General features: G+C 53.1%; 1 protein-coding gene across 1 annotated transcript; it reads right to left on the bottom strand.

Moving 5' to 3' along the window:
- Nucleotides 1-1,348: 1,348 nt before the first annotated feature.
- Nucleotides 1,349-39,923, bottom strand: SLC2A1 (solute carrier family 2 member 1). The gene is made up of 10 exons (XM_075018150.1): nucleotides 39,800-39,923; nucleotides 29,060-29,152; nucleotides 15,854-16,014; nucleotides 12,811-13,051; nucleotides 11,773-11,935; nucleotides 11,500-11,687; nucleotides 10,958-11,062; nucleotides 10,118-10,219; nucleotides 9,542-9,745; nucleotides 1,349-8,272 (listed from the first exon to the last, which is right to left on the bottom strand). The coding sequence occupies exons 1-10, from the start codon at nucleotides 39,815-39,817 to the stop codon at nucleotides 8,075-8,077; spliced, it is 1,473 nt and encodes a 490-aa protein (XP_074874251.1). The 5' UTR covers nucleotides 39,818-39,923; the 3' UTR covers nucleotides 1,349-8,074.
- Between the last annotated feature and the right edge of the window lie 21,025 nt (nucleotides 39,924-60,948).

Raw genomic sequence — 60,948 nt, 5'->3', positions numbered from 1 at the left:
TAAACTATTAACATGTGAATTTTCTTTTCTTTTAGGTGTGGTGTTGGAGCACAAGCCAAATCCGCCTGCAGCCATGGGCGGTTGAGTGGAACTGGCTCAGACCGGCTCGCGCACATGACTAAAAGCACACGAAGGGCCCAGCGCATTCCTGCATGCGCACGATCTGGCTGACTACAGCTTGAAAATCTCCACACTGAGGCTCTGGGGCAACTCTGACTCCTGATGTGGAGCGCCCACGGGGACTACTTGAAGAAGAACTCAAAATCCAGAAGGCTGGAGGCAGGAAGGGGTGTACAAGAGGGGAGATCTCCCCCAGTTTTGCAGTCAAACAGTGGCAGGAGGATTAGAATACCAGATATCCACCACCCATCCAGAACTGTTGCACCTTTCACCAGACATGATGGAAATGAACCACCCTGGACTTTGTTCCTGTCTGATCATTCCTGGTCCCAGCTCAGCCACTGGCTATTGGGTGACTGGGTAAGTCATGGCCTGGGAGGCTCCCCAGGATAACCAGGGTTGTGCAACCCCTGAACACCCCTTAACTTGAGGCTGTCTGGTCTGTGCCTGTTGGGAACGAGTGAGACTATTGAAAACAAATGGGTACATGTGAAACAAAATTATACCCATGGGCAGTGCCAGTGAGTGAACCACAGGCTTGGTGAGGTTAGGCCCCAACCCTCTGCCCTTTCCCCCAGCTGCACTTCATGAAGTTAGTCCCCTGCACTGAGGCAGGGCTCAGGATCAGCTCCAGCCCATCCCAGACAGGTGTTTTAGAACCTGCTCTTAAACCCCTCCAGAGGCAGAGATGCCAGAACCCTGTGTGGCAGGGTCAGTGTCACTCCTGGGCCCCAGACCTCTGCTCAGTCCACAATGTGGGGCCTGCTTGTCCTCAGCAGAGTTTGGGCTTTGGTCCCTTGGCTCAAAGGGCAGCTTCCTGGTCCAAACAGGCTGAGTGATGAGTCCCTCCCAGCCACTGGCCAAGCCCTGGGATTTGTCAGAGCCGGGAGTCCAAACACTCCCTGCAGGTGAGCCTCATGTCTTCTGCTGTCTGTGGTACTCTTGGTGTTCTCCTTGGTCGCTCCCTCTGTCCCTGCTGGTCTGCTCACTCCCAACCCTTAACCGGGGTTGGGGGTGGTGTTGTGGGGGGGTGGGTCATTTAAAAGGCTGGAGGCAGCTTCAAGATGGCCCTTAAGTGATTTATGCAGCCTCTTCCCTACTCTGCCTGTGCTCAGGGCTGTTTCTGCTTTTTTAGACTTGCCTGTGGCCTGACCCTGACATACCCCTTAGGTAACAGAGAGGTAGCCGTGTTAGCCTATACCCCAACAAAGCAAAGCAGAAGAAATGTAGCACTTTAAACACTCACAAAATGATTTATTCGGTGATGAGCTTTCGTGGGAAAGCCCCACTTCATCATAACAGACATAAGTACAGAGGACCAAACAAAATTGCATTAAAAACTGACAAATCAAAGAGGATAGAAGGAATTAACAGAGAGGGGATGTTAATTGTCCTGTCTGAGATGATTAGCATCAAAGTAACACTTGAGGTAGTTGATGTCTCTGTTCATACCACGTGTTAATGTGTCAAACTTGGTGTTTGTTCCGCTGCTCAGCTACCTGCAAAGTTTAACCGAAAGCTCCTTGCTGCAAGGTAAGCCCATGGCTTTTTGGCATGTGGATGAAGAAAACAATTTATACCCCTCCTCATTACACCCTGTGACATACTGACCAGTGTCATGTGCCCCAGTGTCATGTGCCCCTCAGCTCTATTGAAAAAACCCCAGGTTTTTCAATCGCTTCTTGGAGGTTGTGTTTTCTAGCATTTTTTTTTCTCTTTTCTTTCCTCTGCTCTGTCTCCAGTTTGGCCCTATCTTTCCTGAAGTGAGTGGAGGCCTTTTCAGTTCTGAGTAGCATGAATTATTCTCCTCTCTGGTGTGCCACACTCCGGCTAATACAATCCAGATGCTGTTGGCTCTTTTAGAAGGATTGTTAGTTGTCATCTCTCATTTTGTGCGTGAGCCACTCAAACCCCCAGAGCCTTTTCTGCAGTGCTCCGTCCTGGACAGCCATTGCTCAGTTTGTATCTGTGCAATGGATTGTTTTTTCCTGAGTGTACTATATTGCATTCCTCCTTATTGAACTTTACCTTAGCTCTGACCATTTTGCTTGTTTGTCAAAATAATCTTGAATTCTAATCCTGTCCTTCACAGCTAGGAAATTTGCAACCCCTCCCAACTTGCTAGGAGTGTGCTCTCTAGCCATTAACCCATTCAAATGCCCTTCCAGCCAGATTGTGACTGCTTGATACCTACTCTCTGAGTAGAGTTTTCCAGTCATTAGATTAATCTGGACCAGATTTCCTTAGCTTGTAGGACACAGCACTGAAAGCTGACTCTTTTTGTGCTCTGACCTTTCTAGTTTTGTCCCTTTACACTTGTGTTGTCCACATATATATTTTTTTAACTCAGTTTCCACTTTTTTGGTGATGATTTTCGTTTCAGCTGAACAGCTCCTGGTTAAACCAGCATGGTCTGTGCCCATCTTCCTTCCTTGTGCATCAGGATCGTTTGCTCCTGCGCTGTTAATACAGTCTCTCTACAATACTGCCAGTAACAAACAAATCCCACCGCTGGCCAATAACATTGCACCGTTTCCAGAGGTGTAAAATTAAAACGACTCTTCCCCCCCTCTTATCAGCCAGCCAGGCCTCTGGCACGGCACTGAGAAAACAGGACAGGCCTGCAAGGTCAAACTGTCTTGGGAAGTGGGCCACTGAGTGCTGGGCTTGGTCCAGGCCAGGGGAGTATTCACACAGCAGGGGCCAGGCCGAGGACTTTCTTACAGCCTGACAGGCTGTGCCCCAGGATAAGATGCAGGATTTTTGATTACAGACACAGGCAAAGACCAGTGCCATGTATGGTGGTAATATGAACACAATGTGCCCTAAGTCACGAGTGCTGGCACGAAAGCTATGAACACTGCTCCAGTGCTGCCAACGCCCAGCATTCAGAAACTAGCACGACAGGCCCCAAATGCTGACACTGAGCCTAGAAAGATACAGGGATTTCTTAAAAATAGTCATTTTATGCCTCTGAGCTATGGCCATGAGCACCCGGGTTGCACACAACTTGTATTACCCGGATTATTTTTTCTAGTACCACAAGGGCTAAGAACTGTTCTAAAAACAACAGCACCTGAATGCCTCACCCAAGCTTGGGACTCCAGGAGCTATCCCCGCTATGACAAACTCCCAAGACCTGGCAATGTTGCGCTGTGGCTTTTGTGGAGTGAAAGGACATCCCCCAGATCTGGGCTGGTACCTGCATTGCTCCCCAGCAGTGCCTTGCAGCCCGGCTCCAGCCAGCAGGAAGGCAGCTCAGTGGTGCCAGGGGCGGCACAGCAGTCTGGGGCCCTGCAGACTTGTTTAATATGCCAACTGCTGACTGGTGTGAAGCACAGACCGTCTGCAGCAGGCCCTGCACAGCTGTTCCCAAGAGGATCAGCATTACCATGTTCAGGAAATTAGCTGTCAGGCACATTGGGGGACTTTTGACTGTAATTGGCCAAGGGTCTCAAATGCCTCATGTGGGGCCTGGTGTGCCCTGACTGAGCCACGTGGCTGGGTGCTACAGGAGAGGGCTTGAGTTGCCTGTAGAGGATTGAACTGTCAAAGACTTGCATTGTGGATCTTGCTCAGGGAGGCTTCGTATTTGTGCTGGGTGGGAAGGTGGTTGGCTCTATCTCACAGCCACAGCTAACACAGCACCCAGCACAGGGGTAGGGGCACAGGCAACTAGCCCGCACTTGCACCAGCTCCTGGTTTTGGTGTAGGAGGGGCTGCTCTCTGGACCCCAGGAACCAGCACTGCTCCCCTGTGCCAGAAAAGCAGCCCCAGCCTAAAAATGGCAGATGGCTCCTCACTCCCCAGCAAGCAAAGCTGAATCAGTTGGGTTGCTGCAGGCACTGGGCTCTTCCCACACTGCACCTGTGGGGGCACAACCTTGCTGCTTGCAGAAGGGTGCTCGCTCTTCCCCTGTGCTCTGCAGCCCTTTTGTCCAATCCCATCCCCAAGCAGCAAGGGCAGAGGCTTTGGGATGAAGTGGGGGGCGGGGGCTGGGTCAGCACAGCATCACCCTCGAGAGGCACCCTTTACAGGCCAGGTGGGCTAGCGCTGAGCACCCAGTAGGATCAGACCCTTCTGCAGAAATACTTCTCTTCACACTAGAATTACCTCCCATTGCCCCCATCCCTGCAAGGGCAGTGTGACTAGGGTGACCATCTGTCCTGTTTTTCAGCAGGGCACAGCTGTATTTGGGATGCCAAAAAGGCATCCCCACTTATTTTATAAAAGGGACTAATTGTCCCATATTTGCTGCACAGGCACAGCTGCCTGCAGGAGAGCATGGACTGTACATCAGTCCATGCTCTGCACAACAGAGGGAGCTGCTAGGTTAGCTCGGGGGAAGGGAAATGCCCCTGCTGCTTCCCCTGAGGCTCAGGGAAGTGGGGAGGGGGAGCCCACCCTGTCCCCTATGTGACTATGGGAGATATGGTCACCCTCCGTTTGATGCTCCCTCAGGCCCCACTGGCAAGGTCTCACGCCTGGGCCAGTGACTCACCTCCTGGGCAGAAGTCCCAGCATGCAACACATTCACATTTTGCTTGTTTGAAAGATTCATTCCTCCCTGCCCCCATCCTCCTTTTCTGCGGCAGGAGACTGAAGGAAGGGGAACACCTATCGGAATGGTTTGGCTTTGTGCTTCATTTAAAAAACCAACCATTTGTAAAACAATCTCCCTGCCCCGCACCAAAGAAAAGTTCATTTTGGTAACCCTCACCTTCCCCCCTCATCCCTCCCTTTTTTTAAATCCAGTTGAGATATTTCTTCTTAGTGCTGTACTACCAGTGCATTGGGACTGAGCCTTGCAGAGCAGTGCAGAGATACAGCACCCAGACCCATGGGGCAAAACCAAGAAAGCCAAGCAGAGCTATTCCCACAAAACCCTTTTCCCTCCATGAAAGATTTAGGCCAACCCTGTATTTGAAATAAAACAAATTTGCAAAACAAAAAACCCAAAAATCTGCCGCCAACTGAATATTTCAACTGACTTTTCAACCCTTGTGTTCAACCCCAAACTCAGCTATTTGTTTTAAACCTTGAGGTTTCTGAAAATTTCAAACATTTTATTGCAGATTACCATCTGATCCAAAATTACGTTCTCAAACTAAATCTTGTTTCTGCAGCTCCAACTGAATGAAAAATAGGGACCCCCTTGACCTCAAAACACGGGACGCCCGGCTGAAAACACTGGACAATACTGAATTGCACCAGTATGATCCCCCTCCAGTAAGCTGGCCCCATGCCTTGAGAGGGCCAACATAGGACCATAAAATCCTAGGACTTGAAAGAGACCTCAGGTGTCCAACCCCTGCTCAAAGCAGGGCCCATCAGAGAAGGCTTTGGAAAGCCAGGACTTAAAACAGCCTGGGGATGGAGATTCCACCTCCTCTTTAACAGCTTCAACACCCTTCTAGGGAAACAGTTTTTTCTCATATCCAACCTTGACATCCCTCACTGCAACTTCTCGTAGTTCTGCCATCTATGACCATTGAAAACAGCCTTACCCCATCTGCTTCATTAACCCTCCTCAGGAAGTTGAAGGCTGCGATCAACTTCTCCCTCGTTTTCTGTAGAGTAAGGACCAAATCCCTCAGCCGCTCCTGTAGGTCATGTGACCCAGCCCCCAAATTATTTTTGTTACCCGCAGCTGGACTCACCAGAGCATCCACCTCTTTTCCTGTAATGTGAGAAGGGCCAGAACAGGACACAATGTGGCCTCACTAGTGCTGGAGGGGCATAATAGTTTCCCTCAGGCTGCTGGCAATGCCACTACAAATGCAGCCGCAAATGCTGTTAGGGGACATTGTTGACTCTTGTCTTGCTTCTCACCCCCCCCATAATCCCCAGGTCCTTTTCTGCAGAACTGCTGTTCAGCCGGTTGATTCTCAAACTCTAGCAGTAACTAGGATTCCTACATCTTCAGTGCATTGCTCTGCGCTTCGTTTTGAACCTCATCTGATTGCTCTTGGTGCAATCCTCCAATGTGTTGAGATCACATCTCTCCTCCTAGCTCAAGTGTCATCCACTAGCTTGCAGAGGGTGCAATCCAACCCTTGATGACCTGGATGAGGGAATGATGTTGACAAAGGCAGCCCCAGGACCGTGTGACACTGACCACCAACCAGACATTGAGCCGCTCATCACAACCAGTTGAGCCAGATGACCTAGCCAGCTTTCTATCCATTTGACAGTCCATTTAGCCAATTCATACTTCTTTAACTTGCTGGCAAGAATACTGAGAGATGGTGACTATAGCAAAGCTTTTGATAAAGTGTAAAACATCCACCACCTTCTGCACCAGAACAAATCCACACCACACTGCACATTTTTGTCACTGTACTTTTTTTTTTTTTTTTATTCCTTCCACACCACCATAAGTTTCTCCTCCTCTTGGCACTTTATTTTTTTTTTTTTTAAAAAAACAGTTAGTCTTTTGGACTTTGCACTGTACACAAATTATTTTTTTCTAAGTTTATTTTCTTTCAAGTGTGGTCATGTAGCCATTTTAAAAACAGAGCAATAAATAAAAAAAATACTATTAAATAGCTGCATGTGGGGTTTGGGAATGTGCCACGAGCTGCTAAAATAGATGCACTCTGGGGGAGCTGTTTCTTTTGTAAAAGGATGGGGGCGGGGGTTTATCTGTCATATCCTAAGACTAAAATTCAGTGCAACAGATGCAACTACAGTGCAGGTAAGTTAACTGTACAAGTCATTCATTCTGACCAAGCCTTTCATTACAGTTGCTATAGAAACTATACCTTTGTATATGTTGTACAATGTGACTATAGTTCAAGAATATTTACAGTACTTTGCTTGTCAATCGGAAATACTATAACTTAATGTCTACTATTAACACCATCAAACATTATATATATATATATATATATATAAATAGATCTTTCAGGCTATGCACAATGCAGGAAATGTATGTATCCATTCAACTGGTGCAGTTCTGAGACTTACCAGGTAGCAACTGGACTAGTGATTGTCCTGTGTCAGCAGCCAGCTCATTTTGCCCCAACTGGCTTTGCAGCCTGTAAACATGTCACTCCTGCTCTCAGACGCCCCTCAAGGCAAGGGTCGCTTGTGGTGGGAGCAAGAGAGTGGATTTCAGTTACTGTTTGCTGCTGGTTTTTCAGGACTGAGACCTCCCCTGCCCACCCACTGCAATTGACCAATCGTTGCCAGACTTACAAACCAGTAGTTTCACTCCCTCCCAAAAAATGCCACCACCCTGCAACTGCCCCCACCCGACTCACCGGAAATCATCCATTCAGGTGAGGGAAGGATATTTGGCTGGGGCCAGGTTCAATGACCAAACTGGGCAAGAAGCCGCCTCTGGAGATGTGGTGTCCCCAGCAGGCAGGTCCCCCCTAGAACTGGCCATGGACTGGTACAGCTGTTTCAAAGTTTCTCCTGGGGCGTCGTTCAGCTAGAGTCACAGAGGAGCAGAATGACTCCATTAACATTACAACATGTCTCCCCCTTTAGTTCTGGGGGTGGGGGGGTAGAATCCTGCTTCCCCCAACCCTGGAGGGTTGAAATGTCAGACAGTTTGAGACATTAAAAATTGGTTTTAAATACATAAAACAGGCTTTCGTCTGTGATTAAAAACCTTTACAAGTATTGACCTTTTAAAAACTTCTCACAGAAGAAGCTATCACTTCATTCAGAAGGGAGCCACGTTCGGCTCACAGAAAATTGGAGGAGGTTGGTTGGGTTTAAAACATTAGTCGTTTCTGAATCTACCTTGGAAACTGTGGATGTGAAACCAGCTACAATTCCTAGCCAATGTGTCAGTTAACTGCTGGCCAACCAGCTGGCTGGCGGGGGACTCTGGAGACTCAGCCCAGCCCCCCAGTCCCTCCTGCCCGGATTCCGAACAAGCACCTCGCCACTTGGAAAAGCAGTTCAGCAGCTTGGAGCAGAGGGACATGCTACTGGCTGGTTAGACTTGGGAGTCAGCTCCCAAACTGTGGAACTCGTCGGGCGTCTTGTCACTCTGGCTGGCCCCACCCTGGCGGAACCCAGAGGTGATCTCGTCGAAGGTGCGGCCCCTGGTCTCGGGCACCTTGAAGTAGGTGAAGATGAAGAAGAGGACCAGCAGCACTGTGAAGATGATGAAGACGTAGGGGCCGCAGATTTGCTGGAAAGGAAGGGGGAAGGACACAGTGAGTGCGTTTCCTAGGAGGTGCTGACAGGCATTGATTGGCACAGAGCACGACTGGGGCGCACTGCTCAGAGCTCGCCAGGCATTGCGCTACAAACTCCTGAGCAACACCTACTGCTCTCTGTCTAGTGACTTCCTGCTGACAGCTGTCTCCCTGCCTCTGCCAGTGCAGGACAGCAAACCGCTCTGCCCAGCTGATGGCAGCAGCCTGCCCAGGACTGGGCCAGGCAGCTTTGTACGTAGAGGGCCACGTACAGAGCAGGGCCTAGGTCTAAAAAGGGCAGCAGCAGCAGCCTTGGCTCCATCTCAGCCAGGTCCCTGGGGGAGGAGAGGCTGAGGGCTCCCTTGTTCAGACCGCAGCCCCAAGGCATGCTGAGCAAGAGCCTTGTGCTCACAGCACTCCAAGCAGCCAGGGACAGCTTAATCAAAACCAATTGTGTAGGAAGGGAGAGCGTTTTCCTGGCTGAGCTGCTCAGGCTGGGCATGCCCAGGGCTTGCAGCGGCTTGCTCTGGGCCAGGGCAGATTCCCACATGGTGACCTGGCCTGCATCTTGGTACCATTTGATGTGGGTAAAACTCTGCTCTAGGCATGCAGACAGCGTATTGCTGAGGCAGTGGACAGAGGTGCAGCAATGCCTGACTCCAGCTGGGGCAGACCCACACGGGAAGGCAGCAGAATGGTGCGAAGGGTGCTGCCGGGGGCTCTAGAGCCCTGGGCGCTACCCCAGCTCTGCTACAAACCATTTGCTCTCCTGGGCCATAGGTACAGCAGATAGTGACACTGCCTTGCCTTTGCACAGGGCCTGCAGAAGGATCTGGGATGAAGCACAGTGCTCCACAGCACAGCATTATCCAACAAGCTGCTGCTCAGTCAGTCTTTACAGAAAGCCAGGGAACTGTCAGGCAGGTGTAAGCAGCTGGACCCCATGGAGGTCTGAGGGGGTAGAACCTGCAGGCACCAGCCCCCCAGGTCTGGCCATTGGCTGCTAATGAGGTTTACTCTAGGATGCTAGTGGCTGCATCCATCACAGCCTCCTTTCCCTGGCAGGCTCCACCCAGCCTAGCTGGCTGCAGAGAGGAAGGCCCAAATCACAAGGCCTGGGCCAAGCATGGGGAAAGCCCTAGACCAGCCATGGACGTCAGCTTTCTGGCTCATTTCCAGCTCCTCTCCACCAGAGGAGCTCACAGCAACCCTGCCTCCTCAGCACCTGCTGAGCTGGAGGACAGGCCAGGGAGGGCCGTTACCTCGACATACTGGAAGCCCATGCCCACGATGAAGTTGGAGGTCCAATTGGACAAACCAGCAACAGCGATGGCTGCGGGGCGAGGGCCTTGGCTGAACAGCTCCGCCACGATGAACCAAGGGATGGGACCCGGGCCAATCTCAAAGAACGCCACAAAGCCAAAGATGGCAACGATGCTGAGGTAGGACATCCAGGCCATTTGGTCCTATCAGAGAGAAAAAAGAGCAGTGTTCCAACTGGCCACAGACCCCACATCTCTGGTACAGCTGTATGCCAGGGGCACCGGAACAGGGGGTGCGTGGACACAGCTCCTGCCACCCCCGCTATATTCCTGGGACAAGACTCAGCCCCTGGAGGAAGGGTTTCCTGACATGACATCAGGGATGTAGGCAGCGCCAATTGGCCAACAATGTGACATCATCCCAGTCAGGCTGATCTCGGTTTCCACCCCCTCCTTCAGAGCATCAACTGCTCAGGGCTGAGGAGAGCTCAGTGTCCCACCCTCCTTTCCTTGGCATTACTCTGCGGGCATCTCTGGGGCCAGCCAGCCCCCCCTCAACTCAGAGCACCCCCTTACCAGTAGCACCAGGGCGATGGTCATGAGCACCGCGCAGCCGGCCATGCCAGCCAGGCCGATGAGGTGCAGAGTCCTGCGGCCAGCTCGCTCCACCACGAAGAGCTATCAGACAAAGGGAAACGTGATGTTCAGCAAACCACGGCCCCAGGACAGGCTGTGCCTTACCCCAGTGGCAGCCCTCCCTGGGGGGGACCTGCTTGTGCCATCTAACCGGACTGCGGACTGCAGACTGCTGGTGAGCCCAAAGGGCAAAGTCAGCCACCATACAACGTAACGAGCTCTAGGTACAAACCGATGTTTGCATAGCAATTCCAGGGGGCCTACAATGTGATCCATCCCCCAGCAGCAGGACACAGCAGCCAGGTGGCGAGAGGAGCCCTTGATGGGTCAGTAGGCAGGACGGAGCGCTCCTGCTCTGGGCCAGGCTGGATTGGCATCCAGTAGGGAGGGTGTTTGCAGTTTTTACCCCAGACCCTCTCTGCAAGCCAAGCTAAGCTGAGAGCCAGAGGCTGGTGTTCTGAGCCCAGCTCTGCTGCTGCCTTGGGTGAGTCACTTGGGGCCCAGTTTTCAAAGGCCCTAAAAAGCCAATGGAAGCTGCAGGATATGACCTCCCCAATGAGGCAGTCCTCAGTGATGTACGCCTCAGTTTCTCCAGCTGTGAAACGAGGCTGTTCCACACATTTGGCAGCATCTGACAGAGGAGAGCTGGAGTGGCAGGGTAAGCTTTTTCTAACTGGGACGCGGGGAGGTGTTTGCATCAGGTGACTTGCTCGCACCTATGAGCAATGGCCCCCCACTCTAGACAGGCAGCCAGAAGGAGACTATGGGGCTGACACGCACCGAGACAACCGTGAAAGCCGTGTTCACCACCCCAGCGCCGATGGTAGCATAGACTGGCTGCTCCACACCTGACTTTTCAAAGATGCTGGTAGAATAGTAGAAGACCTACAAGACAGAAGACAACACAAGTGAGCCCTGCTGGTCCAAGCCTGAGGCATCTGTGAGCATCCCTGGGCAGAGAAGGACACGCTGACCAACTCCTGCCTGTGTGTGTAGCACAGGTGTTCAGCACAGCCCTGTGCGGAGGGTTGTGCAAAGCTGCACCAAATGGGTGGCCGTGTGGCCAACAGTGCCATTCTGAGTGTCTGACCCTGGGCGGGCTGCTCGCTGCCAATGGGCCCACTAATTTTTTCCGCCAGTGAACAAAATAAAACGTTATGGGCACCACCAGCAGAAACACACACACACACACTCTCTCTGCTGGCTGTGGGCGCTCTGCCAATCTCTGCTGGGCAGGTGCCCAAGCGCTCCACTTACAGGGAACACAGCTCATTGACCCCGCCCCCCAATCCAGCCCTGAGATCCACCTGCTCTGCACTCACCGCATTGATCCCTGAGAGCTGCTGGGACAGCTGCAGCACAACAGCTATGAGGATCGGCTGCCGATACAGCGGGGAGCGGAATAGCTCCAGGATCGTCACCTTCTTCTCCCTCATCATCTGCCGGCTCTCCTCCTTCATCTCCTGCAGGTCCCTGCTGACGTCCGTCGTCCCTCTGAGCTTCTTCAAGACTGGGGGGAAGGCGGTGGAGAGGTGAGGGGCACTGAAGGGCACAGGCCCCCTGAGGGCTTCCCCAGGATGGGGCGGACAACTCACCACTCTTGGCTTTGTTCTCCTCGTTGCGGTTGATGAGGAGGAACCGGGGGCTCTCGGGGGCGAAGGGCAGGATGATGCATTGCAGCACGGAAGGGATGAAGGTGAAGCCCAGCAGGAGTGGCCAGAGCGACTCGCTTCCCATGATCAAGTCCATGCCAAACACCTGTGGAGAGAGACAGCACGCTTAGCCCATTCTGCGATGGCCATGATAATGGAGCGCTGAGGCCACAAAGTCCACGAAACCCACCCGCCAGTGGGCGCTGCTGCGGTCAGCAGCAGGGACCAAACCCAGGGACAGCTGGATCTCAAACCAGGCGCCTTTACTGCCTGAGTGAAAGCAGCAGACAAACCTCACTGGGTAGATAGGCCGGCCAGCAGGCACGGATGGGGGTAACGTGCTACTGTCCCACCATCTCCTGCTGGTCTGTCTGGTGCACGCGTACACATGCACACTCACAGGCCAGAGCATCACATGCAAAGCCAACACACAGTACACTGCAGGTCCCCACCCCCTCCAGGACAGCAGTTCACAAGGAGATGGCCAGCGCCATGGCCCTCATGAGTGTCAATATCAAACCTCGGCCTGCCCACAACACATTTACATTCCAAGGCTCTGGCTAAGACCCTCGAAGCTGCACAGCCACCACCGAAATCAGCAGCCATGGGCAGTGTCATTATAACCATTCTACAGAGGAACAAGCACAGAGATTACAGGACTTGCCCAAGTCACAGAGCAAGTCAGCAGCAGAGCTGAGAATGGAACCCAGAGCTCCTGAATCCCATCCCAGTGCCCTGGCGCCAGACCGCCCTGCATCTCCAAAAGCACCTCATGCAACCAGCTCCAAACAGCACAGATTAAACTCGCCCACTGGCCAATGAAACGCTCTCTCTCTCTCTCGCGCGCATGCGCGCGCACACACACACACACACACACACACACAGAGACAGAGGAAACAAGGCAAGTTCAAGAAACAGCTGATTTGTCAGCATCACATGGACTGGCCAGTCCAGCAGCCGGTGCCTGGGAGAATGGCTTACCTGTGCAATGAGGATGCCCACGACGATGCCGAGCTGGTGGAATGTTCCCAATGCCCCTCGCAGAGCTGTCGGGGACACCTCACCCACGTACATGGGCACAAACCCAGTGGTGAGCCCGGAATATAAGCCCACGATGAAGCGGCCCAGGATGAGCATCTCGAAGGAGTAGGCCACCTTGGAGAAGCCCATCAGGACAGCCGAGAGGAAGGCGAGAACGTTTGACATCAGCATGGAGTTCCGTCTGTGGAGGCAAAGGCAGACGGTCAGAGCCTGCAACAGGGCAGCTGCACAAACACTGTAGCTGAGGGGCACTGGGAAACTAGGAGAGCCAAACTTCAGTTCTTGGTAGGAAGAGGAAGATTTCCAAAGCTGGACTGTGGAAAGAGACTCTGACAGACACTGTAAGGGCTGCAGACCACAGCAAGGAAGAAGTGGAAGGGCACAGGGCTGGCTTTCAGTGTCCAAGCTGCATGAAATACCAAACTACAAACAAAGCACAGTGGGGCAAAGAGTCACTTTGGGTTTCAAATACTTTGTGGCAATGATCCCAGGCAGCAAGGGCAGAAGAGCAGGTAGAATACCTGGTTCCATCATCTGCACCCAGGTACGCTGCCTCAGGAGGAAGTGGCAGAGCTGGGATACCCGAAGCTGTAATCACCCCCATGTGCAAGACCTAAATGCCAAGGTGGGGTAATCAGAGACCTAGAAGGGACCTCGAGCAGCCATCAAGTTCAGTCCCCTGCCCTCATGCAGCAGGACCAAGCACCATCTATTAACATCCCTGTTATATATTTAATACAGCCTGTGACCATGAGATAGCAGAGTTCAGCATCCAGCTGTGTCCTTTCATCCTTGTGTCAGGCTATGGATGTCAGGCTTCAGAAAAGCAGACTGGCTAGCTGATGGGCAGCGTCCCCGAGGAGGCTAACATGAGGGGAAAGGAGTCCAGGAGAGCTGGCTGTGTTTGAAGGAAGCCAGACCATTCTCATGTGCAGAAGGAATATGGCAGGCAGGTGACCAACTTGGTTTAACAGAGAAACCTTTGGTGTGCTTAACCACAAAAAGGAAGCTAAGAAGGAGTGGCAACTTGGGACAGATGACTAGGGAGGAGTACAAAAATATTGCTTGAACGTGTAGGGGTGTAAACAGGAAGGCCAAAGGGTAATTGGAGTTGCAGTCAGCAAGGGATGTGAAGGGTAATAAAAGTTTCTGGGGTGTGATAACAGGCGGTAGTCAGAGGAAGTGGGGAAGGCAACCTAGTGACAGATGTGGAAAAAGCTGAAACAATTTTTTTTGCCTCAAGACCTCACAGACAAGATCAGCTCCCAGACTGCTGCACTGGGCACCACAGTAAGATGGGAAGAAAGTGGAGTGAAGAACGAGTTATGGACTATTTAGAAAAGTTGGACATGCACAAGTCCATGGGGTCAGATCTAAAGCAACCCAGGGTGCTGCGAGAGCTGGCTGATGTGATTGCAGAGCCATTGGCCATGGTCTGAACACCCGTGGTGACTGAGGGATGTCTCAGACAGTTGGAAAAAGGCAAACGTGGAGCCCATCTTTAAATCCAGGGAACGACACTCTGGGCATCCTCACCTCAGTCCCTGGAAAAAGTCATGGAGCAGGTACTCAAGGAATCCATTGTGAAACACTTGCAGGAGAGGACAGTGATCCTGAATAGTCAACATGGATACAGCAAGGGGAAATATGCCTGGCCAACCTAATTGCCTTCCATGATGTGGTAACTGGCTCTGTGGACATGGGGAAAGCGGTGGGCATGTGTATACCCGAACTTTAACAAAGATTCAGATATTGTCTCCCACAGTATTTTTGCCAGCAAGTTAAAGAAATATGGCTTGGATGAATGGACTCTGAGGTGGACAGAAAACTGGCCAGAGCATCGGGCTCAACGGTTTTGATCAACAGCTCGATATCTAGTTGGCAGCTGTTATCAACTGGACTGCCCCAGGGGGTTGGTCCCAAGGCCAGTTTTGTTCAACATTTTCAATAAATGACCTGGACCAGGGGATGGACTGCACCCTTGGCAAGCTGGAGGGACAGGTAGATACACTGGAGTGTAGGGATAGGGTCCAGAGTAATCTAGACAAATTGGAAGACTGGGTCAAAAGAAATTAGGTTCAACAAGGACAAGTGCAGAGTGCTACACTTAGGATTGATGATTCCCAAGTACCGCTACAAGCTGGGGACCGAGTGGCTAAGCAACTCTCTGGCAGAAAAGGACCTGGGGATTATAATGGACAAGAAGCTGGATATGAGTCAACAGTGTGCCCTTGTTGCCAACAGCAGCATCATATTGGGCTGCATTAAGTAGGAGCATTACCAGTAGACTGAGGGAAGTGACTATTCCCCTCTATTCAGCACTGGTGAGGCCACATCAGGAGTACCGTCCAGTTTTGCCTCCCCACGCCCTACCGAAAGGATGTGGACAAATTGGAGAATTCAGCAGCGGACAACAAAAATAATTTTAAATCCCCCCCTTAAGGAGAGGCTGAGGGAACTGTGCTATTTAGTCTGCAGAAGGGAAGAGTGAGATGGGCTTTGATAGCAACCTTCAGCTTCCTGAAAGGGGGTTCCAAGGAGGATGGAGAGAGGCAGATCTCAGTGGTGGCAAATGGTGGAACAAGGAGCAATGGTCTGAAGTTCAAGTGAACATTAAGAAAAATTTTTTCACCAGGAGAGTGGTGAAGCACTGGGACGTGTTACCTAGGGAGGTGGTGGAACCTCCATCTTTGAGAAGGTTTTTCAGGCCAGGCTTGACATAGTCCTGGCTGGGATGATTTAGTCGGGTGTTCTTCCTGCGACAACCCACATCTTCTATGATTTCTGAGGCTGTCTTTTATTGAGACTGATGGAGGTGATGGACTCATGTACTAGGAATGACAGTAAAGGAGACTAGGGTGGGCATATAATGGTATTGCCCTACCATTCAGGGGAGCTGATCGGGATGTAATCCGATACCAAGGTGACGGGCACCCATGAGTCCCAGGATGAACAGAGCAGATTCAGCACAATTAGTACTTACCGGCCAAAGCGATTGACAAATAGCCCAACGGAGAAAGAGCCAACCATTCCTCCGACTGAGAATATAGCCACTGAGAGGGACCACAGGGTGGTGAGGGTACCACTAGAGATCGGTTCCTCGTAACGATATAACCATGTCTGGTTGTAGAACTCTTCAATCACCTGCAGAGGGAATGGAGGGAAATCCGACCAGTTAGTGGCAGACCTGAGTTACCCCACTCACAGACCCAGCAGCAATGAAGTCTCACTCTTCATCCCTTATCTGTAGATTCACACCCACCGTGCTGCGATTTGAGGTTACAGGTTAAGCTTCTGCCCCAAAGAGACTCCTTGATATGTTAGTCAGACATTATCCTCACTCCCCCATCCCCATAAGGCAAAGCAGGGCTATTATGTCCATTGTACAGAGGGGAAACTGAAGGAGAGAGAAGAAGCAACTTGCCCAAGGCACCCAGGAGGACTATGGCAGAGCAAGGAACTGAACTGGAATCTCCAAAGTCCTAGGCTAACATCAATAAGCGTTTGACCACCCTGCCTCAAGCTCAGAGAGAGAGACAGACTCAGAAGCCAAACCCAAGAGCAGTGCTTTCCACGTGGAGCTGAGAGTGAAACAGCCCCCAGTTCTTCCCAATGGTGAATCAATACTTCAGCACACTCTGCAGGTTGGATGAGCCAGGAAACCCAGACTAGCCACTCAGCACTGCTCCGTAAGTGTTGGGGTGGGGGGTGAACCTGGCAGCCCCTTTTGGGTAACTTTCAAGTCCCCTTCCCATTTCAGCTGGAGACAAGAAGATCCTTGCCCTGTTGTGTTAGTCCATTGTTGCCATGTTCCTCCCCAGAGATGACTGCATCTCAGTGAAAGCAACTTCATATACTGCCTGGACAGGTTCTGTGGTGGCAACTACCAGGGCAGGGGCCTTAGTAACACACACACACAGACCAGATACATCCTGCTGCCCCTCTCTGGGAAAGGGCTACAGCATTGTACGGCATCACTGCTGCTGTCAAACAGGTGAACCACTGTGTCTGCCCCAGAGTCTACTCCTGCTGGAGACCGAGCATAGGGAGCCTTCCCCAGCTGTCAATTCATTGTCCATTCAGCCAGACTGTCCCTTCCTCCCAGCCCCCACAGGCTCTGTGCTGGTCTGGATTTCATCGACAGTGACAAGCGCCACCAATTCCCAGGCTCAGCCCTGCCACCCAGACTTCAAGGTGCTTTGCTCCACCCTGGATTTGGGCCGCACACCTCGGTCACACGGCTTGGCTCATGTCTCCCTCAGTCACAAGACGATGTGTCACAGAATACGTATGGCCCTGCACTGGCCTGGGGCTGCCTCTTTTTTAAAGCCAAGGACACCACTTCTCCACTAGATGGGAGCAAACCACCAAGCCAGCTCCCCACAGGTCAGGCTGGCAGCAGTTTGATAGCTCTGCAGCAGCACCACGGGGAGGGAACTGTCTACACAGAAATGCTGTCAGACAAGTTGTGACCTTAACCTAGTGACAGTCAACAAAGCCACAAGACCTCTGCAGCGGCCTCCCTGCTGTGCCTTAGGGAAAGACAGGCTCATCTCCAGGCCAGAGCAGCCAGGCACGAGTGAATGCCAATGCAGTGACAAAGGAGAGGTTTGCCCATGGGAGGGGGAACTGCACAGGGTTCTGCATGGCAGAATGTGAAGCCTCAGAGCCTCCTGGGGAGGTGGAGGCAGGACCCTCAGGAGGAGAGAGAAGGGAAAGATGCCCAACATCCTTGGCAGAATGGCAGCAAGCTGATCAATTAGCTCACTGCCCCAGAGGAGGGTCATGTGGGGAGATGGTTGGCGTGGGGAAAGTGGGGGGGGCGGCACTCTCTAGGTTTGGCTAAGTGCCCTTGAGTTGGTTTGCTGGTTCTCCCCATTGTTGTAGTCTTTAAAATGTATTTGTACTGCACTGGGCTAAGACCCAACTGGCTTGGTTTCAAGGAAACCCCTCCCCACCCCCACAATGATTTAAACCCCCCTCCCCCCACACCAATTGATTTTTAAATCTAAATCACAACACCATGGGCACGTGCTGTCAGTGCTTTACTTCCTTTCCACTTTATGCTCCTCGGTGGCCAAGTACCCATTTGTGCCCATTCTTTAATTCGTTACCTACCTGTTAGCAGAACGCAGTTTTGAGACTTTATTTGCTAAGACGTTTTGCATTTAGAGTGTCTAACTGACAAGCCAGAAGCAAGCTGCACACACTGCATTTCCCAGTAATGTCTCCTTTGACTTCTGCAAGTCAAGAACAGCTTTGACCAGGCTAAGCTGTCTCCATCAACATGCAGTTTGAAATCTACAGGCTTTCTGCTCCAAAGTGTGTGATTTCAAAGTCCCAGGCTCAGGTGCCTAGAGCTGGGTTTAGGAGCTTGGCTTTAAGGCTCCTCTTTTAGAAAGATCTCGGCCTGTGCTTATTAAAACATTTACAAAGATCTCGTCCATGTACTGAAAGACTAAATAACTTTCAACTTAAACAATGAAGCCATTTTGTTTGAGCGACAAAGACTTTGCGCCACTAAGAAAGATGTGGTCACTACATGGTGTTAGCTCCTGTTCCTGCTAATGCTTCGTTTTTTAAGAACACCGGTAACCCCCCCAAAATGATTTTGAATAAAGTCATTTACTTTGGTTCTGAGTTTATAGGTTTAGAGCCTTTGCTTTGCAAGGTACTCAGCCGTTTAAGCACCCCCCACCCCGAAGAGCACTTATCATGGCACTAGGAGCTGTGCCCTTGTCTGGTGGCACAAGAGAGATTCAAAGGATGCCTAGCTGATTAGCAGAGCGCCCAAAGCTAGGCTGTTTCTGCACAGGCCTCAGTGCACACAGGTGTGTTCTGCACACAGATGGGAAAACATCCGCAAATGGATGGAAGAGATTAGAGGGAACATGGATTTATCTTGTCATTCCATTGGGAGCAAAAGTTGCAACAGATATTGTATTAATTTTACAAAGCCTCTAGCCCAATGTGAAGCTAACATTCAAAAAAAACTGAGTGATTTAAAACCCAACTCTTTGTGGATGGAAGTCACTGTCCGGGTGTGCGGAGGTTTGCATTCTTCCCCTACTAACAGTAGTCCCCAAAGCACTTTACAAAGTAGATCAGTCTCAGGATCCCATCTGTAAGAACTAGACCTGGGTTATTGTGACAAGTCACCATCACTATCAATCACTACTGTGGTAGCATCTGGCACAGCCCAGGCCCCTACTGTGTTAGAGCTGTAGGACGACACTCCCTGCCCACAAGGAGCCTGCAGTCTAGCAATGCCGCATTGCTTGGTCAGAGTCCGAGCTGGGTGATCTGGTTCTGACCGTCTGGTAGAAAAGTCTGAAGATCTCAGATGGGCAGGTCCCCATTTACAGCGCTGACAAGGGTGTCCCCCCCACCCCCCCCCAAGAGCACTAGGGCTGCTGAAGGGCAAAGTGACCAGCCTGCAGTAGGTTTTAGGTTTTTTTTGTTTTGTTTTGTTTTTTAAACAACAGACACCTCCGCTTACAAAACTACCCAAGCACGCAGCACTGGCCGAGGTTTCTTATGCTGATGGGACCAATGGCAGCTCACATGGCTACCAGGAAAAGGTTAGCGGAAAACGCCCACATTAGGTAGTGTCTCTGTATGCGACAGCATGATGGCCACCTGCTTACCTGACCTAGCGTGGGAACATCCAGAACTGAAGCGTAAGGCCACTGAAACGATCCCCAGATGTGCATACTTGGCAGATGGGTGCACAAGGCTCTAACACCCCCACATCCCACTCTTCTACCAGTGGGTCTGTAGAGTCCTCTCCCAGATCTCAAAAGCATTTACATAGCTATGTCCAAGAGCCGAACTTCCTGCAAGGCCTGGGTCTCCGATTACTACTTTCACAACCTTCTCCTCCATGCACAATCGTCCCTGCTATGGGGAAAACCCCACTCTCCAACAGGGAAGAGGGAAGCGTATTTGCAAAACTGCACCGACTGATTGCCAGCAGGCTCCAGAGGGCGGCACAGCAAATGCAACAAGTCATTTCTGAAGTCAGACTACACCTCAGGTTGACAGTGTCCCTTTAGAACTCAGTGGAAAAAGCCTCAGAAGAGAGACAGCTGCCTGTCCCACAGCTAGCGCTTATGTCCATTCCACAGTAGGTGTGTGGGTACTCGCCGCATGCACTGAGGTCAGGAGTTTTTCCCCAGCAATACTCGTAGGGGAGTGGTTCTGGCTACCCCTGGAGTGGTGCCACCATGGCACAGTCGACAGGGCAGTATACAGGCCACGGCACTTCACTGTCTGTGGCACAGACATGAGCAACACGTCTCAAAGAGCAACAGCTACAGAACAGTCACTGTCGCCTTCGTTGAGCAACTGCTCGGTGCATTCCACAGTAAGGCACGCCCAGCAGTACCGCTGGAGGCGGTGGGTGGGGGGGCGCTCAGGGTGAGCAGAGAGCAGCACAACCTGAGGAGGTCCCTCTCTGGGAGACGATGGCATACTGCATAACGAACATCTGCACCGACGACCACCTGGATGTCTGATAAACCTCCTTCGCCCCCTTCTACCTCCGCTGGCTCCAAGACTTCTGCCCAGGACCATCTGCACATGCTCGTGCTCCACACTCTACTCCTCTCCCTTGGGTCCTGCCCTGATGCCAAACAGCGGGACTACTTGCCACCACGAGAGGCTGAGGAACCCCAGTGAGCCAACCTCTACCCCACCCTGGTCCCGAGGCCTGCTGGAGACATTGGTTGGCAGAGCACAGGCACGTACTTGACACAGCTCGCCCCCATCCCCGCCTGCGCCTCCCCCGCACCTTCTACAGCATGCGGGTGCACGCCTACCTTGCAGCACTGTTCTGGCTCCTCCAGAGCATCCTCCTCAGGGTCTGGCTGCACTTCTGCCCTCTCCTGTTTTTCTCCTCTGGGCAGCATCCACTGGCTCCCTAGATGGCTTCGAGGAGCAGTGGGTGTTGTCTGGGGCTCTCTGCTCAGGGTCCCCCCTCTGGCTCCCTGGTTTTGAGCCTGTAACCTGCACACACACAGCCCCCCCGCCCATTTTTCCATCGGTTGTCCCAAGTATTCAGTTGAGTTCTAGGTCCAGTAGTCCATCTGTCCCCCCCAGGCTGGGGCAGGGGACTTAGAGCCACTGAGAGGGAGAGGTGCCTCCTGGTGGATGGGGCCAGCAGGGTGCTCTGCTCCAGGCTACCGTGCTCATCACCACATCCCATCAGCTCACCAGTGCTGGGCTGGGGCTCACTGCCCCAGGAGAGCTGCCCTCTGCTTGCTCGTCCTTCACTTGAAGGTTTGCAGACGTTACACCTGTCACTAACTGTGACCTGGAGTCGTCACCCACAGACACACGTGCTCCAAACCCCCTGCCCCAGAGCCCCCCTTGCAGCCCACACCCTACCTCCAGAGCGTGTATCCACAGCTGGAGCCTGCCTGCACCCCAATCCTCATCTGCCTCTAAGCCCCTCATGCCCCCCATCCATACACCCCAGAGCCTGTACCCCCAGCTGGAGCTCTTCTGCACCCCAATCCCCTGCCACAGGCCAGGAAGAGTGGAGGAGATGAAAATACCAGATATTCAGATTTGTGTCAGCTCCCTACAAGCAAGTCTCCCAGTTCTCAGCACACAAGGTGGGGCAGGGGGGTGTGGGGAGGAGGAAGAGAGACATTAGAGTCACCCCTGACTCATCGCAAGGTTGCCGCCCAGGTGCAGCGGGGCTGGGTATTGTTGACATTAGGCCTCCACCTACCCACAACAGGAAGAAAATTACGTCAAGCGTCATTAAGAGAGCAACCAAGCCAGCCTGAGCAGCCACATCAGGGGTTCCAAGTGACTAACTGCCGAGGCAGATAACTGAACCCGCCAGGTAACAGTGTCTCAGAAGTGGTCTCCCTCGCAAAAGGGGCTGCAGGTGAGGAGCAGCAACAAGGTCCACATCCTCAGGAGCAGCTCCTCAGCTGCAATGAGGGCCCAGCGGGCCAGAGGGAGCAGTGTCCCAATAGTCTTTCCTGATGCACCACATACAAAAGCCCTCCTTCAAACGCGTGGACTCCGCAGTGGCCATTTTCCCGGGTGCTCTGCGGTGTCAGGGGTGCTGAAGAACAGCTGCAGTTTGATAAGTTTGACCCCCAGGCATCTAGCTGAGCAATGGAAAGGCACCTTGATGGCCCAGAATGCGTTCAGAGCAAACCAGTCCTGTTCCTCCTTGTCTTACCCCGTCCCTACCGCCCTGCTTCTGTGCCTCTGGCACAATGAGACCAGTGTTCCAGGTTGGCAATAAACTTGTTCCTGCTAAAAGCCGCCTCTTGTTCTGACCTGCAGGCTTGGCTGCAGGACTGGGAGTAACCGGCCATTTTCTCCAGCCCAGGTCGGTTGTGAACCCACTTCCAAGACAGCCTGGCTATTCCCCTGGTGAGAAACTGCTTGGCTACGGGCACTGCTAGAGCACACCCTTCTCTGTCCCTGACCTAGACAAGGCGGGCCGGGGGCCGGGGGAGTTGATGGTGTGCAGGTTACAAGGGAAGAACCACTAACATTGCTGTGAGGCAGGCTGAAAGAAAGCCACTGTTTTCACTCAAAAGGAAAATCTGCGTATATAGAAACTCTCAACCAGAGAGAAAAAAAAGACACACACCCCGTCTCTTCCAGCTCCATCAGCTGAGTTTTGCCTTTTCACGGGCACAGATGAACCCTAGTGCCATGTCCTGTGACACACTTTATCGCCTCCTGACCACGACTTTTGAAAATCTCAACTACGGCCAGAATCCATTGATCCAAACCAGGTTTTCGCTTGAGCCAATGGGGTGGGGGGCGGGGGTCAGTGGCCATCAGCCCCTTTGCAATGTGGGAGGGTAGCTGCTCTGCCAAGACCACAGCACAGGCAGCCCTCAAGACCTGCATCTCAGCACATTCCTCCCCTGAAAGCTGCATGACTATCCATGCATCCCTGCCTCCCTACTAGAACTGGAACAGACCGAAGGGTCAAGTCCAATGCCCCTCCCTCACAGCACGACCGAGCACCATGTGTGTCAGATATTTATCCAACCAGTTCTTAAATATCTCCAAGGATGGAAATTCCACAGCCTCCCTAGACAATTTATCCCAGTACTTTGCCACTGTGACAGTTAGGACATTTCTCCTAATGTCCAACCGAAATCTCCCTTGCTGTAGTTTAAGCCCATTGCCTCTTGTCCTAGCATCAGAAGCCAAGAAGAATACGAGGAGGAGGGAGAAGAAGAAACATCGTTTTAGGTACAGTTTGAACGTCTCTCATGCAGCACCCTGGGGCCCTTTGCTGGACCGTGGAGGTCAATATATTCTAGCACACTGGGCTCTCTCTCTCTATATATATATTTTCCGCTGCTCACTGGGCTCTTAGAAGACATTTAGAGGTGAATTACAGCTAAACACACACAGCACATGGAGAGCCAGGACAGGTGGCTGTAAACAAACTTTATGGGATCACAGAAAACCATGGTAAGTGGCTGTCCAGCTAATTAAAATCATGCTGGATTACGTCTGTTGCCAGATGAGTGTGTTCTGAATTAGCAATGTTCAACCTGTGCTTGGAAGCTGCTACCCGCCCCTCTCAGCCTTCTCTTTTCCAAACTCAAACCCTGTTCTTTTCACAAGTCATATTTTCTGGACTTTTAATCATTTTAGTTGCTCTTCTCTGGACCCTCTCCAATTTCTTTACATCTTTCCTAAAATGTGCTGTGCAGAACGGGACACAGTACTCAGCTAAGGCTAAGCAGTGGAGAGCTCCACAGTCTTTTCTTTCAAAATCCAGCCCCCCAGAGCTTATTAGCCTTTCAGCTGCACCTCCAGGAAATGCACATCAATTGGGCAAAGATGAACTCTGAAGAGACGTTGCTGGGCTAGCAGCAGGCTGCTCTGTTCCCCACTGCTCCCCAGGAAGCTGTTCACTAACATCTCCCCCAGCCCAACTCCCAGTCACTGCCCCAAGCCCTGTTTCATGAGCACAGCGGCTGCCTGCTGGGAAGGCCTCTCTGGCCCCTCGTGGCCATTTGGGAGGAAAACCAAGGAAGTGGGTCTTACACGTGAAAGCTCATTACCCCATAAAATTGTTACTCTCTCAAGTGCTACAGACTAACTCTGCTGCCTGGCACTATTTGTTTTGACAATTTTGTGTTTGAAATCTGAGACGTGTGTCAAGAATTTAACAAAAACCTTTCAGTTGCCAATCCCATCCCCCACCGAATTCCCACAATTCCCACCACATTTAATCAGAGGGAGTTTTTTCCTAACCAGGCTAACAAAACCATTTCCAGTGGAAAGTACGTTACCTGCAAGTCCCTCCCTGCCCGTGCTTGCAAGCTGGGTCAGCTGCTTTGATTGCACCATCTCCAAGGCTGAGACATTCCCCTACATATCTATCAAATACCTAGCCCAGCCTATATCAACCCCTCCTGCCCAAGGAAATAAGCAGAATCTGTCTGAGCAATGGGAGAAGAGGGGTTGGGGAGGCGCAGGAGAGGAAGAAGGGGAAATCGCAAAAGCACAGCCCAGCAGGTATTCATCCCGTGTTTGCTCAGAGAATCTTCTGCAAAGATGCAGGATTTTGCTCTCCTCCAGCACAAAAGTAAGTCTGAGGGCCAGATCCTCAGCTGGGGTAAGCTGACTGTTCCATTTATACCTACTGCTTCCCCATGAAATCCAGCCCATTACAGCTGCTGAAGGGCCACTTATTTACACTAGAGGAGGAGCCACTTTATAAACTTATCTCAAAACGCTCCCAGGTGTGAAAGTTCTGTGCTGCTAGCACTCCACAGCCACCTAGTCAAGTCGAGAGGTCTCTCAGGGCCTCCTCTTCTACTGGCTGTTCCACTCCCTCACGCTCATTTCAGTCACTAGTCCCTAACATCCGAGGCAGGGGACCCCTGAGGGAGCTGGGGCAATGTGAAGGGGCCCCAGCCCCAAGGGCCCGTGTCCCATGGCTGTCCCTAAGTGCAGAGGGTCATTTAAACAGCAGCACTTCCGGGTTAGTCTCCTTGTCTGTAGCACTCCCTCCTGCCACAGCAGGCTGCCTGGGGAGGCAGGTTCTGTCGCCAGCTGTGCTTCCGGCATTCCAACTGCTGCAGCTGCTGCCATCTGGACCACTGTTCAACAGGGCAAAACAAGCTCATCAGCAGGGCACTGGGTGGGGCACGAGAGGCCAGCGGCTCTTAAGGGCTGAGTGCTGGAGGCTGAACTCCGAACACAGCTTGGTGAAGGAGCTAATGGAAAGGGCCGGAGGGCCCTGTACACCAAACAGGTACAGTAGACCTATAACCATCACATGAACCATTAGCAGCGTTTGAACCTCAGATCATCAGGTCCCATCTCCACCTCCTGAGCCAAGCCAGTAACTCCATTGGGAGGCCTGCTGTTATCCTCCAGCAGCCTATGAGGGCAGAGAGACCTACTTTGCCAGCTCATGCCATGCAGTTCAGCCCTGATCTCTTCTGGTGTGAGGGGGCTTGGGTCTCAACAGCTCAAACTTCTGACCAGCAAGGATGCCCCCGCTCCTCCTGGCATCCATCTTCCCCCTTGCAGGCACAGGGTCAGCACATCCCCTCCCAGCTCTCCTGCCTCCCTACCCCAGCACTCAAGCAGACCTGAAGTTTAAGCGCCTGAGCCCAACTGGAAGGGCTGGAGCACCTCTGGCTATGCAGGGGAGGGGCTCTGCACAACACAAAGAAACCCACCCAGGAAGGGGCTCTGCACAACAAAGCAGCCCAGTCAGGGTAGTTAATGGCCATGGGTTTCGTTGAGTCCTGCCTCCTGTCTTCCCAGAGTGGCAGAATTAACTCCCAAATGCAGCACTTCAATCAAAGCCAGCCAAGCCTCTCTCATAGGGAATGCATTACTCAAACTTCTTCCCCTGGCTGTTTGTGCATGCTGCCATGGTACAAGTGTGTCTGGTCAGCAGGAGACTCACCCCAGGCAACCTCTGGATAGTAGCATGGATGGGCTATGGATAATGGTCCCAATACAACCTCCTGTTGCACCCTGCCAGAGGCCATGTGTGGCCTGCTGGGAATTCACTTCTCAAATGCAACCCTCTTTGGGAAAAGGTTTCTACTTTATCTTTGCATGGCAAGAACTACCTCAGGAACTGCCAGGCTCACGAGTGACCTTGAACAGACACACCACTCCCTTTGCAAAAGACAAACATCGGAATACTGATAAATAATGAAGAGGACCGGTCACTTACCAAGCAATCTAGATGGCCCTACGTCAGCTGGGCAGAAGCCACAGTCATACTTTAAACTGGCTAAATATAAATGCCTGCATGTAGGCACAAAGAACACAGACTGTGATTGCAGGGTGAAGAACTCTAGCCTGGGAAGCAGGGAGGTTATGGGGAACAAATCAGTTCAACTTGAGCTCCCAGAGCTCACATGCAGATTAGCCTTGTGTCTGCCCATTTGCGGGGACTCCTTTTGCTCTTTACTGGCTCTAGCTTTTGGATGAGGTTCATTCTATTGCTCCAGCAGGTGCTGCCTCAGAGAGACATGCCTGCTGCCACCACTCCCACTGTAGGTCTCCCAGTATAGACAGTCCCAGGGCACTAGACTGCAGGCTTCAAAATGCCAAGCCACACACCGCCAGTGCAGACCCAGCTCAGTGGGCAGCAGAGATTTTTATTGAAAGCTTGTTTTGTTGAATAGCAACTAACAAGCCCCCTTCCCCCCCCCTCCCCAAGTGTCCAGGTCAGGAGTCAACTAGAATTCAGGCTGCTGAGTTTCAGATTTACGCTGCAGCAAGACACTCAGGAGCAAGACAAAGCATAACACACAGACTCTGTGCTCTTGCTGAGCACCGAGTACTCAGAGCTGCCACTGACTTCTCTGGGAATGGCGGCTCTGAGCATCACATACGAGTGACCCTGCACCAGGGTTTACCCTCTGTATGTTTAGCAGCGCCACCGAATAGTGAGTCTAGCTTTTAGTTCCACTATGTCTCTCCAGACAGCTGAGCCAAAGCTAGCACTGCTCTACTCCTGCAGGACTGTAGCCTAGACCTTGGTGTCAAAGGAGTTAAGCCCCCATCACAACTGTACTTCAGCTGCATTCTCACGCCTCTAATTTGGAGCAAGTCGTTGCACCTTTCCACATGGTTTTCAAAGATTAGAAAGCTTTAAAAGGAGCTTTTCTTAACCTCCGAGCTGTTTCAGAGTAAGGTTGCCTTGTCTGCAATGCACACGACACCCCTGTGCAGCACAGCAAGGGTATTACAGCTGGCCTGCTGACCCCCTCCCCCGTAATAGGCTCAATATTCTTGCAGCACAAAGTCTACTTCTGAAGTTTTAATGACTTGAGACTTTACATGGCTGCTCTGATGTGTTAACTCTCTCCATGGCCTTAGAGCGCCTGGCCCTGCTCAAGACTTGTCCTTTGCCTGCCCCAGGGCAGTGGATGCAATGCTCAGAGTAGGGATGGATTGGCCTGAAACATCTGTGCACAACAGGAAGAACGAGTCATTAGGGCTAAGAGTCTGGCATCTGGCGAAAACATGTTGGAGCTTTTCCTAACATGCATGATGGAGATTCAAGAAACTTTTAAGACACCACAATGAAGCAGTGGGCATTTTCAGAGTCACCAAAGCCAATTAGCTCCCAACTCCTATTGGCTGTCAATAAGGCTTTGTCACTGGGCACCAGGGGTCAGAACCCTGCTCCACCCTGGGGTGAGGAGCCATTCGGAGGACTCCACCTTGGCTCCTTTGGCATGACTGCTCTTTTGCACATCAGTGCCCTCTTCCCTGGTATCTCCATCTGCATCCTAGGCATCTTCTCCCCAGTTCCAGCCCCCCAGTGAAAAGCATCTTCCACTGCAGGTACACATAACGGTGCTGAACCAAACCCATTGGGCTGTAGGGGTATTCTGCCGAGAGATCATGGGGTGCCTTGGTGCCATCTTTTCCCAGCTGATTCCAGCTCACACACCAGGATGAATCAGGATCAGTGCCAGTGAACTCAATGCAATTCCATTCAAAGTGTGTGTAAAAGCCCAATATTTCTGACCCAATAGCACTAAACTGCCCCAACTAGTAACCCGACTGGAGGGAAGGTTGGGTAGGGTGTTACCCTCAGCCCTCAAGGCTAAAGGAAACCAGGCTTTAGAGGATCCACGTTCATGAGGAATCTATTCCCCCACTCCTTATAACCTCTGCAGGAGGATGCTGACGGAGGTATGACTCAGCCAGCCAAACACTGATCTCAAAGGCAGTGCAGGAGGGCGGGAGCGTTTGCTAAGCATCAGACAAGAAGGAACACATCATATAAGTTTAGGAGACGCCCTGAGCAGGTGGAGCGAACAGGTTTCCTCAGGGCTAAACCAAAAGCTGTCAACTCATCCTGCCATAGAGCAGCAGTTGTGCTTTGTTTTATCTCAGCCCAAAGGGCAGAGCTGCTCCACCAGCCACTCGACAAAGCAGCCACAGCTAGGGTTGTGCTTCTCCTGACAAGCATGTGAGTGTGCACTCAGTGCACAAATTTATTCTGTGCATGGATAAAAAAAGATTAGCAGGAACACGGGGGTGGGGGGGGAAGGCAGGGCATAGGAGACCCACAGGGTCACGTGCCCCAGAGATTTGCTGCTTGGTTTGTATTGAGCATGCTCAGTAATGCTTCTGAAACCAGCTGCTGCAGGCCCAGATCCTCCAAACCCATGAGCCTGAGGCAACTGGCATAGACCAGCTGAATGTCTGACACCCCCTTGGAAAAGGGTCCCAAATGCAAGCCCCGAGTTTGTGAATGCACTTGGAACACTCAGAGGCTGGTCTGCTCTGAGCTGTACTGCTGGGCCTCTCTCATTATTCATGACAAAGGTCAGTTTATGTAATGGACTTTCCCAGAATTCTTTAACAAAAAACAGTAAAGAAGAAACTTTAATGCTCCTGGGAACAGCCAAACAACTGCTTCCTGAACCTCATTAGCGCTGGTAAGCGGCTTAGCAGGATGTGCTATTTCAGCCCAACTTGGAGTGGCAGGGGGAGGTGCCAAGTATGTGTTTGTTTTCATGCGTGGTGGTGTTCTGGTGTGCAAGTATTCACAGAGCACGTGTTACTACTGTGTGCTTTTTGCAGTTTGTTGCATGTGGGGGGTTGGGCTGCAGTGTGCAATGGATGTGTGCTCTGTGCACGTCTGCCTGCATGAGCACATGCTGCAGTTCACAGACTAGCTTTTCACTCTTACCTTCTGTGGGGCGTTGATGACTCCAGTGTTATAGCCAAACTGCAGGGAACCCAGCACTGCTCCTCCCACTGCCAGCATCAGGCGAGCCGTCATCTGCTCCAAGAGAAACAATACGCAATCAGGCTGGGAAACGCCAGTCTCTCCAGGGCAAGACTGTGGGGCAGCCCCCGCCCAGAGCACCCACCTGGCTCCTGACCCGAACCATTTTAGGATTGGTACTCTACGAAGAGCAGCTGTGCACCCACAGGACTCGTGCCCTCTTCCCATCCGCAACAAGCCAGGAGAGTTAGGGTATGTCCTCTCCATCTCCCATTCGTACCAAGCAAGAGACGGAGCAGAGCTGGGGAGCGGGGACGAGACAGGACAATCACACCCTACTTCCTCCCTACATAGTGAGGTAGCTTGTAACGGAGAAGCTTGCAGATCTGTCCCTTGCTTGGCTCCTAGTGACTCAAAGATCCAACATCTAGACAAGCAAGCTCACGGGCTTTATGTGGAGGTCGGTTTGGCCCACTGAGCCAATATCCCACAAAGATCATCCCTAGTTAACGTTTCATTGAAAGCAGCGGGTCTGACCAGATCTTTCCTGGGTACACACAGACAGAGCCATGCATCATGTTAGTTGCCTAGGAAAGATGTGGGGCCTGAATCAGAGCTCACCATGGGGGTCAGGTTTAGGTCACTTACTCGCTGTTCAATGCCTCTGGGAAGGTCTGAGATGAGAGCCACCAGCTGTCCTTGCAGAGCAGCCCCTGCTGCTGGCAGATGAGGTCTCGCACCTATGTGGAGCTCTGGGTGTGGGCCCCAGCTGGGCAGGAGAACAGCCTTCCCCCCCGCACCAAGCGATGGGAAAGAGTCGTGGCACCACCGAGTTCAATGGGAGGAAGGGACACCCAATTTGGACAACACTCCCTCTCCTCACTTAGAAGGATACTACTGGCCTGAGCTAAGTGACGCAGACCCTGTGCACACCTCAGATGGGAGACCCAATCAGCACTCTGTGGCCATGGCCCCTTTTCGGGAAGGCAGCAGGTTTCAGAGGTAAGATGGCTCAGGCAGTTCCTCTCTCCTGGAGCTATTATTTCAGGCTGTCTGCAGAGTCAGGCAGACATTGGTCATTAACTGGTCACGCCAAGAAGCTGATGGACCAGAACCCCACTGTGCAAGACCCCGTAGAACAGAAGGGACAGTCAACGGCCCAAAGTGATTAGTCAAAGGAAACTTGGTCATGTTTTCAAGGACTTTCCAATCCATAGAGAACAATCACAGATGTTTTTAATGAGTGCTGGGATTTCATGGGTCCAGGCACTGGGCCAAATACGAGGGCCTGCAGTGATAGACTATTGACCTCCATGGAGTTATTCTGGCTTTACGCCTGGGCAGGTAAGATAAGAATCAGGTTTGACATTCAATAGTTTAAGTCTCTGGAGAGCTGACCACCAGAGACCTGCTGTTCACAGACTGCGGCTGGCCTTCCCAGGAGCAGCAGCCATCCCTTGGAGTCATTGGGGCCCTCCCACCTCTGGTATGCATCCAGAGGCCCCATCACCAGGGCAGGGGGGCGCGGGAAGGCCAGGCCATAGCACGAGGGCCGAGGTTTGAAAGGAAAGCAAAGGCAGGACTGAGCTTGCAGCCTGGTTCAGAGGAAGCAAGAAAGTCTGTCAACCTAGTTCACAGTTACTCAGCAAAAACCCAGCATTTATGAAACTGCTCAATGCCCAGGGCTACTTGGCAGGTGCTCTCTGCCTACGGCTGGAGTAACAATTGGAAGTTTGTTTGGGGGAGATGTGGGGGTGGGGGAAAGAGGCTGGTAATTGGACACCTCTGTGAAAAGCCCATTTATCCAGGCAGGAGTCTCTCCAGTAGCTCAGCCTGGCGGCTGTACCCAGAACACTGGATCCATTCGCCACAGGCTGGGCTGAGCAGCTTTGGACTAGCATGTGGGATTAAAGCCCCCTTGACGGCATCACACCCGCTCCCTGAAGCTATCCTGGTTCTGGTTGAGGGCAGGACAGGTTTGCCACAGCTCAGTGTACCTTTGTCAGAGATCCAAACCAAACCTTTAACCCAAACATATGGGGGGGAAATGGGAGATCCAAAGCCACCCCAACCCCTACATTGTACTTAGCCAGACCCAGAGCCTGGTCACATGAAAGATTCATTCTGAGTGTCACAACTAACTGCCATAACTTCTTCTGCAGATCCTTACTGAGCAGAGACCACCAGCTCCTCCTCTCACTTCAACTACAGCAACTGCCCCACAACACCTGCCAAACTCAGCTCCCCCAGCACTGGCGAGAGCCCCCTGCCTACTCACACCGCCCCTGCTGTCCTGGAACGACCCCTCCTAGGCATAATCCTCCTTGAAACCACCTCCCTAAGTAACTCCCGCACGGACTGATTGGCAGCCACATCACTCAGCCCCCAGTCCTTCCCTTATACCCTCCGGCTTCAGGAGCTCCCTCCTGTGCAGCTCTTGGCTTAGCCAGCTGCTTTGTCTGTCGTCCTGCCTCTGCAGTTCTCACTGTAGCTCAGCTGGAAGCTGGCCAGGTCCCCTTCCCTGGCCAGGCCCCCTTTGTTTCCCTGCCCAGGCCCCCTTTGTTTCCCTGCCCTGCTTAGACAGGGATATGCTGAACCCACTTTAATTCCCAGTGGCTGCAAGTAGAAAGTTTCAGCCTGGACAGCCAATGAGGTTACGGTCTCATGTTACCCAGCAACAGTTAACATGATGCCTCAATGGAGTCATGAGATCTGCATCCACCAGCAAACAAGAATGATGGAGCAGGAGGTGAGAGGCAATGTGTCTGAGGCCTCCGAGAGGCAGCTCTGAATTTCAAGCTTCCCTGCAGCCTTTCCCAAAGCAGGCAAAATGCAAGTCTCCCTTGTTTAAGCAAAGTGACACTCATGCTCATTTCAGACTAGGGGCTGTGCTGGTTTTATAAAATCCACACCCAATAGCAATGTCTCCCTTGGACTCGCCCAACCTTTGCAGCACTGCATTAATATGTGGGGACCTGGGTGCAAAACTGAATTGAAATGGCTCAGATTGTTGCAGAGCTTCAGGTTCCTTCTTCTGACACACAGCCAGTTTCCCAGCTGCACAAAGGAGCCAGGCTCTGGGTGTGAATGGCCAGTCAAGAATTCCCTTGGCAGTGGGGTATCAGCAAGTGTAAAGCCACCAGAGCTGGGCTCTGCACCAATCATCTTGCCCAAGCTTGGCACAAGGGGCATGTCAACGGATAATGCAATGGAGAGGAACAAAGCTGAGTTCCACACTGCAGCCCCTGTCTACAGCTAATACAAGTTCCATACACTGCTGTTATTGGTAAGCTGAGAATGAATACTGGCAGCAGAGGCTGAGCACCCATACTGTAACTCGCAGCCCCTCTGCTCACAAGACAGCGTTGAACAGGAGGTCACCTGTGTGTGGCTGCTCTTACTTTCCACTAGGCAGCAAATTCCCCTTTACAGGAGGCATTGGGCCAGGCCCATTGTGGTAAATACAGCTGGTACCTTCTCATCCTGGTAAGCATCTGGCCTCATTACACTGGGTGCTGCTCCCACCCTTACTGAACTACCATGCCGTAGGATGGCTCCTGGCCTAGGGTGGCCACCTGGCCTGGCTGTCTTTGGTACTGCCTTGCTCACTGCCAGTCAAAGGGATGGGATGTGCCAGTTGGAGGGGAAAGGCTGTAACTACTGGCCCTGCTCATCAGGCTGGGAGCACAGCTGCCATCCTGGTCCTGGCAAGAAGACAGGTGGGGGTGGTAGTTGGTCCTTCAAGGAGGGGTGGACAGGGATTCCCCTAGGACTCCTGAAGTGTGAACCCTAAGGCTCTTCACCAGGGTTGACAGAGGCTTTTTGTTCAGGGGTGGGCCTGAGACCAGGTTTTTTGCATCTTGTAGGGGACCACTGTAGGTTTGCAACCTGAGATTCAGGACCATTACACTTCCTGCACCTCCAGGGCAGTCCCGCAGCAAGAGCAGAAGTTATCCTTGTGTAGCAAGTGGACATTTAGAGCTCTGTCCTACTGAGCTCCATGGAATGGCCATCTAGCCCAACACGCAGAGCATCTCTCCACTTGTACAGTTTGTTTTGAGTGCTCCTGGTACTTTACAAACGACTGTGTGCTTCTGCGTTAGCTACTGCCAGCACAACCACTCTAACTTGGCACTAATTTTGGTTTTGCATGGAGATTTGACAGCCCTGAATACAGTTAATAAGCCCTCCTGCAACACAGAAAGGCGAGTGACAAGCAGCGATAATTCAGCTGCAGCTCTTCAAACAAATGCAAGTGTTTACTCAAGTTAAACTGAGCTTTGTACAGGGGGAAAATGAGACCCATTTCTGTATTTTTAATTTGTGCTTAATTAAGTCTTAAGAGATACATATAACTTGTAGGTAGTTCCCAGAACTGAGCAATAAAGAAAAAGGGGAGAGAAACCTCTGACTCTAAATGGGCCGGGCTATCTCAATGGCATTGACTGGGCTATATTTAATTTTGACTACAGCTGAAGGCAGAAGGATAAATTAGGAAAATCTAATGTGATAAAATCTCGATGGGTGGCGGAACCATTTCTATCCCACCTCCGATTATCTCACCCTGGAAGGTGCTTTTGGACACAATGCAGTAGCTTTTATGTACACTATACTTACTGTACTGACAAGACGTATGCCTGAAATAACCTTTAAATCCACTTCTAAACTTCTCTCCCTCCTCCCAACTGAGCACAGAAGGAAGTCTTGGCTCCTTCCACACAGGGCAAACAACTGCATTTCACAGCTGAAAGCTGTATCAATGCTGTGGTTGTTTAAGTACATTAAACATGCAGCTTGGCCGTTGCAGCTCTGATCCTGCAGGTCTGGAGTCAAAACCCCCGTGAATATCTACCTGAAGAACCAAGCCCTAGAGTGGACAAAACGATACTGACATACTCAAAAGAATCAGTCACTCATGCTGACTAGCCTCACTGCAGCCTTTTTTGGCCATAAAGCAGGACAAAGGAGTGTGTCCAAGCACTAAGCCTAGGATGCCCATCCTGAAAGATGCTGGGGGTGGGGGGAAAGAGATTGGGGGGCAGCTGTGGTCCTTGCCAGTTTTAGCTGTATGGCAGGGTCAGGGTTAGTGTTGTTTCAGCCTGCAGCAAGTTAGAAGAAGTGGAACACAGGGGCTGCCCTCTATGCCTGAGGCAGATCTAGAGGTGGCAGAACTGCTGAGGAACAGCCCCTTCTGCCTATCAGGGGTTCAATCTAACACCCCATTAATCCAATGGGAAAGATTCCCATCAATCAGAACTGGGCAGAGCTAGACCAGGCTCATGAAGCAGAGCTTGGCCCTTTTCACCAGCAGATCTCAAAGTCCCCAGCATGGAACAGTATCAACATGTGCAGCATGCCCAGGCTAACTCGTCATAGGAAGCACGTGGCAGGATGTCAACCAGGGCCATCTCCCACAAGCCCCATTGGCCTCAGGGTGGTCTTGAAAGCAGCCCTGGGGCTGTCGTTCACCCTCTTGGGACTCCAGTGACCCAGAAGCTTCTTCTGGCCACAAATGCCCTTCCCCCCCCTTTTGGGATTAACAGCAATTACTCTGAGCATGAAATTTCAAGTCCCAATTCAACTCCAAAGTTTCCCTTCTGACTCCAGCCTCTCTGCAGTGGGTGTTGGGCCGGCATCTGCCAGGCCAGACTCTTCCTTCTCATACATGTGAGGTCTGCCTTCTCTGGCCTTTGCTGGCCCTCCCGCTTCCAGGCTCAAACTCTTCCCTGGTCAAAAGTCTCCTGTCAGGAGCTGCTCACTGCCAGACACCACTTCCTTAGTTGCCTCTTCCTGAAGATTGCATCATCCCCTTTCCCTTCCTGCTGCTCCTTACAGGGTAATCACCTGATCCTTGAAGAGGTGTGCCTAATTCCCAACCATGACTGGCCCAGCACCAGGCTTCTAGCCCTTAAGAGGCAAGCCATGCTGTTCCCCAAATTAGGAACAGACCCCTGAAGTTCTGACTCCTAGTCCCAAACTCTGTCCAACAGCCACAGCCCCTTTTGTGCTCCTGGTTTCCCCTCATTTCCAAGGCTATTTTGCCTAAATCATTGTCTCAAAGACATAGGACAGCTGCCCCCTCTGAGTTGCAGTGCATCATTCTGATGGACGTGAAAAGCAGCTCACCTCTGAACACCACCCAGCACTGCTGTTATAAAGCCATTTCTGTTTGAAAAGGCCATAGCAACAGCTATATGAGAGGCACTCACAGTCATGGCCCCCCTTAAAAAAAAAGTCCAGGTGGCAGACTCCTCTCCCCTGCAGTCATGGAGCTGAGCTCCTACCATACAGACTTTTTACTTCTGCTCAATGCTGGAGCAGAACACCTCATGCTAGCCTGAAAATATAATATTTTTAATTAGTCATGCTTGACACACCTTGAATAACCAGGTAGCAATTGTTAAATCTGCGGAATATCCTACTCAGAAGCATTACATCAATAAAATTGCACCATGCTATTTGCACAAAACTAATTATTTGCACAGTAAGTTATGTTTGGATGTACAGTACAGAGTCCTCTATTCTCACAGGAACTTTACCTCTCATCGAACAGGAATTTGATCCATGCACACTACTATAAAAATCACCTTTCAGTATGCTTTCTCCAGTTTGGAGTCAATATGCGGAGTTGCGTTCTCTTCAGCCAGATGTGCCTTTTCTCTTGTTTAAGTTATCAGTGGGTGAATGTCCAAGAGTTATCGCACAGCGCCAAAAGAGGCAGAAAGCATGCACAAACACTTTAAAATCAAGTTTGCTTTAAGGTATTTCAAGATGTGCACCCAAACAGGCCCAAAATGTTAACAACTTTTTACGTTCTGCATGTATTAACACCTTCCATTCTTAAAACTGAACATTTTAAAGATCAGTTTTACTCTTTACTGTTTATGTTGCATGTTATGTTTTTACTGTTTGGATTTCTTCTTGGCTAGTGAAAATTATCCAATCATCACTTAAGAGGCAGTTTTCCATCCAATTCCATTCTCAGGTATCCATGGAGGGTTTTGTATCAGTTTAGAAATGTTTTTAAAACCATCTCATTAGAATTTTAAAAACCTACACAATATTGAAAGATTTCTGTTGGTTGTCTCTTATGGAAGGCTTGCAGAAATTAAAAGATTTACTTTTCTACTTTTTTTTTAAACCTATCATACAGATAATAGAAAATTATGGCTTTGTTACAGAACTGTAAAGGATGGTTCAAAACTCCATTTATGAAGAGAATTGTCCTTTATTAAATTTTTAGGTAATGAGACTAATTTTCATAGAACCCAATTACATTTCTACATAAAATTGCTTTTGTCACTGCTAATATAGAAAATTCTTGTGGAATTGAACAGTCTCTCCACCAAAATACTTTTGCAAAGATGAAATTTGAGTTAAATTTCATCTGAAACTCTTTGCACCTGGTGTGTGCAAAACTGAGAATGAGATTCCATAAGCACGGCTTCCCTCCCACAATATTTTTGGCACTTCCTGGTTCAGGTTAGTCTGAGGCAGAAACACACAGACTCACAAAGACTACTTTTCAAAGGATATTTACAGCCTTTGAGACTTTCACAAACAGTCTAGTTAGGGGCTAAAATTAGTCAGGTGGGAGTCTGACTGTGCTCTTGTTTTTATCCCTCATGGATTACCAAATGATCTCAAATTCAGAGACACCCAACAAAATCTACTACCTCTAAATTAAGATTGTCTAGCTGATCAACAGGAGGATCCAAAGCTGATTCTCTCTCTCTCTCTCTCTCTCTCTCTATTTGCTCCACTTTTCTTCCTCCCCTTCCCTTCTTTCACCAATTCATTCTTCTCAATACTCACTGCAGAGCTCAATCAGCCTCAAGATATATTGAGCTAAGTAACCCTTTCGTCCTGGCCCAGATTCTCATCTCTGAAATGAGGGAGGATTAAAAACAAGTAATGCAGCACATTTCATTGCATTACATGACCGGATGAGCTGCAGCAGCCTGTAACATGTTATGAAAGCAGCACTGCTCTGTCTTAAGGCCACTGGTAGCAGGGGTGATGGAAAGAGGAAGGTTACATGATTCTGCGAGCCAAGCCGTGGCCCAGGCTAGGCCTAAGATGATGCACTGCAGCGGTACAGCAGCGCGTTCATGGAGCAGTCTGCTATTCAGTTGTGTTATCGTGCTTGCTGCTTTGTAAGCCTTGGGCTTGAGCCCCCTTAGAGAACAGGGGCTGACCTGCCAACCCCCTTCAGGGAGCGCTCCTGCCTCTCTGGGCCGCCCCAGGGCTGCAGGGCCGGTTTCATGGGTAAATGTGTGCTCGGGATGCGACCGAGGCGCTTCGCTGCTCCGCCTCTGCCCAGACAGCATTGGAGGGGCGTGTCAGCGCGGGGGAGACAGACTGGGACAAGCAGCCCCGGCCGGGCCACTGAGTCCAGGAGCCGAGCGGAGGGGGGCAGAGGACAAGCTGCGCGCCCCGCCCCGCTGCGCCCTCCTCCGGCGAGGGGGTTCGTCCCCGGCCGCCAATGGGGAGCGAGCCCGGGCCAGGCCCCGCCCCACCCCGCCCGCCGTGCCCTTCGGCCTCCAAGGCAGGGCTGGCGCGTCACCGCTCCTCCCCCGGGCGGGCCCCGCACGCGGGCGACATGCAGGCGGCTTCCTCCGCAATGGAGCCGGGCAGCTGGAGCGGCGAAGCCAGGACCCCCGCTACCCCACCGGGCTTCGCCGCTGCAAGGCCCCGCTCGGGCCCCGCGAGCCCGCAAGGGGGAGGGCGCGCTAAGTGCCCCCGCGGCCGCGAAGGGCGGCGCAGCGAGAGGCGGAGCGGGTCCCGGAGCGCGCCCCCGCGCACAGACGGGCCCCGGCTCTGGTTCTCGCACTTTAACCGGCCCCGTAGCCCCGCAGGGGCGGTGGAGGGGGCCCTGCACTGCCACCCGTCCGCGGGAGGAACGGGCCCAATGCGGCGTGACCGCCCCCCGCCCCGGCGGAGCCACCCCTCCGCCGCCGAGACCAGGGTCTGGCCCAGGGTGCGCTGCTACCTTCACAGGAGCGAACAATTCCCCCCCAGTCCTCCGACCCCCGCCCCGCGCGGAGCCGGCTCCGCCTGCCAGGTGCGGCCGCTGGCACGTCCCATAGCCGCCCTCGGGGAGCAAATGCGCGCCCCGCTCCGCTCCGGCAGAGCCCAGCGTGCCCGGCCCCCCTCCCCTCTCCGCCGAGCCCCGCACACGCTGGGCGCACGGGAGCGAAGCGGGCTTCCGGAGCCGGGGCCTCCCATCAGCCTCGCCAGGCCTCGCTCGGCGGCCACCACGTGGAAGGGGCTGGGTCTCGTGGCAGGCGCCCGCCGGCCCGCACCCCCCTGCCCGAGCTGGCAGCGGCGCACAGCAGCCGCCAGTCTACCACCACCGGCACCAACGGGACCGAACTGCGTCAGCCGCGGCGGGCACGGGACTCCACTAGCCCTGTCCCGCGTGGGGGTCGCCCGCCCCGTCACACCGGCGCAGGGCAGGCGGAGCCCGGCAGGGACTCACTGGGGTTAGGCGAGACCCCGCCGGCAGCCAGCGGACCAGGGGCGCCCCTGGGCGGGGCTTGGCCTTGGACCCTCGCCCTCCCCGGCACTGAATCCCCCCAGGAACCCGGCCCCAGGCGCTGCAGCGCGCGCGCCCAGGAACGAGACAAACCGGGCGACGACGGCGGGGGACTGGAGGGAAACAGCAGCAAAGGGGCCAATGAACGGGGTGAGCCGGCTCGGCAGCAGCGCTCCCGGGTCCCAGCCCAGCACTGGGACGGCCCCCAAGGCCGCTCACCCGGAGGCTCCTGCGCCCAGCGCGGGGAACAAGCAGGAAACGCGCCGGGCGCTGACTGGAGCCCAAGGCCCAGGCAGAAGCGGCGCACGCTGCTCCCGCTCGGGGCGGCTGTCCCGGGTGAACTCCCGGGGACCTCCGATCGCTCCGCTCATCCCCCTCAGTTCCACTCGAGAGCCAGGCGCCCCGCCAGCCCCAGTCACACCGCACGCCCCCAGCCGGGGGAGCCCGGGGGTGGGGGGCTGCCATGCACGTCCAGGTCTCCGGGATAACGGCCCTGGCCCCGGGCAAGCCCGAGCGCCAGGCAGCACCCAGCCCCCCAGCCCGGCCGAGCCGCTAAGGCGTGAGCAGCCGCCGCGCCGCACCCGGAGCCAGCCCGGAGAGACGCACAGCCGCGAGTCAGGCGCCCAGCAGAGAGAGCCAGGCGGCTCGGGCTTTCGTGGCCTCCAGGGCCGGACCCCCCGTTCCCCCGCTCCAGAGCCAGGGGAAGCGGGCGCGGGAGACTGGCCGAGGCCCCTAGCGGGCCGGGCCGGGCGAGATGAAGCTGCAGGGTACAGTCGGGGTCGGCAGCGAGCCCCGGCCGCGGCCCGAGTGAGGCGCGCGGGGAGCCCGGCAGGCGGCAGAAGCTCCTTGGCGCGCTCCTGTGACACACAGCGCCGCTGGGGCCGAGCGCGCCTCCCCGCCCGCAGCGCCGCCGGGACTAGGGCCGGGCGCAGGCCGCCCAGCGGCGCGGCGCGGCGGGATGCGGAGGCCGGGGCGGCAGCCGCCGGGCCCCTCTTTCACAAGCAGGTGGCGGGGCAGGCCCAGAAGGCCCCGCGTCCAATCAGCCGCTCGGGCCGCGCCATGGAGTGTCCCCCCCCGGCTCCGGCACCGCCGGCTGCGCCCTCGCCCGGGCCGGGCCGGGCCGGGCCGGCGGGTGCTCGGGGCAGAGGCCGCGCCGCGCTCACCTTGCTGCCCGACTCCATGCTGCTGCTGCTGCTGCTGCTGCTGCCGCCGCGCCTGGCGCCCAAGGAAGCCGCACAGCGAGTCCGCGCGGGCCGCGGTTGGATGCGATGCGCTGCGCTGCGCTGCCTCTGCTCTGCCGGGCGCTGGGAATGTGCCCGTATAAAACCCGGCTCCGGCGCCAGGGGCAGCGCCCGCTGATTGGCTGGGCCCGCGCGGGTGTGTCGGAGGTGTGGCAGCGGGACTCCTCGGGGGCTCTGAGTGGCTGCGTCGCCTGTCCGTCACGGCGCGGGGCGGGAGCTCGTCTCCATCAGAGGCGCGCACAGCCCGCTCGCGGCCCCCTGGAGCGCGCCCGGACACTGGGCAGCGCCGCGCTGCCCGCCGGGCCCCTCCCCCTCCTCGGCTGCCCTGCTGGGGGCGCTTCGCCCACCGGCCGCCGGCTGTGCCCCGGCCAGGCCCGCTGCTCCAAGGGTCCGGGGGAGGCGCGGAGGCCGCAGCCTGCTCCCTGCGCGGTACCCGGCTGCTCCCTTTGCAACTGGCCCCGTGGAGCGGGCTCAGCCCTGCGCCCCACTGGAGATCCGGGGGGGGGGGTCACTTTCCCCGGTTGTGTTTTCATCCCTGGTGACCTTTGCGCCGCTCACCGCACCTGCTGAGCCGAAAGATGGAGCCGGCTCCTCTGCTGAGAGGAGACCTGGGCCCCATGGGGGGAGCCCAGCGCGCCCAGGCTCTGGCTGTGCTGCACGTCCAGCAAGGGACAGGACACACGCCATGGAATCGCAGAATCACCGAACACTAGAACTGGAAGGGACCTGGAGAGGTCAACAAGTCCGTTCCCCGGCCCTCAGGACAGGCCTTGCTGCGAGTACCCTGTTCCCTCCCCCAGCCCAGTGAAAACTTCCCAGTAAAGTCACCCATTACCGCGTAACAGTCATTCTGGCCAGGCTTGCGGGTGAACTCATCCCAGAGAGAAGCAGCTCCTGGGCGTGCCGTTTTGACTGACATTTTGAAATGTGCCAGTCAGCCCTGTGCTTGACATGGTGGGTCAAAGAGCATATATAAGAAATGAACTTTAATTTCCTGTGGGAACGTTGTAGCAAAGTAAAAAGTTCATGCTAGCAAACTGATAAACTCTAAGACATCACAAAGTGAGACATCCCTATAAGTACAACACATAAAAACATAAGCATGCAAGAAAAATCAGGGATCTGCATCTGCTATAGTTGTTGCCACTGATAAAAAGTACATTGTCAGATCTCATCATCTCTTGTTTTTGTCAACAGTCATTACCAGATGAAGGGCAAAAGAAAACCCTGGTAGGCAGTTTCTTCCTAATCTTTACCATGCAAACAACACTAGATCTGGCAATGCAAGGGTTTATCTTTTCCAAACATTGCACATATTTTTAACCTATCAATCTGGAGAGCAATCATCTCTCCCATCCGTTTCCCCCACTGCCTTACTTGCTACATGCAGAACCAGGACCTAAGGGGCAGAGGTGGCCAAAATTTGGAACTTCCCGTTCCCAGGAAATGTTGTCATTTTGAAATTTTGTTTTGGGTGGATTCATGGAGAAAACAGGCTTTGCTAAGCTTCTCAGTACTGAGGATTCCAAAAATTTAATTCAGGAAACGTGGAAGCATGGTTTTCCAAATGCTTACACACCCGACAATCCCATCAGTGAAGTGATCCTGACAGGATTAATGTTACTGTTTCACTGCTGCCCACCTCCAAACAGCAGCCATGAAACTGATGAGAATCATGTCCATTGTCTCCAAAAGATTCCAGGATCACAGGCAACCCTGCTATGCAGACCTCCCCAGCACTGGGGACTCCAGGGCTTCCAAATTCACTGGGCAGCTGGCTTCCCATTCTGCCTGACTCCCACAATTGGGGGTAGGCGGGTGGTGGACAGGACTACATAGTGGAGTTGCCCCGGAGCAGAAGACCCTGCAGCTGACTACATGGTGGCGGTCCGGGAGCCATAGGTTCTCAAAAGGCTTGAGGTCTCCAGCAGCCCACTAGGTGCCTTGGCTCAGAGCCAGGCAGATTTCCAACCTAACCCTCCCTGTGGTTTGACTGGGTACTTTGGTGAAAGCCTTCAGGTTTCACAAATCAGGATTTTCTAATGATTATTTCTGACTAGCTCTAGACAGGGAGACACTATTTAACGAGAATCAACAACTGTCTGCAGTAGGGGTGGGCTCAGCCCTTTGGAGCACCTTCTGTGTGACCAGGTGCCATGGGGTTCAGGGGTCCCCAAGCTCTGCACCCCATCTGCAGACAGGAGTGGCTCTCACTCAGCAAGAGAACAACGGCTTTATTAGCCAACAGGGGCACAGCCTTGTACAGAGGAGTCAGTACAACAGGGACAGCCAGTCCAATCCATTTTGGGGAGAGGAGGCCCCAAAGTGACCCCCGCTCCCCAAGCCAGGACCTTGCTCCCTCTTTGGTCTCTCTCTCTCTCTCCCAGCCCAGACTAACTGCTTTCCAACTCCCAGTTCCAATTCAAACCCCTCAGGCTCCACCTCCCCCTTTGTCTGCAGTCCAGAGGTGTCACCTGGTTGCCTCGGTTACCCTCAGCAGGTGCCCCCACACCCTCTGTGAGCCACACACATACATACATGTATCCCCCACTACCTCACATCAGGCTACACTGGGATGAGGACGCAGATGCATCTGGGCATCTTGATCCAGACTACTTTAAAATCTCGGGCCAATAAACCTGCATGAAACACCACGAAGGGAGAAGGCCCAGACAGCGTGTATGTGACAGGATGCATGTTCCCTGACGCCTCCCTGTCCTCAGCAGCCCATGGACCTGTCTGCCTCTTGCATGGACGTAAAGGGTGAGGATGAGGAATGTTGATCTGAGGACTGCCCTCTTGGCACACAGAGACAGAAATCTTTATTTCCTACCTTGGGGAAACCCCGTTTCTTCCAGTTAAAGGAAGGTGGGAGAAGATAATCTCACTCAGGAAATCACAGAGAAGCGCTGAAGGAGGGAAAAGGAGAGGAGCTTTGCAAACACAGAACAATAATCCCCCTTTGTGCTGAGTCGGGCTGGTCCAGCCATGTTTACAGGGGGTGGAAGGGATATCTGCTAGTGCAATCCTTTGAGTGGGTGGGTGGATGAGCCATTAATAATGTCTGCAGAATGAATTTGTTTCGTGCACAGGTGGTCCAGATGCTCAGAGACCCTTCCGCTTGGGTGTCAGGTGGATCTTGTGCAGTATGGGAGGGATTCCAGATTTCATTGCAGAAAGCAGAACCCAGCCTTGGCCCTCTCCCTTTCCATTCAGCGCTGGTGAAAGGTGTTGGCCCGGCCAAGCTGGCAAGTTGACTCCTGCATCCACAGAGAAGGGCCAGGAACCCTGTGAGTTTGTCTCACTGTGCCCAGCCTTTCCCCACCATATGCCCCTGGCAGGAGCTGATGGGGTGACCATCATAGGCAAGAGCAGGTTTCCATCATTCGTTCATTTTGGCCTTTCTGGTAGCAAGGAGGTCATCTCCCACATGTCCTCTGACAGGGATCTTTGAGGGAGCTACCTTTCTAAGCAGCTGCACCTAAAGGAGCCAAGTCAGCAAAACACTTAAGCATGTACTAAGTACCTTGCTAAATATAGATGGAGCAGTGTGGCCTAATGGCTAGAGTACAGGAGAGCCAGGTGCTATTCTGAGCTGTGCTACTAGCCTACTGGGGGACCAAGGCAAGTCATCTTGCCGCTCCATGCCTCGGTTTCCCCACTGCAAAGTGGGGCTAATGATATTGACCTTGTACAGCGTTTTGGGATCGACTGTGGACAAGACTAATGCACTCCCATACTTATGCTCACACTCCGTGTTACACATGCGCACATGCAGTTAGGGAAACTGCTGCCAGCATCTCCAATTTCCTTCACATTTGCAACATAAAAGCGTTCAGATTTCAGCCTCCATGGCTGCTGACAGGGGCAGGGAAATGAAGCACTTGGCCTAGGGCCCTGCGAGTTAAAAGTAACCAGGACTCTGGGCTGCTGCTACTGCCACAGCAGCAGTAAACCACCGCTGGAGCCCCAGACAGCATGGTGGCACTGCGGGCTGGCTGGGAGAGGCGTGGGTCGGGCATTGGCTGAGGGCTGGCTGCCCCTAGCCCTGCCACTTTCACCTGAGGCCCCAGCCCTGCTGGGAGCCAGGAGCCCGCCCCCTCCCACTTTGTCCAGGGCCTGGGAAAGGCTGTTGCCAGCCCTGTGAGTCTCTCAAGTAGAACTGTGACCCTGGGACAGTTTTGAATCGCTAGCCTAGAAAAGGAAGTCTCGGTTTGCCAGTAACAGTTCTGTGACTGAGCCAGTCGGCCTCAGCCTAACCATCTCCCGTAACTTACCAGCTGACATTGTACCGGTGGGGTGCGCTGCCTATACAGCTATGCCCCAGGCAGGACCCAGCAGAGCAGGGGCTCTGCTCACCAAGGGTATGTCCGGTTGCAGACAGACTGGTTATTCATGGTCCCGTAAGAATCGCCAGGCTGGGTCAGACCAAAGGTTCGTCTAACTCAGTGTCTTCTGACAGAGGCCAATGCCAGGTGCTCCAGCGAGAGTGAACAGAACAGGTAATCACCAAAGCAATCCCTCTCCTGACATCTATTTCCAACCTCAGACAAACGGAGGCTAGGGATGCCATTCTTACCCAGCCCGGCTAATAACCCATGCAGTGATGTAGCCAATGCAAACATATGTAAATAATCACAATGGGCCCTGACTCATCGTCTGATGAGCAATATGCAAACCCAAAGGGCTGTATATAGAAATCTGACATTGGCAGAGCTTGCCCAAAAGAGGACGGGTCACCTGACAGTTTGTCAGGCTTTTATAGATTCACCTTTATCAGCATTACAGGAAGTCCGCTTCCTTGCATTTCCTTAAAAAGCAACAGTGTGGCATTGCAAAACAATCTTAAGTCTGACTGTAAACCCCTGACACACCTGACTGGTCTCACTTCCTTCTGCCCTACATTTTTCCACCCCTAGTCCTTCTTGCCTGTTAACAAATCTGTTGAAACACCAGGAGAGAACAAATATCTTGTGAAAGTTTTTCTGACACTATACAGTTATCGTTCTGCTTATATTATTAATAGTAAGGCTGGGGAGCCCTCAGGCAGCTTTCACCTGCTCGGAGCTGCAGGAAGACATTCACTGAACAATTCTCCCTTGACAGATAGATAAGCCAGTTTGGTACTACTAAAGAGATCCAGACAGGCTTGGTGCCTGACGCTGTTCATCCACAGAGGGTTCGTGGGCCTGATGTAATCGTCAGGGAACTCAAGTGAGTGCCACTGGCTTTGATTCACTTGCTTTAAGACAGAATCACAAACTCCAATCTGAACAGGCACAGAAGAAACAAGTGGCCCTACAGCTTCCCCTGCCTGAGCCTGCTCTGGGCACATCTCTCCTATGAGGACAGGCACAGGCACTACCCTCTGCATGATACAGCTAATGCACTGGGGGAATTGGAATACGCCCCCCACCCCCGCCACAGACTGAGTGAGAACCAGTGACTCTCAGGTGACCTCGTCCCTTCTCATTACCAACCTCTGAATTCACACCCCTTCAAACAGTCTGTTTAAAACAAAGATGTTTTCATGAATGGATCTGGCCCCATTAAGCATTTGCTCTGCACCTGTTGTCTCTCCAGATAAAGTTGTTTAAAGCTGTAGTAGCTGGTGTTAGTGTCTTTTGAGCTGGTAGAAAGCTCAGCACAGACCTGTGGTGGCACGATCCCCACGTACAGATCGGCTTGCAGTGGCACAGTTTGTGGCAGTGCAAAGTGGCCTCAATATACTAATATGTCCAGAGGTGCCCATCTGGTAACAGTAGACGTGGGAGTCGATGGACACCGAGCCCGCTTAGGTGACGAGCCTATTAAATTTTTAACCCTGCCTTGGGTCAGATGACTTGCACCGTTCTGGCTTACCTTGGTTTCAGAAGCATGGGTGCCATGCATGCTTTATATCAAGGCTGCACCGCTACGTGGGGGTCACCGGTGCAGCTGTGTCAGCGGAACCATCCCAGATGTGAGCAAGTTCCTAGGAACCACAACACAAAAAGAAGTGAAGGGTAGCGAGCTAATTAGCTAGCTAGAAATGTTGTAAGTGAAGTGACAGCCATGCCATGCCTGTCCCTCCATAAGGGATGATAGTCTTAACAACCCAGGTAGAAACAGCCTCGTGCATATTGATATGGCAATGCAGGGGGGGAGGTGTTTCCCCCTCCTTTGCAACAGTCCTATTCTGACCAGCACAAGTCACGTAAGTGCTGGAATATGAAGATCACATCCCCTGTTTTGTACAGCAGGCGGTATCCATCCCATTTCTGGAGTGGAGGTCTACTACTGCATTGCCCTTGCACTGCTTCTGAAAAGTTCTCGGGTGCATGATTGCCTGGGGCAGGCAGAGCCAGCCAGGCTGGAACTCCTAGTTTCTGTGAAGGGGGCAATAAAGAGAGTTAAAAACACTGAGTGGAATGAAGTCTTGTTTATTGCTTCACTTATTGTCTCTCATCGCTTCTCCAGTGGAGGAGTAATGGGTCATCTCTCCCTTTAAAGAGCAAGTACTTAAACACAAGCCATGAAAGAGCCTATCTGGTGCCTTTCACCCCTTCTCTCCTTCCCTTGAATGAGGAGCAAAAGGGGTTAATTCGCAGCTACTTATTGCCAGTGTCTGTCATCTCCTTCCCTTGGATTTAAATCCACATCCCTACAGCTATGGGATCCCAGCCCACTGAAAAGCCTCTGAAACAGCCAGCAGACCCCTCCATCCTTCTCTGAAGGGAGGGAGAGGTGATAGGTTGAGCCGGGTCACTGGGGGTTACATGAGGTGAGGGTGTGGATTCTCCATAAGCCTCAGGAACACCACTATACTGATAAGTATTGGGGGAGGGGAGATAGTCTGTATCTTCAAAACCAACAAGAAGTCCTGTGGCACCTTATAGACTAACAGATATTTTGGAGCATAAGCTTATGCTCCGCTGTACTGATGTAAGTGCCTAGTGTAGAACAGGCCTAGGCAGGTACCTGCCAGGGCAGAAAGCTGGTCCTGAGCAGTGGTCCAGCCCAGAACCCAGGTGTGACCCAGATGTGGTGATGTCGCCTGCCCATGGGCCTCTTCACCTCCAGCATCAGTTCCTTACAGAGAGAGCCAGCTGCTGGAGCAGCACAAGCCAAATTCTGCTCCGACTGGCACAGTCCTGTGAAGTCGGAGCAGTTCCTGTCCATTGGCACTGCTGACACTGGGAGCGGGGCCTGGCCTCGCGCCCCTGAGGACAAGAGACGGGGGAGAACACTGTGCTCAAGAGGGGGCTCGCCTGGCCGTGCAGCCCCTCGCTATGTCGGCACATAGCCGATGGGACCACAAGGTAACTCTGTCACACATCAGGACCGGAACTCCCATCCCTCAGCTGCGCAGACAGTCCCCGGAGCGGAAGGAGAGCTCCCCTGTGGCGCTAGCAGGGGCTTCTGCCACTACCGCCCACACGCACGGTCAGTGCATTGTGCGAACACTGCTGCAGCGCCTGCTCCCTCTCTCAGCCTGCCTCCGCCTCTTGCTCCTCTGAGGCCAAGACTACGCGAGCGCTTTACAGCGCTGGAACTTTCTGGCTCACGGGGGTGTGAAAAAACACCCCCCCTGACCCCGAGCACAGTAGGTTACAGCAGGGGAAGTGGTGCGAAGCAGCGTGGACTTCCTCGCCACCCAGAGCCACCTTCAGCTGTCTGCACAATACACGCCCTGCCCGTAGGCTTACCAACTCCCTAACCGCGCCACACCAAATAGCCTTGGCTCCACCCCTTACCCCGCCCCTTCTCTGACGCACTGCCCCACCCCTTTCCCAAAGTCCTACCCCCCCGGCACCCCCACCCTTCCTGCTGTTCCTCTCTCCTCTTCACCCTCACTCACTTGCTCATTTTCACCAGGCTGAGGCTGGGGCCTCCAGCTGGGGTGTGGACTCTGTGGTGGGGCCAGCAATGAGGGGCTCAGGTTGTGAGAGGGGCTGCGGGATGGGGTGGGGGCCCTGGGCTCTGTGGTGGGGTCAGGGATGAGGGGCTCAGGTTGTGAGAGGGGCTGCGGGATGGGGTGGGGGCCCTGGGCTCTGTGGTGGGGCCAGCAGTGAGGGGCTCAGGTTGTGAGAGGGGCTGCGGGATGGGGTGGGGGCCCTGGGCTCTGTGGTGGGGCCAGGGTGAGGGGCTCAGGTTGTGAGAGGGGCTGCGGGATGGGGTGGGGGCCATGGGCTCTGGGGTGGGGCCAGGATGAGGGGCTCAGGTTGTGAGAGGGGCTGCGGGATGGGGTGGGGGCCCTGGGCTCTGTGGTGGGGCCAGGGATGAGAGGTTTGAGGTGCAAGAATGGAGGCTCTGGGCTGACGCAGGGAGCTGAAGTCTGGGCTCTGAGGTGCAGATTTGGGGGGTGGGGCAAGAAATGAGGGGTTCAGGCAGCGAGAGAGGGTTCTGGGCTGGGGCAGGAGGTTGGTGTGTGGGGGCAGGAAACAGGATCCAGGAGGCACTTAGCTGAGGGAGGCTCCCCAGAAGTAAGTGGTGACCTGTCCCTTGGCCAGGACCAGCCCTGGAAATGGTGCACTATGCCGCCCTGCACCGGGAGGGGTGACCCCTCTGCAGGCAATGGCTGCACTCAGGGCAGTGGAGGCAGGAGCAAGCAGGGAGGCAGCAGGCCCAGGGCCTGGCCCCACACGCCCTGGCAGTGGGAAGCAGAGCCCTCTGCAAACCAGGCTGCGTTACAGAGCCTCATGCCAGGCAGCTGAAACTCATTCGTCGCTTGGGAAATGGTAGGCCTAAGACTTCATGCTTTGGACAAGTAGTTTGACCTCAGGAAGTGTTACAGCGGGGGGCTGGGAAGCACAGTGTTGCACAGGCCTTCAGGGCTGGCCCCGTCACATTAAAACACGCCGCTGAGCAGACTCTTGGATAGTCCCTGGAGCCTGCCGCTGCACGCTGGGCAGCTGGGTGCGAAGTGCGCCCTTCTGCCAAAGGCAAAGCCCAGCCTGAGCTAATGCTATTTTAGACCAGACACCTAACTGCGCCTTAGGGCAGAGCTGTTAACCCTCAGGCCTGGTCTGCACCTAACAGATAGGCCCAGGTAGCTTTGTCACTTTGGTGTATGAAAAATTCCCTCCTTCCCCTGCCCCCACCAGAGACGCAGCTCAGGCAGACACCGCTATGTCAGCGGGTGAATGAGGGGCGGGTTAACTGCAGGGAAGGCGGCAACTCTTCCGTGGCTATAGCACATGTGGTACAGCCGCTACACCCCAGCTGTGCTGCTGCAGCATCTGAGTCTGGCTGGTAGAGCAAACAAAACAAATGACCTTCCAGGAGCACAGGCCTCAGTCCCGGTGAACAATCCTGAGCTGACTCAAGGGATTTCTCGGAGAGGTGCTGGGGTGAATGAAGGGGAGGAAGGATGCGGATTGGTTTCACAGCCCATTTGCTATTGCTGTGCTGCTCTGTGCTGCTCTGCGGCAGACCAGGGAAACACCATATTTATGAGCTTCAGGTCTCTTCTGCACAGTGGAGAGGAATGGGGTTTGATGGCCAATTGGCTGCGTACCTGGGAAGAACTCAGCTCTGGACTGTGAACCTGGGGTACGGATCCGGTTGAAAGATCCCTGTTTGATCACTATACACACCTGAGCCTAACAGCGGACCTGAGTCTGGTGTCAAGAAGGTCCCGGCTTGCAAGGATGGAGTGAACAGGCATCTAAATACCATGCGGGGTCAGTGTGATTGTTTCGGGCTCTCCTCCTGCACTGAACTGGTTTGGTTTACTCACTCAGTAACGTGTAAGGGCAGGTGCATTCCACAGCAAATCACAGACTAGGTTAAAAAATACAGACGTAAGAGCAGCCAGGCAGGTCAGAGCAATAGTCCACCTAGCTCAGTTCCTGACTGCTGGCAGTGGCTGGTACTAGACAGGGGCGGCACATGAGAAGTACCCGAGGGGGGAGTGTCACATGCACCCTCAGCGTTCACCCCACCCACAGTCACTGTCATTGATGTGCTGCTTCCAGAGACAGCTGTGGTTGTTCTGCCCCGTTCCAGAATGGCACAGCCCAAGAGCCCATCTTCTCCACGAGGGAATCAACCAGCCCCTGCAGCACGGCCTGAAGGTCAGAGAAGTTGGCTCAGGCAGAGAGCACGTCTGCTCCAGAGCTGAAGGATGTAATCTCTACACATGGACACACACCTGCTAGCTCTCACTGAGTCAGTGTGCTACGGGCAGATGCACAGCACCCGTGGTGTGAGTGGTGCAAAGGCCAAGTACCTGGATTAGCGCAACATAAGAACAGCCGCAATGGGTCAGACCAAAGGTCCATCTCTCCCAGTGTCCTGTCTGCAGACTGCAGCCAGTGCCAGGGGTGTCAGAGGGAGTGAACAGAACAGGGTGATTTACAAAGTATCTCATCCCCATTTGCAGGGTTCCCACTATTTTTTTCCCATCCATGTGTGGAATAAATTTTGTTATGTGCACCAAGGCATGTGTGATGTGCACCATTATAAAAATGCATGCTGCTGACTGTGAGTCCCAGCTTCTCATGAGACCAAGGGTATGTAGTGAGTAGCTAGGCCCTCTCCCTGCTGGGTCAGAACTAAGCATCTCCTGAACCTGGAAATGACACCTTCCTTGCCCACTGCACCCGCAAAGGGGAGCGAGTCAGTTCCAGCATGGAAGAGAGCCTTGGGCAAGTGTCTCTGTTCTCCTGGCTCTTGCCTTAGTGTGGGAGCTGAGAGGACCCAGGCAGCTTGGTATCACCGCACACCTCTCTGCCCCACAGCTGGCTGCAATGGCCTCACGGCAAGGGCCTCAGCCCAGCAGTGGGGGTTCTTGATTGGCCACAGCCCCTCTTGGCTCCATCCTACCACCTACTTACACCAGGCGACGTCAGCTTTACACCATATAGCAATGCGTCTTTGCCAGTTCTGCTAGGGCAGAGCCAAACACGTAGACCACTGATAGGAAGTACCTTGGCGGAAGTACCTTGGCCAAATCAGATTACGCTGCTAGAGCCAAAAGAAAACAGAAGACCAGCTGTCCTGGGAACGTGTGCATTCCTACACACAGAGGTTCATGAAACTGGTTTAGTTAAACAAGCACAAAACTTCCATGTAAACATGTACCTTCTGGTTTACAACTGGGTATATTGACTTTCTGATTGCAGAGAGACCTCGGCCAGGCTAGGGTGACAGTGGAGGGCGACAAACAAGCAATCAGGGCAACGAATTGCATCAATGCAGAAAAACTCGCCATCCACAGCACGCAAAGAGGGAATTCCAGAAAACAGGTCGAATGTTATTCTGTGGTGGGTGCGTTGCACACCCTCAGTCTAAGGTGTGAAGCCAGTTATACCTGACACAGCCTTACTATGGACCCACATGCAGGGCGAATTCTGAGCTGGGTTACACCCCTGCAATCTCATTGACTTCTGCAGGGCAGGCGTGGGTACAACTGAGAGCAGAACTGGACCCATTTCGACCAATGCGCAGCTCGCAGTGTAGATTGTTACACACAGCAAACGATGCAGAAAACCTCACAACTGCCAAGTCAGTCCTAATGCTAGAGCGAAGTTTGCCTGTGCCCCTCCCTGCCGAGAACCTTCCCACCCGACCCGGAGATTTTCTCCGCAAGAGAGAGGCAGCATCGTCAGTGTGGCAGGGAGACGGCTAGCTCAGAGAGAGCTGGAGACGAAGGACAGTGCAGCCGCTGCCCCCGACAACCCACGTGGGTATGACTTCATAATTCGGGGTGTGAGCAACCCACTCCCCTGAGCGATGTTGTTACACCCACCTAACCTCTGTGCAGACACGCTCTGCTGGCCGAAGGCTTCCGGCAGCAGGCCCTGGGAACAGAGAAGTTCCCTCTGGGAGGAACAGGCTGTGTGTGTGTTTTGTGTGTGTGGGCGCACGCGGCAGCCAGAGCGCAAACAGGGAAACACTCTGGGAGATCAGTGGGGTTGTGGAGATGTGCCCCTGGCTGAGCTGGGGAAGAAGATGCTGGCAGCTCCCTGAATCCTGAGGTTGTCTCATGCAGGGGTGGGTGGCTCTGGGTTAGTTTCTAACTGCTGAGAGGCCAGAACAAGAGACTAAAGAACATTGACATGGGTGTGGCTGCTCTGGTTCCAAGGGAGAGGGGGGCTTTGGCCCTTGGCTGGAGGGATGGCAGCAACACCGGGGGTGTGCGTGCATCTAGAGGTTTGACCCGGCTAGGGACTCGTGCAGGGAACAGGGGGATTCCTGGGCCAGGGTCCCAACAAGTTTAGGGCAGGGACGGCTCCGGCAGGCTGAGTCTGCCAGTGTTCTGCTGCCGCTGTGCCCGTCCCAGCCACGCCAGCTGTTGCCCCTTTTCTGCCATGACCCAGGAAGGAAGCAAGGTCTCTTCCAGCCGCCGTGGGTGCTTTTCTCCCCGGGGGAGTGCAGAGCCTGGTCAAGGGAAGTCCAGGTGCAACTGACGTACTTAGCAAAACAAATGGGGACGTGTGTGAAATTCAGACTGCCAGTAAAACCCCGCTCTTGCTCCCCATGGCGCACTGCTCCCCCGGGCGAGCTTCTGGTGATTGCCCAGTCTGTACCGCTGTTCAGGAGGACGCACCCGTGGTGAAGGACAGACAGCGGTGCCCCCTCCCGCAGAGCCAGTGGCCGGGGAATGACCACACAGTGCTCTGCAAAGGACCTAACCCTGAGCTGTCCAGGGCACAGAAAGGAGGCACAGGTTAGTTGTGTCTCTAAAAGCGCCTCAGCTTAATGCACCCTTCGGAGGAGTGAAGCGGGAGGGAAGCCAGGGGAGAATCCCAGAGATGTTCACCAGCCAGGGGGGTTCCGTGTGTGGCCTCAGAACGCCTCCATGCTTCACCCCTCAGCTCACTGGGGAAGGGTCTCTCTGATCTGCCCCGACCTGCTCTGTGGGGAAGCTGAGGCGGGAAAGGCAGAGGCTCCTCAGTGTCAGCAACTGACACACAGAGATTTTGCCCAGTGCTGAGTTCAGAGAACTAATGTGCTGTATGCCAACACTTACCATTCCACCACCGAGGGCTGCTTACCTCCCCTCCCTGCCCCGCCCCAGCAAACGGGGACTTGTCTGCCTGGAAGCAGCCAGGAAAACTAATCCAAATGAACTGAAGGTGTGAATGCAAAGTGGGTTAGTTTAATTGGCTTATGTCTCTGTGTGGACATTTATTTAATTTGAAAGTGGCCTTAATTCAGTTTAGATTAATTTGTTTATGACTTCAGCTAAAATTAATCCCATTTTAAATACAAGTAGCAGTATCTAGAGACATGATGCAGTTTAACTAATCCATTTTGCATTCACACCGTTAGTTAATTTGGATCAGTTTTCCATGTAGACGAGCTCTGGGATCAATTTAGGAACAGACAGACTGAACAACTTATGAGCTTGCACTGTGCTCTCTAGGCTCCAGGGAAATCAGTCAGCAGATTGGGTTCTGCCACTAGCATTCTCAGCTGGGCAGGTGTCAAGTTCCTGAGTCAGATCTCAGAGGTGTGAAAAGTTTCAGTGGTTCAATCAGGGCAATACCAAGTCCATGCAGAGCTCCTGTGTAGCCTGGTCAGGTGGATGATGAAGGGAGGAGCCAGGTTTTGAAGTGGCTGGATACTATCACATCCCTAGAGTGCTGCAGGGCATGTGGAGGCCTGCAACAGTGCCTGCTGGGTCTGGGTGAATAGTCCACGAAAGACCAGGCTGCTGCGGGGGTCCAGAGGCCACTATGTCCCCAGGTACCAAGGGGCACAGGGAGACAAGGAGCAGTTGCTGCTGGAGGTCTGAAGACCCAAGCTCACCTGCCGGTTGCCTGGGCTGGCCTGGGTAGGTGGATATATGCTGGTAACACGGCAAAGCACCTGGCCATCTATGCTGGAAGACTGGTGGCTGCAGCTGTCTCAGAAAGCCCTCTAAGAACCCACATGAGTATAAGCCGTGATGATGTTTCTGCAGGGGAAGGTTCATGAATGGGGAAGCACGCCAGCTCAGTATCCCTGGGGTGGGGTAAACAACCAGGCTCAGGCAGACTCAGGTGCCTCTCCCCATGCAGGCTGGGACCAAGCTGCAGGAGCAGGCTACTTTTGCCGCCAGTAAGTAAGAACCAAAATATAGTAGGCCAAAAGAAACCCTTCCGCTCGCTAGACTGAGCTTGCATGGGCCCCAGAATTCCAGTCTGAGGGTCTGCGCTGTACCCTGGGTAAAGCCTGACTCCCACAATTGGCTCCCTGCAGCCCAGTTGTATCCCCCAACTCCAGGGGAGCAAGAGAAAATGTTATTTATTTTATTTATTTAAAATATTTTTACCCCACCCCTCTATTGAAAATATTTGAGGTGGCTTACCAGATTTTTAAAAACAATAACAAGATGTGTAAAAAAGTAAAGAACGAGACCCCGAAAGGACATAGAACCTACTAGGTCATCCTGAGATGAAGGACAACTTTCCCCTGACTCAAGCACCAATCAAAGCGCGAGGGAAAACGGTGGCTTTCGCCTGACGCGAAAACAATGCTAACATTGGCATGATGTGAACATCCCAGGGAAGAGAGTTCCTCAGCCTGAGAGCAAAGGCTGAGAAGGTCCTGCTCCATGCAGGTGGTAACCTTATATCATATGCTCCCAATTAAATGTTCCCAACTAAGGCCCCAGTCTTCTAGGATCTGCACACCTTCAGTCCCACTGAAGTCAATAGGAATGGAGGGTGCTCATGGCAGGTGCTCAGCGCCTTGCAGGATTGGCCCCAAAGGCATATCCAATGAATCACAGTGCAGGGGAGCTGGCCTTGGGACCTAGTTGGGGAGCAAATGTGTTTCATGCCAGCCTAACAGCTCAGGGTTGTGGCCTCCAGGAGAAGGTGGAAATCAGCAACACACTGCAGGTCTCCTCCTTGGAGATGGGAAGAAGGGGTGTTAAGGGGCCACTGCTCTGACTCTGTACTGCGCAGGGATTTCCCTAAGAAGGGGGACCCCCCAGGAGACTGGTTATGATGGAGAGACACGTAAGGGTTGCAAGCACACCGAGAACCTTTCCTGGTACTTTTGCGTACATGGGATTCAGCATGACCCCATCCCAGCCTGGTTTGTCTGATTTCTTAACACAGACTGCAGTTTGCTCCAGGGTTTGGCACTGAATGGGGGTGTGAGACAATTCCTGGTGCTGGTGCAAATTCCATCTCTGACATCCTGTGAGACCTGCCCAAACATAGGCGGGCATGCAGCAGGGGTTCAACAACACCACGGCCGGTGGGTGGCTTGGGTGGACACCTATGTTTTCAGTTTGAGTTCCCTAGGGGTCTATGTCTCAGCTTTTGCACATCACAGGAGTAGCATGTGGACATTGTTTCCTAGTGGCTGGAGCAGGAATAAGGCCTCTGGTTGGGAGAGATGTCAGTAGCCCAAGGTCAGTCCTGGAGCCAGAGGCCAGAGCCCGGGGTCAGAATGCAGTTACCTGGAATGAGGCAAGGCATGAGCCAGGACAGACGCAAGCCAGGAACAGAGCTAAGCAGAAGGTGCCAACACTGGAGCTAGCACAGCTGTGGGCAAATGCTTGGAGCAGCCACTGAACTGCTGCTGGTACAGTAGCCCTGCTAGTGGCAGGGACCCTCACTGGCAGCCTGCTCTGGGGAGCGGCAGGGCAGGGAGCCAGGCTGAGGAACCCCACTGCTGGGAGCCCAGCCCTAATCAGGAGCCCTGTCAGGAGCCAGTGGGAGCCTGTCTATGGCTTGGAACTCTGCTGGCAGCTCTGCATCTGCAGGGACCCTAGCCAGAGTCGGGGGCCAGAGAGCTGTCTGGGGCAGGGAGCCCCACCAGCAGCTCTGCAGCCTGGGGGAACCTGGCCAGGGTGGGGGGACCCTGGTGGTCCCAGGGAAATCCTGCGGGAGTAGGGCCCCCTTCAGGCCTGGAGTCTGACCCCCTGTCATCCGGCAAATCCCCTCATCTGACAAAGTGGGTCTTTGCCCACGAAAGCTTATGCTCTACAATATCTGTTAGTCCATAAGGTGCTACAGGACTTCTTGTTGTTTTTGAAGTTACAGACTAACTCAGCTCCCCCTCTGTTATCATCCAGCAATTCCCCTCGTTCTGGACCACTCAGGTCCCGAGAGTGCCAGAGGAGGGAGGTGCAACCTGTACCCCTTTCTCCCAATGCACAATTGCCAGGGGATGCCCTGATGGCCAAGAGTGGAACTTGGATCCAAAAATGAATTAGATGAGTTAACCAAGGTGGTGAGGGATATAGACCCATGGTCTGGATGTCCCTAAACCTCTGACTGCCAGAAGCCAGGATGGAAAGATTGGAGAGGATCCCTCCAACTGCCCATTCTGCACTTGCTCCCTGAAGCTCAGGTACAGGCTGAAGCCAGAGAGGGGGTGCAGGGCTAGGTGGACTATTGGCCGAGCCTGTGTAGCAGGGTTGAATGTTCCCAGGTTAGAAAATATCCTTATGTTTTTAGTGGAAATCAAGACAGATATGTGGAAAATAGATCCTGTCAGACTAACATGGCATCTCTTCATTAAGAGACAACAAGTTTAGTTGATAAAGGTAATGTGCTAATACTTGGGTAGGCGTTTGCATTTTGATTAACAAACTGCAATGACAGACACTTAACATGGTGCACATGGAATGTATTAAATGGGCTAAATGTTTGGTCTAAAATAAAATGGTAAATGAGGAATTGTCATCTACTGCCTTCCAGTGAGGCCCCCCTGGGAACAATTCTTGGCCCTACCCTCTGTAATGTTTGTTTCAATGATCCAGATGAAAACATAAACTCATCACTGATGAAATTTGCAGCTGACACTAAAATTGTGGAAGTGGTAAATCCTGAAGAGGACAGGCCACTGATGCAGAGCAACCTGGATTGCTTGGTGAACCGGGCACAAGTGAACAATATGCATTGTCGTATACCTGAAAGACAAAGGAACAAAGAATGTAGAGTATATTTATTAGGCAGAGAATGCTAGTCTAGGAAGGAGTCGTGAAAAAAGATGTGGATAGGGTAGTGGACAGCCAGTTGAAATGAGAGCCCAGTGTGAGGCTGCACTTGAAAGAGTGTATGTGACCCTGGGATCCATAATCTCAGCAGGACTAGAGAGGTTATTTTACTATGTTAGGTGGCACTGGTGTGACCACTGCTCGAATCCTGTCCCCAGTTCTGGTGCCCACAGTTCAGGAGAAATGTTGACAAATTGGAAGTGGTTCAGAGAGGAGCTACAGGAAAGATTGAGGGATTAGCTATATCAATAGACTGAAGGAGCTCAATCTATTTAGTTTAAGGAAGTGAAGGTCGGGGTCACTTATTTACCTTTTATAAGTATCTGCCTGGGGAACAAATATTTGCTAATGGGCTCATCTGTCTAGCAGAAGAAAATATGACACGGTCCAGTGGCTGGAAGCTGAGGCTAGACGCATTCAGAGAGAAATAAGACATACGTTTTTGACAGTGGGGGAATTAACCACTGGGATGAGTTTCCAAAGGTCATGGTGATTTCTCCATCACTGACAACTTTTAAATCAATACTGGGTGTTTCTCTAGGAGCTCCGCTCTAGGGGTTCTTGTAGGCAGCTCTCAGGCCTGTGCTGCACAGGAGGTCAGGCGAGGAGGTCACAATGGTCCCTTCTGGCCTGGGAGATGGTAATCTGTGAAGTTCATCGCACCCTGTGTACTAAACAAGAACTCTCAGGAGCGAGATAGACACTCAGTTACCCAGTCTGGCTCTTTAAAGAGACCCACTGGAGGTAAACAGCCAAACAATGGGTCTCAACTCAAAGGGCAGCTTCAAAAGGACAGATTCCAGGGGGATTATTTGCACACACACCCACTTCCTGACCCCCAACTATCTCCTGGAAAAATCCACCTCACGCATATTGTCCCAAAAAGCCTTTTGAAGTTCCTACTATCTCCCGGAGACTGCATTCATCTCACCTGCCTTCTCAAGAACTTCTGGAGCATTCCACCAGATGTTCAAACCTTTGCATTTTTAAGATTCTAAACCCTGAGGATATTAAAAACATTCAGTGTGATGTGTCTTAATTCATAAGGTTTGCCCAGGAAACGGACGGGTATTGTCCTACCTGTCACCACCCCAACTGACCACAGCTGCAGCAGTACAACAGCGATGGACAGAGGGTATTGCTCTTTGCACTTCACTGACTAGGGTGACCCCATTTGAGCTTTCAAAAAAGAGGACACCCCTGAGAGGGAGTGTATCTGTGTCTGTGTCTACCAGCTCATGTATGAAGGTACTATATATATTATACAAACAACAAGAAGTCCTGTGGCACCTTATAGGCTGACAGATATTTTGGAGCATAAGCTTTCCTGGGCAAAGACCCGCTTCGTCAGATCTGACGAAGCGGGTCTTTGCCCAGGAAAGCTTATGCTCCAAAATATCTGTCAGCCTATAAGGTGCCACAGGACTTCTTGTTGTTTTTGAAGATACAGACTAACTCAGTTCCCCCTCTGATATATATACTGTAATGCATTAATACAGTATGAGTTGGTAGATGCGGCTACAGATACACTCTCTCTCCGGGTGTGCTCTTTTACATATGCTAACCCTGTTACTGACTCCCTGTGGTATCTTCACATCGCTCCTGTCTTCCCTCATGGCATTACTCAGCTGCAGCCAGTTGTTGGCATGGGGCTGTAACCAGGACTTGCTTCTCCAGTGGCTGAGCCTCAGAGCCCATCTGCACGGCTCCATCGGAGTCTCATGTGGTTCGAGCTTTCGTGGCCGCAGAGAAAAGTTTAACATGGTGACCGTGGGTGACCCAAGGCCCCCGAAACAGAACATGAATGAAAAGACTCCCAGGTTGGCTATTGTTGTGTTATTGTATCTAACATCTCACGCCTCTGGGCCCAGACTTGTGCTTTTTGAGTATGTGGGGTCGGTGCAGCTGTCAAGGGCCCATGGGAAGGGAATGTGGGGGGAGCAGCTGCTTCACTTCCTTCATCTGTCACTTCCTTCTCTCCTGCTTCCTCCAGCTCCCCTGCTGTGGGCTGATGAGAGAGGCCCCAGCTGGAAACAGCCCACGAGAGGCAGGGGCAGGCTACTGCCCCCTCTAGAACTAAGGAATGGAGCAGCCACTGGACTCGCCTATACTCACGGAAGGGGTCTGCTACAAAGCTAGGAACTGACTCCAGCTCCCCGGCATCCTGTGGAGCCCGAGCCATCACCCGGCTGGGTAGCCAGCCTGGCTGAACGAACCCCAGGTGTGAATAATGAGCCCTCATGCTACCAGGTGCTGCTGCGGGGATGGGCTGGCCTACGTCCTGCGCAGGGCCCACCGGAGAGCAGCACACCCCAGCTGGGAATCGGGGCCAGGGTAGCAGGATGGGAGGTGGTTGGAGCCCAGGGTGCCAAGGCAGGAGGTGGTTGGATCCTGGGTTGCCAAGGCAGGAGGTGGTTGGAGCCTGGGTTGCCAGGGCAGGCGGTGGTTGGAGCCTGGGTTGCCAGGGCAGGCGGTGGCAGGTGAGGTGGTGGCAGGAACCTGTGAGGCTTGGGAGAATTTCACTGGCACGTCCCAGGAGGGGCTGTGAGAGACCAGGCTCAGCCTTCCTGGAGACATTCACAAGCCTGAGTCACCCAGACAGGCTGATACCAGCAGCAGGAGGAGCTCAGCACCACAGCAGCTGTTAACCCTTCAGCAGCAACGGACGAGCACGCTTACCTGGAGCGCTCTTTGCTGAAGGGCTGGTGCCAAGGGAACACATCACTGATGCTGGTCAAAGCGCACGAGGGGGAGGAAGGAGCTCTGGGATTTTCCACTCCCTATTCTGCTACCACCTCACCTAGCGGAGGCGGCTCCCCGCTGAGAGCTGCTCAGGATGGCTTCTCTCAGGAAGGCCAAGAGAGGCGATACTTCGGCTCTGCACGCAGCTGAAGGTGTGAGTCTCTGCAGGGTAGGCAGGCACGCTAGCGTTGTAGCAATACAGCCATAGTGGGTTAGCCCTGTGAGCAGGGAAGGTCACCTACAGACTGACCAAGTTCCCACAGCTACACTGCTGCTGTGAGCACAGAAGCTCAGGAGAAGCTAGTGTACCAGGTCCCCTGCCAGGTCCCGTGTGGACATACCTGTACGTTAGCGGAGCCCAACGTGGCTTCTGCTCCCAGGCAAGGGGAGATTCGTGCTCCATAGCTGCTGCCTGCATGTTGGCCCAGCTGAGACCCCATCATCCCATGCAAGCCTCCACTGAGCCGACATGCCCACAGAATGACTAGCTCCTGGATGGCTGGTCCAGAGTCTGGCCACACGCAGGACTAAGAGCTTGCTGGAGAGTGTTCTGTGCTCTCAGCATTGGCTGCATCATCTCCAGCTCCATTCACAAAGGCAAGGAAAGAGGAAGCAGTGAGAGGCCTCTGTCTGAGCCATCAGGAGAGCCCTGTCCTACAGCTGTGCCTCAGCAGAAAGCTGTGCTGAGCTGGCTGCAGTTAGAATGCTCTCTTGGCAATAGGGCACCATTAGGGCATTAAGCACAGCTCAAGCAATGCCCTGAACAGCAGTTAGTCAAATGCTATCAATCCGCAGTCACGGCCAACCATTAGAGACAGTTCTGCAGAGGCACGTTTCAAAGAGGGCCCCAGGCATCAAACACACAGACATGTTCTTCTGCTGACTCAGGGAAGAGTAACATTTCCTCCAGGCTGGAAAGATTCACCTTGACCTGCCCTAGCAGGACAGCTGCAGCCCAGTCGCTTGCTTACCCACAATTCCAGAGGCATTGGAAGGCAATGGGCCCTGCTGCCCCAGGCCTGGGGTCTGTAGCTGGCCTTTTTAGAGTGAATGTCTTGCTAAGGGCAGCATATTTCTGCAACTAAACTCCTTCTGGAAAATTATCTCTCTGAGATGCTCTACTGGTTGATGTCATGGATGCTTTAAAAGCCCCTAACATGTCCAGCCAGTAGCAAGTATTGGTTATTTTGCAACCTGTTACCAAATATCACAAAATAGTGGTGATTCCTTATCAGCTAATCCTTTGGTGATCCTCCTGGGTCACGTAAAAGGAAATGAAGATTGAACCTGTGCTCTGCTGGCAGCTTTTTGGCTATTGGTAAACTCTCCTTGGAAAAAAGAAATATCATCCGATCATTGGCACCTGGTGCAAAAAATAAGGGAGGTTGTAGTTGTGGAA

This window comes from Carettochelys insculpta, chromosome 23 (assembly GCF_033958435.1).
Source record: "Carettochelys insculpta isolate YL-2023 chromosome 23, ASM3395843v1, whole genome shotgun sequence".
Lineage (NCBI taxonomy): Eukaryota > Metazoa > Chordata > Testudines > Carettochelyidae > Carettochelys > Carettochelys insculpta.
The sequence above is the reverse complement of the archived record's forward strand: the minus strand, read 5'-3'. Positions and strand labels throughout refer to the sequence as shown.

Coding starts and splice junctions, on each gene's coding strand:
- SLC2A1 (XM_075018150.1), bottom strand. Junction 13,052..15,853: donor TTTGTCAATCGCTTTGGCCG/GTAAGTACTAAT, acceptor TTGCCTCCACAG/ACGGAACTCCATGCTGATGT. Junction 10,220..10,957: donor CGGCTTTCACGGTTGTCTCG/GTGCGTGTCAGC, acceptor TTTGTCTGATAG/CTCTTCGTGGTGGAGCGAGC.